Here is a 71478-nt window from a genome sequence, read left to right on the forward strand (position 1 = left end):
AGGGTTGTCAGCTGGACTTGGTGATCCTGAGGGTCTTTTCCAACCTGTATGTTTCTGTGATTCTGTGAACTAGACCCTGACAAGACACGTAAGTGTTTTGAACACAGCCTATCAATGTTAACCATCTCCTGACATCATCCTCCTTTCATTTTTATTAACTGCACATATTTTAAACCTATATGAAATGGTATTGATGTCAGAATTCAAGTGAAATATTGAACTATATGATATGAACAGTAGGGGCAATTAAAATGTATTTCCAAGAACTAATTTTAAGGAAAACCTAACAGCTAAGCAGCCAATATCCAAACAGGTGAGCAATGTGATCACACACAAAACGTCAGCATTTTCAAGTAACAGAAATAGTGAAAAGCACATCCTAGTTTCAGATAATTAAAACTTAACCAATTTCAATATGCAACTTAAAAACATCTTTAACTCATTCCTTTGCAGATTTATTTATAGCATATTCCCAAGTGAAAAATTTCCTTTGTATTGTCCTTGGATAGCATTCAGTAGTTTCACAAGGTTCTGTCAAAAAGGCTTAAACAGAGCTGCAAGCATTCCTGATTGCATTTAGCCCATAACTGGGGCAGTTACTCTATCACCCAATGAATGAACTCACCTCCCAGGAGAGAAGGGGGATGAGAGGAAGACCCATGGGTTGAGACAAAAGTGGATTCAAAGAAATAGTCAAACTGGTATCAACTCAAATATGAAGTATATAGTTACACATAGCAAAGGTACAGTAGGCACACTAAACATGAAGACAGTCCTCCAGAACAGAAGGAAAAGGAGCTGGGTTGAGAGGAGCTCCAGCAAAAGCAGCTCTTGCAGAAGGCTCTTAGCAAGTCTCCTTTATACTGAGTGTGACGCTCATTGTCTACGACACACCTGCAGCTCACACCCCAGTCAGCTGTCCTGGCTGACTCACTATCTGCTGATGGCCTGCAGCCCATGCCTGGCCTGGGATTTAGTCCCAGCAAGCCCTGTTCCAAATTTCTAGCAAGTTACCATATACTTACGTGACAGCTGTACACAAAGTTAATTTCCTAGGCCCCAAGTGAAAACTCACCATGGAAAATAATTAAAGTGGACAATTCAGAAAACTTTACAAAAATACTTCTTTTTATTAAAAGCAGCAATTTCAAGCAGAACAATACACAGAATGTAAACATCACTAAGTTCAGCTCCATCTTGCTGAACTTTCAAGGAAGTCTACACTAAATGCATCTACTGTGCTAGCAAGTTAACAGACTATATTATAATTTGAAAATATATCTTCTACTTTGAATTCACAAAAGGTGATTTATCGTAGCCTGTCCCAGCGCCAGATCCTGGCATCATCACACACAGCTATCAGGATACTGCTGTCCCTGCTGAAACTCGTTTGTCGAATGGCAGCAACGCATTTAGGATGAGTAAGAGTTGTACACCTACAAAGAAAAAGAAAATGTTTAGTTTTGAGTCTGCACTTGTTACTACACCAGAGCAACACCTCACCTTTATGTAGCCTTGGAGGAACTGAAACGCAAGGCCTGAGGGCACCAAGCCTTTGTCTTCCTTTCCCGCCCTTGCTTCCCCCAAAAGCAGACGAGAGGGGAAATAGGGAACCATGTCTGGACAAGCCCGGGCGTGTTAAGGCCTATTTTGGCCTTCCACGACAATCACCTTGGGTAGTACACACAGGTCACTGGAGATGTGGGGATGAGAGGGGTGCAAGGGGATAGAGGCTACAGAGTAACAGGGGTTTAACGCCAGGCCTTGAGGAGCTTTGGGATGTTGTCAGTGGGGTTGAGTTACTGGGAAGATGCTGGGATATTCAGATGATACTGAGGCTAGGAGGCCTAAAGCATAACGGTCACTGGGGTCAATGGCATTGGGAAGATGCTGAGGTGTAGAATGAGGACATGCAGAAGCTTAGTTTTAAGGGTATTGAAAACACTGGGCTAAGGAAGGTGTGGGGGTGTGGGCAGAGACTGGCTGTTGCCTTGACTGGTGAAAAAAGAGCTAGTTAGGGCACATGAGTAAAGATACATTTAATGACCATTGCTTCTTGCCTTTCTTGAAGTCTTTTTTTCTGTCACTGCTCTGTGTCATGCTTCAGGGCCTGCAACAACACGTGGTGTTAGGGTCTTTTAGCATCTTTGTGCAGCCCTGTCTGGCAACAGCTGCTCTTTCTTCCCCTCCAAGCAGCTAGTCTGGATGTGCACCATGTCTCACTTCTCATTTCCCTCACACTGCAGGACAGACGGCAGAGAAGTCTGCCTTGATCTCAAGCTGAGGTGCTAAAGCATCTCCTCGGTGGAGAACTGAAGCTTCAGCCCTAACCAAGGAACAGGATTTGCAGGTTTTCAGCCAGTGCAGAAAGCCTCCACAAGCATGAAGAACCACTGCTGTGAGCTTACTTCTAGACTTCTGCTAGCAGAAGAGGAAGGGGGTGACATCAGCTCTGGAAAGGATGTGGCCAGCTATCACCAAGATGTTTTGCTTCTCTCTTCCTTCCATTACCCTTTCTCCTCCTTCTCCTGACCACCCTGCTCTTCTTATTCCACCAGTCACTCTGCTTCAGGTCACAGGCTCTTTGCTAGGCCAGGGCACTGCTATTCCTCTTTCAAATTCCTTATGCCATCATAGCTGTATTCTCACTGGTTTGGAGTCAAGTGCCTCTTTACCTTGCTGCCTTAGCTTCACTTCTCTGCTTACATCCACACTCATCCTGGAGCCTCCCAGTGCAGCTGCATCTCTGCTGCCTGCCGGGGACAGTCCTGCCAGGGCCTAGAACCTGGCAGGGGACACAGCATGCCCTGTGCTAACACAGCCCTCTGCAAATTCATCTGCCAAGCTGACAAGTCTCTGCTAAAGTACACAAGCTAAGACTTTAAAAAAAAACACATTTATAACTTGGCTACGTCTTCTGGCATCAGGGTGACCTTCCCCCTCTTTTGCCAGATTTCAAGCTCTTGCTCAAATAAAAGGTTGCCTAATCTTGCTCTGAAAACCACTGAAACATTTTTACTGAAACTGCCCTCCCCTTTCCTCCTCTTAAAAAGGAAAACAAAACAAAACAACCCCTCCCCAAAAAAAACCCACAAAAAAAATGGAGGGGGAAAGATCAGTCCAAGAAGATGTTTCAGCCTGGATGAGTAACATCTAACAAACTTGGGAGCAACCGAAAGCAGGAGCTTATAATGAGAACTGTCAGGCAGAGTTAATTACAAGCAGTGCTATCAACATTGTGGGCAATGTGCATCACCCAGAAGAGAAGGAAGTGCATAAATGGTAAAGATAATTTTACATAACCTGAAGAATTGGAAGCATGCCTTGGAGTGTCTGTTTCTCATCCTAGTTCTCATCTATTGTAAGCTTCCCTTCTTTGCTTCTCGCAGTTGTGTTCTTCCTCCTCTGCAGTTCCTGCCGTCTGGAATAGCATCCTTATATTCTTCACAGTATCACCAAGGTTGGAAGAGACCTCATAGATCATCAAGTCCAACCCTTTACCACAGAGCTCAAGGCTAGACCATGGCACCAAGTGCCATGTCCAATCCTGCCTTGAACAGCCTCAGGGACGGCCACTCCACCACCTCCCCGGGCAGCCCATTCCAGTGTCCAATGACTCTCTCAGTGAAGAACTTTCTCCTCACCTCAAGCCTAAATTTCCCCTGGCACAGCCTGAGGCTGTGTCCTCTCGTTCTGGTGCTGGCCACCTGAGAGAAGAGAGCAACCTCCTCCCAGCTACAGCCTCCCCTCAGGTAGTTGTAGACAGCAATAAGGTCATCCCTGAGCCTCCTCTTCTCCAGGCTAAACAATCCCAGCTCCCTCAGCCTCTCCTCATAGGGCTGTGCTCAAGGCCTCTCACCAGCCTCATCGCCCTTCTCTGGACATGCTCAAGCATCTTAATGTCCCTTCTAAACTGGGGGGGGCAATTCTCTCAAGCCAGCTTTTGGTTAAATTCATACCTGAAATCTCATGTCGTTGGCCCTTTAATTTTCTCCTCATTCTGTCAGCATGAATCTCCAAAATGGTTTATTTAACGCAAGGGAGAATATCTGGGAATTGTTTAAAGGCAGTTCTAAAAAGCCAGCAAATGTACTAATGCCTGTGACCCTCAACACTTCAACGTTCATGACACTGACTTTCAATGGGCGATTGTGTAAAGCTGTTTCCCAATCTTGCACCATTATTCGAATAAAGGAAGGCAAAAAAAATCAGTGTGAGAAAACCATGGGCATCTGAAATGAGATCAGCCCCAGCTTAAAAAGACACCTCTAGTCACATCCAGTCTGTTCTCAGAAACAGGATTACTCATTGATGCTTAATTTCACTCACTACATATTTTTAAGCAATGTTTTAAACTGTCAACGCTGCAAATTTTATTTTTATGTAAGAAGCAAGGAAGAAATATTTAGTATTTAGCATCTGAATCAGCCAGATGAAACGAACCAAAAAGCCTGACAGTCCATAACCCCCATCTTTGCTCACAGTTTCAGCGTCCTTTATATAACCTTCGGATACAAACTTAAATATTTAAGTGAAGATATACAAGGTTCCTACTTAGAAGACTCTGTTGCTCACCAGCCCACACACTGGAGGAACTATCCACAGGTCAGCTTGCTCAGCCAGCTCTTGCTAGGACTTACAGAGGGTTAAAATTCTGCCCAGGCAGTTGTAGGAAGGACTCATCCGTTTCACAGCTGTAAATCCAGGAGACGGGTTTGTTATCTAATCTGTTATCTTGCACAACACAGGCTGTGGGGCTTCCCTGGATTGATGTTTACTCAATTAGACCATAATCTTCTCGAAAAAGCAATGCCTAGGCACAATTTTATGGTAGCTCCAGGTACTTCACACGCTGGTCCCCCAGTTATGAGCCCCTAGGTTTTGCATCTGCAATGCTTTCAGGTTAACTATGGGTGTAACTGGTGAGTTTTTTAAGTTGCCTAAATAGTTGGCGCCTGCTTAATGGTGATGAATCCCTGTGATGTGGAGCTAGGCAGCAATTTACTGACGGCCATACTAAAAGTCACCGCTGGTAACACCAGCAATTTACTCACGGTCATACTGAAGGACATCGCTGTTACTCAAGAGGAAAACTTCTTTTCTCACTGGCATGAGAACTGTTTCCCCAGCTGCAGATGTTAAAAGGCATGTTTGTTTAGAAAATAATAATTACATTTCAGTAGAAGGCTTATCCATATAATTTGCTCTTAAAGTAATTTACAATCTACTAATCAAAGCAACCACCTGGATTTTCTACTAGTGAAAATCTCTAACCTGCAACAAAGGGAACATACAGCACCTAGGAGGCATTTGCCTTTGCACAGCTCTTACACTCCTGTTCTGGAAACGTTTGCAGACATCATTGGAAAGGTGGCTGAGACAGAATGATCAGAACTGTAGGGAATTCATACCTTTATTTATGGGTTTTATGAATCAAAACTCTCTTTATATGCTTTGCCTTCCTGGTTTCTTCATTCATTGTGTTCTGGAAAACGTGCATGCAATCGAGTGGTTTGGTAGGTGGCACCATGGAAGTGGTGTAGTAGGATGATGTGACAGACAGGGAGTGTGGGGAGCTGTCAGTTGTGCCTTGTCCCGTTTTCTTTCCACGCGTTTTTTGTGACCCAATTATCAGGTGGTGGTTATGAGAAGCAAGATCAGGAGGAGGATGTTTAATTGCTCATTGGTACCTCCCCGGGAGGATCTGCGCCCAGAGAGGGTCAGGAAGGGATGGGGTGAGAAGCCAGTCCCCTAGAGGTAGGGAAGGGCCAGGGAGACTGTGGGTGCTGCTGAGGCAGCCAAATCTAGCTTTCTAGGCTGCATTTCCATCAAAGTTCATCTGATAAATAAAGCACTTTGCCACATCTCTGAGAAGCAGTGCAGGAGGTACATCAGCTCAAGGGCTTGAGTCAGCCATGTGGCAAGCAGAGGGAGAGAGACTTTAGCAGTACACTGTGTCTGCTTTTAAAAAAGCCTCCTGGTATGAAAATCACAGCACAAACTCTTTGGTTTCCTTAATACCATTGGCACAGCTGGGCAAGATGGAACAGTACCTTCATTGTATTCAAATGCATACACAATCCTAGGTTTCTCTATCCCTCTTCCTATTACTTGAGGTACTGGGTCAGCTGTGGGGTAGTGCAAGCTCTCCTTTAATCAGCTCTGTTCCAAAGGAGACCTGGGAATTGCAAGGTCGCAGATGTTGGCTTGTAAAACTGCTGAATTAATCAGGCAGGAACAGGTTTGTTTACGCAGAGAGCTGGTACACAAGCAGCTGGGCAACACAGAACGAGGAGAGACAAAACGCAGACACTCTGCTCCCACCAGCACTGAGATCAAATACACTTTCTAAACAAACTCAGTAATAGATCTCCCAGATGTTGAGAACCAGAGGTAGAAGATGATTTACGTGCTTACAAACTGAACGTTGCAAAGATGGACTTTAAGGAGCTTCCCACGTGGAAAGGAAGCTGGACTTAACTTAGGCACCCACCTTCCCTGCGTGCAAGATTTAGGAGAATTCAGATGATCTCAAAGGGATCTTGAATGCTAACATATAGAGCAGGAGCCATATGATACTAAGCTGTTTTGTGGGAAACTACTTGAAACAAAGCAGCATGAAATTCTAGAGACAAGAACAAATTAAAATTTTGCTGTTCAGCATTTTCATTAACTTGCTTTACTTAAGGTCCATAGCTCAGAGGCTTCTTCCCCTTGAGCTCATCTGTCTTTGTACTTAATTTCTTTCCTGGAAGAAAGGTTTAAGCTTGGTTTAGAAGAAAGAAGGTGGTTGAGGTTGTCATGATAGAGCATACTGCATGGGATTTAACATGCTTATTCCATAACCCTGCTGACCTTGAGTAATTTCTGTGTCTGCATGTGTTCAGGTCTTCAGTTCCATGAGTTGTGTTGTGCAGTGCCTATGAGAAAGCAAGAAGTTGTGTTCCTATGACAGCAAATTGGTGCCATCAGCTGAAGGAGATGATCCAGTCCTCATGTTAGCCTATCTGACTCAGTTATCTGTTGCACACTATACACGATGTGAAGGACCTCTTGTGAATTCCCTCCTTACTCTGAAGGGTTAAACAAATACAAACATGAATGGTTGGAATGATGCCACTGTTCACCACTTTTCCTATAGATGCTTTGATGGTTGATCAGCCAACGATGAGAGTGCTGAGGCTGAAGATGCAAGTGTCTCCTGATGCAGGAGAGCGGCAGGTAAGTAGAAGATTGGTCTTCCTCCACCACATCACCTTAGCAAGCAAATAATAGAGAGAGTCTTGCTTTGGCTTCCTCTCTTTAAACCCATGACTAATTATCTTTGGCTGTATTATTTTGGACTTAGGTGCTCTGATAAACATCTGATTAATGTAATGCCAGAGCTGGCTCTGAGCATCAGCTCAATCTTCAAAGATCTGTGGGTGGGATGAAGGAGGAATATGTAACAAAGGTTATCAGTTGCTAGAATTTGTAGCCTTTCATTCTCTGAAGGGGGATCTTCTTCATTCAAAGCTGAGACTTGAGACATCAGCTGCCTCGCAGGTGCTTCTATTTTAGGCAGGCTGTACGTGATAAGGAAGCAGCCAATATGCTGCTAAATGTGGAATTTTGAGAAAGTGTGTGCTGTAATCTGCCCTGTGCTGGCTCTAGGAGAGCTCTGTCGGTGAAGCACTGCTGTCAAGTATTCCAAAGAATGCTCAGTCATTCAAGTGTTAATCTTTTATGCAATGCATCTCAGAAGCATTGCCTCTCCTTGACTCCCACCAACAAGCGGATCCCTTCCTGGAAAGGAGCCATCTCCATCTATCATCTCAGTGAGGGCGGACACCCAGCCCCCTTGCACAGCACAGGCCATCATGGTGGTCCTGCTACAGAGCTGCTGCAAAAGCAAATTGGCCTTTGCTTTCATTTTCTCCAGGTCTTATCTCAGCCAACGGTAAATGCTTTGGTAAGGGCAGCGAGCGCATTTATAAAGCAGCACAAAGGGCTCTCTGCTCTGCAGTGTAATCCAAAGAATAGATCCATAACAGATAACTCACAGCAGACAGAGCTGGCCAAAGCTTTAGGCAGCTCTGTGTGTGCGTGCCAGTATAGAGGATATAGGTGGGGGAGTGAGCGTACTTTTACCTAATTCAACAAACTATCTTATCTGGTGCCAGGGGAAAAGCAGCTCTTACATAGCTACAGCTGCTATGTGTCTTCATATATCTTCTGTGAGCAACCAGCCACTCACAGGAGTTGGTTCCAAAAGCCCCGCAGAACAGTTAGGGTGTAAGAAACACTTTGAAACAATACATTAAAGTGTTTTGCTTCCCTGTGATTTAGGCAATGACCCACTCCTTTATCAAACGGGGCACTGACTGCAAGGGAAGCACAAAGCTGGCAGAAGATACTGGGACGTGTCTGAACTATTTCTGAGGCAACTGACATTCTGCATAGCAAATAACAGATTTTGTTTGTTTCCATGTTACAGTTATATTTATTACAGATACTATGTTTGTATTTACAGACGAATCTAATGTTTTCTGGAGTCACTCTCCAGACTCTGGGACCCCATGCAGTGTAACAAAAAAATCCCCAATAAAACCAAAACACATTGATTTGGTTATGAAAGCTTCTGAAGAGGAGCATGGTGAGGGTAAGGCACTGCTCAAGGCTTCAGCCCCTGGTGGCACCATCGCCTGCCCAGCACACCCATGTATTCAGTTTGAAAAATGATTTTTTTCCCCCTTATTTGTCCACTCGGTGGTGCTCAAGCCACGCTAGCTTTTTTTTCTCTTTTTTTTGGCATTTTCTCACCACTGTGTGTCAGGCAGAGCCTGTCTGCCCTCTCCGAAGATGTTCACGTCACTGATAAAAAAAAAAACAACCGAACAAAACAAAACCCAAAACAAAAAAACAACTTACATCTACAAATCAAATAGTTGGGAAACCTAACTAGCTGCCTGGATTGTTTCTTCATACCCTGGTGCTTCATTTCCAATGAACTATAGATAAATAACACTGAAGAGTTGTCATGCCTAATTACATAGGAAGAGGTTAGCAAACCCAGTCTTTTTTTTCTCCAATGTTGATTATGATTTAGTTAATTTGGGAGAAGAAGTGAATGGGGTAACAACACTAACAAAACTACTTTTGTTTTCAAAAAAGAGTTGCCAGCAAAGAATTGATGCTGCTAATCAGTTGTGGGAAAACCATTTTTTTTTCTACTAGGTAACTGATAGAAGAAAGATGAGTGAAAAAAAACCCAAAGTTTAATTTGTGACATGCAACCCTCCTCAGATTTCTGGGCCACTCAATTCAAGAGAGATGTTGAGGTGATGGAACATGTCCAGAGAAGGGCAATGAAGCTGGTGAAGGGCCTGGAACACAAACCCTACGAGGAGAGGCTGAGGGAGCTGGGGGTGTTTAGCCTGGAGAAGAGGAGGCTCAGGGCAGACCTCATTGCTGTCTACAACTACCTGAAGGGAGGCTGTAGCCAGGTGGGGTTGGTCTCTTCTCCCAGGCAACCACCAATAGAACAAGGGGACACAGTCTGAAGTTGTGCTGGGGGAAGTATAGGCTGGATGTTAGGAGAAGTTCTTCATAGAGAGAGTGATTTGCCATTGGAATGGGCTGCCCAGGGAGATGCTGGAGTCACCATCCCTGGAGGTGTTCAGGAGAAGACTGGATGAGGCACTTAGTGCCATGGTCTAGTTGACTGTCTAGGGCTGGGTGCTAGGTTGGACTGGATGATCTTGGAGGTCTCTTCCAACCTGGTTGGTTCTACGATTCAATTACTTTCAAATTGATGCATGAGATGAGCCTGAGAATTAGCACCCAGCACAGTGCCCATCCTATGTAGAGTGGCACACAGTGAGAAGGATCAGGATTTGAACAGCCAGAAATGTTTCCTAATTCTCAGAGTTAAAACTCACAAATTGGCAAGTGCCTCAGTATGTCCTGATCGTTTCTGAAGTTAAAGTCAGGGACAAAAGCCTACATAGTGTGTGATGTGATTATAGCTATTAATTCTTGTAATACAACTCTGTGAGGACAATTGCAACACCGTCTCTGAATCTCTGGTTTATGAAAAAACTCCATGAATCCCCAGCATTCAGGTGGTTAAATCCTTGCAGACAAAGATGTATTTTGTTCTCCCTCCTACCATCAGTTTTTGCCTTGTTAACTTCCTGTGCCCAGAAGCAGTACTCAGGGTTAATGGCCTAACTTACAGCTTTTGACCTGCTGATGCACACAGATCTCTTAAATTCTGTGATGAGCTCAAGAGCCACCTCATGCTCTAGGAGTGCAGCCACATGCCAGGGATATGACTGGGCTGTCCTCTGCACCATGTACCATGCTGGATGTGTGTGGGTGACACTGAGTCAGGCAGTGCCTGTGCTCTGACAGGGCTGAACCCCTTCCACTTCATAGGCTGTGCAGAAACCATGGATTTACCTGAATCTTGGCTTCTTTTGTGCTGCAAGTCAATAAGAGCCCATAACTTCTCCTGTTTCAGGGAGATAGTTGTTTCTGCCTTCCACTTGGGGCACATAATGGGGAAGCATGGCCTTGAGAGATCTGCGGTGGCAGGGTGCAGGAGGTGATGAGGATAGGGCTCTGTGGACTATGGGATCACCAAGGGGAAGGAAAAAGAACAAATGTCTGGCTGTGTCACTGCACTCTCTTCACAGCAGCTTTCCACAGAGGTGTGTGGTCTGTAGCTAAAGCACTTATGACTAGATACCCTGAGGAACCTCAGGGATGGACTTTCCCTGCTGAATACACTTCTGTGGGAAAATCAGGTATTTAGCACAGAAATACCCTTTCTCTGCTGCAGTGGTGTCTGTCTCTCCTCTGAGGCCTTGGCTTTATGGGCCAGGGAGGTCCAGCTTCAGTCCACGTATTCTCACATCCTTTTATGCCCGAAGATCATTCCCACACAATTTGAAGGTAATCTTGCCACACTTCCTGCCCTTCTGGAAAGCTCATTCCCCAGAAATCAATTTGAAACCTCACTGATGATTCCACTGAAGCCTCTTTGGCAATGAATTCCACTGTCATGCTGCATGAGAGATCATACTCTGGAAAATGCAGCCCTTGGTGGGAACAGCCAGATCATTTTGATTAGCTTGAGTACTCCTCTTGAGAAATCTGGCACTATGCCACACTTTGTGTGTTGAAAGTCAAAAGTTTCTATGTGTCTGGACCCGCTTGTAGACTGCTCAGCTTTCCAAAACCCTGGTATGTGAAACACACTGTTGTGCTCTTTGGCAGGGTCACCCTCCCCATGAGCGGTTGATTATTGTGCCCTCTCTTCCCATTTGGCCACCCAAACACCAATTACCTACTGCATTTTCCTTGGACAAGGTGGTAGAACTGCTGCTAACATGAGAGATGCAGAGATGCAGCTGCCATGACTGGATTTTCATGCTTAGAAGTGGCAGTAGGGACAGCAGTGCCCTGAGACACAGGGAGGAGCATCAGCAAGCCAAAGTGGTGCTTGCTGATGAGAAGACCCTCTCTGGGACACGGTTACCCAGCCTGGGCTTTCTGGGCTGTTTTATGAGCCTGCCGAATGGACATCTACAGATAGTTTTTTGTGCTCTACCCAGAGTATATTATTGTGGTATTTCACTCTGTGTAATTATTCCAGTGAAACAATGACCCTTTCCTAACTGTCTGCAAAAAAAAAAAAAAAAAAAAAACCATCCAGCCAACCCCCCCCTAAACTGTATTTTAAAAGGAAACTAACTGACCCAGAAGGGAATGTTTCTGTTTCATTTCTCTGCAGTCCTACCAAATCCTGCCTCTGGTGAAACAAAGTGAAAATGAACAGGAAAAAAAGACAATGGTGTTTGAAGATCTGCTGTGTTTACCCAGAATTTCCTGCTGTAGAATTTGTTGTACCTTCTGGCGCTCATTGAAATGGCTGCAGAATGCCCCAGACAGACCATGGGACTGCTTTGTGGGAAAAGGTGTTGGGTTCCTGCCTTGGATACACAAACCATAGACTGAAAAACCTGTAGATCTGGGGCAAATATTAACTCATCCATCTTTATGCCTCATCCACTGAATTTAGTCACATTGCCCTCCTATGATGTTACAGAAATATGAGATGAAAACCAGATTTGTTTCTTCTGTTATCTGCTTTAAAAGCCTTGGAGCAGGCTGCCAGGCAATTTTTAACATGCTCACCTCCTTAGTAGTTAATAGAGAGGAAAAGGCACTTCAGAGTGGTGCATGCAACCCATTCAAAGTGTCTACTTCCAGATTTAATAAAAAAACACATCCTAAAAGCACCTTTTGCTTTCCATTTGACTATACAGACTGACCAGCTAAGAAATGCATATATCTATCTATCCTACAGCTCTTTCATGTTTCACCAGATCATTCTCTCTTGCTAATTGCATCACTGTAACCTTTGTCTTTCTCTTGCCTGACATTCAAATTCTGCATCCTTTTTTCAGTGTTATCCTAAGAGTTTTGTTGGTCAGCAAATCTTTTCATTTTCAGAGCTGCTCTAGCATGCCTGCCTTCTATAGCTTTCCCTAGTGCCTGTCATAGTGTTATATTAAAGAAGACAATCAGGCACTGCTTTGCAGAGGCTTGTCTTTTACTATTTATTGAATGGAAGAAATCGGTTTACAATTAATTTTGTGGCTTATCTTTGTCTATGAAAAAAGCCATAGTTTTTCTTGCTGGGTCTGGGCACATACACTGTAATGTGGGAGGCCTGACAACCTGCAAACAATGTAGCTGACAACTTGTCAGCTGAAGAGTACTCGTGTGTAGTAACTAGAGGGACAAACCAATGTTTGAAAAACAGGATATTGTATAGATGTGCTCGTTTTCTGTGTGCATAAGATTAGCATTGGCTAGAAAGGAACTGACTGGAGCGGGAAAGTGGGATTTGAAAGGACAGAAACAAAAGAATAGCACTCACTATGCCCTGGCCTGCAGGTCTACATGCTTGGATGCAGGATTGAGCAGTTTCATATGTACATTCAGTGCTTCATTTCAATACAAATTAATTTCTTATTACTCCACAGGAGGCAGAACAAGGGAAATCACAGTGGCTGAATGTGCTAAGCTCTGAAGGAAGCTACATCTTCTATAGCGACTGAGAAAATGCAGCTTCAGAAGTAGTAACCTCACGAACTGCCTGGGCATGAATACCACTACTGTTTCCAAGTAAGAAAAACAGGCCTGCAGAAAACAGAGAAACTCCTACAGTTCTGGGCTGATGCCAAACTGTTGTATATTCTTACAGAGGAAGATAACCTGCTTAATTTTGGATATGTTCTCACAGTAGCTTATTTTATGCTTATAACTGAGTGTCGAGTGAAGGAGACAGTGTTCTGGAGACCTACAGCATCTGTTTAACAAAGCTCAGACTAAAAACAGATTCATAGTTAGATGACCATTAAAAACTGTATTAGGAAGAGCTTCAAGATAGGAGAAAAAGTTAACTTTCTCTAAAATAAAATGAAAGAAATAATAAGGAAGTGGCAAAATGCTAGTATCAAACACCAAGACCTTGGTCCTTTATCCAGGGTCTCACATTTGTACTTGTCACTGTGCAAGTGGTGCTAGAAATGATGCTGTGTGCTTAAAGCTTTGAAACACTTGATGCTGAGGCATGCGAATAACTTCTCTGCCAGCGTTTAAATGGTAATTAGGTGGTAACTGGCTTGATGGCTGGCCTGAAGAGTGGCTGCCAATGGCTCCATGTCTCACTGGAGGCTAGTGACAAGTGGAGTACCTTAGGGATCAGTCCTGGGACCAGTCTTGTTTAACATCTTTGTTGGTGACAGTGGCACTGAGTGCAACCTCAGCAAGTTTGCTGAGAACACCAAGCTGTGTGGTGCAGCAGACAGGCTGGAGGGAAGGGATCCATCCAGAGGGACCTGGACAAGCTGGAGAGGTGGGCACAAGCCAACTGCATGGAGTTCAACAAAATGGAGTGCAAGGTCCTACATCTGGGTGGAGGCAATCCCAAGCACCAATATAGGCTGGGCAGTGACTGGCCTGAGAGCAGCCCTGAGGAGAGGGACTTGGGGGTGCTGGTGGATGAGAAGTGCAGTATGAGCTGTCAGTGTGCTCTTGCAGCCCAGAAAGTCAACCAGATACTGAGAAGTGTGGCCAGCAGGGTGATGGAAGTGATCTTCCCCCTCTACTCTGCACTGGTGAGACCCCACCTGGAGTACTGCATCCAGTTCTGGAACCCCTATGACAAGAGGGATATGGACGTGCTAGAATGTGTCCAGAGAAGGGCCATGAGGATGATCAGAGGGCTGGAGCACCTCTCCTATGAGGAGAGACTGAGGGAGTGTCACGAAGGCAGGGAATTAATGTGGCTGAGAAATTATAAAAACAGAATTATTTTATTTTCCTGAAACCCTGCCCCCAGACTATGTACAAAACTAGGTTAGGGTTATTTACAGATTCTAGTTCAAACAGGAACTTCTTCAAAAGGATGTTATGGGCAAATTTAGAGCTTTAGGAAGTCAGGAAATGGAAAAGCCTAAGCTATAAACACAGCTTTACCCCACTATCAATCAGGCTGAGCAGAGAACTAAGGGAACAGCAGCCTTTACTCACAGGGGTGAGGCAGGTATTCTACAATGATCCCTTGCTGGATTTCCCTGTGGCTTGGCTACCTCCTGATGCTGTAAGCAATATTCAATAGTCTGGATCCATGCGGCAGAAGCCCAAGGAGAGTGGCAAAGCTGCCAAACTCAGAAATGTCTCAAGGCATAGCTGCCACAAGACAGGGATTTGTGGAGGTGACGCTGCCTCAGCAGTGGCAGAGGAGAGCCAGACTTGCTAGTTGGCTGCTGATATGGTCCAAGAGTAGCTAGGTCTGGGTGCTGCTGGCAGCTCTCTCAAAAGACCCCAGGGCCTGCCAAGCCTGCAAGCTTGCACAGAATGGTGCAAAAGTGGAGAGAACCGTCCAAAAGTGGGGATGGTCCAATTGGGAATCCTGTCACAGCAGGAACCTGTCCTGTTGGGCACTCTGTCAAGGCAGGAACTCTTTCAAGGTGGGAAATCTCTTTCAAGGCAGGAACTCTTTCACCTGGAGGTGTTTAAGGCCAGGCTGCATGAGGCTGCATGAGGCTCTAGACAGCCTGATCTAGTATGAGGTGTCCCTGCCCATGACAGGGGTTTTGAAACTAGATGATCCTTGTGGTCCCTTCTAACCCTGACTGATTCTATGATTCTCTGAATTTAATCTCCAGTATTATAAATCTGAAGAAAGCACAGAACCTTGGATCTCAGAACTGTTGGTCTTGTCTTGTTTAAACATGTGCCTTACTCTCAGAGCAGGATAAAATCCATCCCAAGTGTACTTGTGACATTAATATTTTCTAAAATAATGAATTCTTAAAACCTTTGAGGTCAGAGCTTCATTTTCCAGATGCAGTGCAAGCATGTTTTACCAGGTTTTCCTTTTTTAATTGAAACAGGCTCTCATGGCTTTTATGTGTTACCAGTGGAATGGTTTATTTGCATGTAATGGAAGGATAGGAAAATCTTATTTTGTCCCTTCTTGTCACATTCTGTGATTCCAGTGATCTTCAGGACACTAGTTTTCCATCTGAAAATGGTCTCTGCTGAAATTACTGAACACAGTAACACTTTGCTCCTCCCAGGCTGCTGTATCTTTTGTCTTGGAACACCACGGTTAATGAACTTGGTGTCTAGCCCCTGCTCCCCAAGTCAACTGCTCTTACCAGCACTCTGAATTTGTGGCCCAAGAATGTTTCTACTTGGATGAAAACTCTAATTTTCCCCAAAGCATCTGTTCATAAAATAAGGACTTGTGTGACCTTTTGGATTAGTAACATTGAATTTCAGACAATAGGCCTAGATTATTGTATTAGAGGTCCAGATGGCTTCCACTGCACAAGACTGTCTGCTACCTGGGATGTCTGGTACTGGCTGGTATGGCATATATGGATTTTAGGTCAATGCAGCCACTGGTTGTTGCTAATTAAGCCCTGTCATTATGTTCTTTGTTTTCTGTGTCTGAGGTGGTCCTCCTGAATGTGCACACAAAAGAATTTTCCTTCATGCCCCACTCAAAAAATCCCCCAAAAAACTCCAAAAAAGTGGTGAGTATTGAGCATAAGTGTATGGGGTTTAGCTTGATTTTGGCCTCTCCTTTATGCATTTTTTTTCTATAAGAATGTATCTGTCTGTCCACTCTACTCCAATAAGTTTTCAGTTGTTTCATAGAATCACAGAATGTCAGGGGCTGGAAAGGACCTTGGAAGATCATCCAGTCCAACCCGCCTGCCAGAGCAGGATCACCCATACCAGATCACATAGGAATGCATCAGGTGGGTCTTGAATATCTCCAGAGAGGGAACCTCCACAACCCCCCTGGCAGCCTGTTCTGTCACCTTCACAGTGAGAAAAAATTCCTCTTTGTGTTTACATGGAATGTTCTATGCCTCAGCTTCCTCCATCGCCCCTTGTCCTGTCATTAGGCACCACCGAGCAGAGCCTGGCTCCATCCTCTTGGCACCCACCCTTTAATATTGATGAGTTCACCCCTCAGTCTCCTCCAAGCTAGAGCCCCAGCTCCCTCAGTCTCTTCTCATAAGGAAGATGTTCCACTCCCTTTATCCTTTTTGTGGCTCTGCACTGGACTTTCTCTAGCAGTTCTAGGTCCTTCTTGAATTGAGAGGCCCATAACTGGACACAGTATTCCAGATGCAGCCTCACCAGGGCAGAGTAGAAGGGAAGAAGAACTTCTCTCAACCTACTAGCCACAGCCCTTCCAATACACCCCTCTTGGCCACAAAAGCACACTGCTGGCTCATGGTCAACCTTCCATCCACCAGGACTCCCAGGTCCTTTTCCCCTTCACTGCTCTCCAGCAGGTCAGTCCCCAATCTTTGCTGATACCTGGGGTTGTTCTTTCTCAGGTGCAAGACTACACTTGCTGTGTTGAACTTCATTCAACTTCTCCCTGCCCAACCCTCCAGCCTAAGTCTTACTGAATGGCAGCACAACCCTCTGGTGTGTCAGCCACTCCACCCAATTTTGTGTCATCAACAAACTTGCTGGCAGTGAACTCTATTCCATCATCCAGGTCATTGATGTATACATTGAATAGTATTGGTCCCAGTTCTGACCCCTGAGGGACCTCACTAGCTACAGGCCTCCAACTAGACTCCATCCTATTGATCACAACCCTCTTACTTCTTCCCTTCAACCATTTCCCAATCTACCTCACTACCTGATCATCCAGACCACACTGCCTCAGTTTAGCCAGAAGGATGCTGTGGGAGGCAGTGTCAAATGCTTTATTGAAATCAAGATAAACCACATCCACTGCTCCACCATCATCAATCCACCTGGTTATGTCCTCATAAAAGGCTATCAGGTTGGTCAAACATGGCTTCTCTTTGGTAAACACATATTGACTGCTCCTAATCACCCTTGGCCTTGATATGGCTAAGGATCAAATAATTGGATTGATTTAACAGCAGAGTTGTCAAAATCTGACAGCAAACTCCAGCCACTGGAAACTTAATCTTCTAAAGTTTTCACTGAACAGTTATTTATAGTTACTCAGCACTTGTCTCTTCCCTGCCCTCCCCTCACCCTTCACTATTATGTGCATCCATTGGGTATTCATATATGAGTTAAATGATATTCAATTTGTAGCTGCTAGCCAAAAAAATACTGGCTTATCCCCTTATCAAAGGCTCAGCACCCTTCTTACCGCCTTCACTGTTTTCCTCTCTAATACTTTAACACAGTATCCTCACACTTTAACACACAATCTAAGAGAAACTCTTTCACCTTAGAAGATTTTCATTTATTTACTCCTGCCCAAAAACCCAACAGTACAACTGTGATTGCTTTTATTTCTCAAAATATGCTTAAGAAACATAGTATTGTGCATCAGGATAAAAAGGAAAAGCCCAGCTTCTCTCAGGCTGCAGTTTTACTACCATTTGGCAGCAGCATTAACCTAAGCAGCCCGTGTCCTGTCACTCAATCCCATGCCTGCTACAAATGTTTGTGCCATCATGATTTAAGTAGGCTTGTTCAGCTTGCACAGAGGGTTGGCTTTTTTGGTTGGTGGTTTTTTTTTTTTTTTTCTGTAAAACATAGGTCAGTTCCCCTTGAAGTGCCTTGGGAACTCAGGGACATATCTCAGTTGCTGGTTCTGCTTCTGGAACTAGGGCCTCATTTTGCATGTGGCCATGTAAGACTTAACCCGCTTTTTGCACATGGGGTTTTGGAAGTCAGGGAATTCTTATGTGCTTATGTACCAATTGAAACTGTGACACAGGTGATTCTCTCCATCTGAAAAGATGTGTTTAGCTGTGGGGCCTCCAACATAAGACAGACTTGGACTTTTTCAAGCAGGTCCAGGGCAGGGCCATGAAGATGATCAAGAGGCAGGAGCATCATCCCTGTGAAGAAAGGCTGAGACACTCGAGATTGTTTAGCCTAGAAAAGAGAAGGCTCCACAGTGACTTGATAGCATCCTTCCAGTACTTAAATGAGACCTACAGGAAAGATGGGGAGGGACTCCTTATGAAGGAATATAGTGATAGGACTGGGGGTAAGGATTTCAAACTGAAAGAGGGCAGGTTTAGATTAGACATTAGGAAGAAGTTCTTCACTGTGAGGCAGTGAGACATTGGCACAGGTTGCCCAAAGAAGTTGTGAATGTCCCCTTTTGAAGTGCTCAAGGCTGGGTTGGACAAAGCTTTGAGCAATTTGATCTAGTGCAAGGTGCCCTCACCCATGGCAGGGAGGATGGAATGAGATGATCTTTAAGGCCCTTTCCAACTCAAATAATTCTGTGGTTTCATGCAGATACCCCAGGAAACCTCACCTTGAGATCTCTGAATAGATGGTGTCAGGCCTTTTAAATGGAACATTTCCTCAAGTCAGTGACCCACTTCCTAGGTGTGATGCAATCACATATATAGTGTAATTCACAAATCACTTTTATCTTCTTGAACCTCATCTTAGTATTGACATAAATGATTCCTCATGAATGTGACTAGCAACAGCTACTTAAACTAAAGCAAGTTAAATACCTTAGAAATTATCTAGTATCTGTGGAGAGACAACAAGGAATAAACAACAAAAATAAGATCCAGATAAATTTTCTTACTATGACAGCAGGAAGTAACCTGCTGATTAGAAAGACAGCTCCTTTGGAAGAAACATGAATGTGGAGCTCTCAAGTTACACAATTAGATATAGCTGAATGGCAGACTTGATTTCCTTGATACACAGGTGGTCCTCTTCCCAGGTGGTTCTCTTCCCAGGTAAATGTGGCTTATTTTTAGTCAAATCATCTCTTTGCTGTTCTTCAAGTTCCTATCTCCTGATGAATGCTATGCTTATTATATATCAGGAACAAAACTGCCTTCCTAAAAGCAGAGTGGGGGTTCGTCTCTTCTCCCAGACAAGCAGCAACAGAACAAGGGGACACAGTCTCAAGTTGTGCTGGAGGAGGTATAGGCTGGATGTTAGGAGGGAGTTCTTGACAAAGTGATTTGCCATTGGAATGGGCTGCCCAGGGAGGTGCTGGAGTCACCATCCCTGGAGGCATTCAAGAAAAGACTGGATGAGGCACTTAGTGCCATAGTCTAGATGACTGGATAGGGCTGGGTGCTAGGTTGGACTGGATGATCTTGGAGGTCTCTTCCAACCTGGTTGATTCTATGATTCCATGATTCTATGAGCAGATTCTCAAATCTAAAAAGGGAATTTACCAAGATCTTCCTGAAATTCATGCCAACTCCTTTTTTATGCTCCAACTAAATAACAATGAAAGAGAGCTTCTGATCGATTATAAAGTCTCAACTGATTTAGTGTGACTTTGATATGTTCTTGAGACTATTTATGGCTTACAGGAGAATTTATCTGAGCACTACATGTGAGAAAGTGAAACCCACGACTGATTCAGGTAAACTTTAACATTTGTACTTGCAATCCTTTGTGTAGGAGGATGTGAAAAACAAAATGGGGAGTGGATGACATACACAAAGGGAATGGAAATTTTCCAGATTGTGAATGTACTGACCTTTAGTAAGGGAGCAGCAAGATGTGCACTCTGGGGTTTGGGTTTTTTTTCTTGAACATGTCAGGTTATTATAAGTCATCAATGCCCTTAATGTCGAGGTATACTGGTCCCTTGTGAGCTTTCCCTCTTGCCCCTTTTCCCTATATGCCTAAATGCAATTTAAAACCTCTTCCCTTTTCTTTTAATAGCTATTGCTAGTTTAGATGTAGGTGCCCTGTTGCTATGTTTAGTCAAAACAAAAAAGGCAGTTTGCATCCACCTAGATTATCAACATGTAGTCTGCCTGATCTCATGTTTACAGGCTGTCAGAACTCTTGTGCTCTTGGGACTTGGCTTCACTTGTACATGAGATAGTGCAACCTTATCTACAGTTAATATTTTCTGGTTTGAGTTGGCTTTTCCTAAGTTTTCCTTTGTATTTTTTTTTTTTCCCCTTCATTATTTCCCTCATTATGATCACACAAAATCACAGAATGTTATGGGTTTGAAGTGACCTCAAAAGATCATCTAGTCCAAGGCCCCTGCCAGAGCTGGATCACCTAGAGTAGGTCACATAGATGGTCTTGAATGTCTTCATGCAAGCAAACTACGCAACCTCTCTAGGCAACCTGTTCCAGTGTCTTGCTATCCTCACAGTGAAAACGTTTTCCTCTTATGTCTCAGAGGAGTTGATGAGCCACATCTACCAAAGAAAATTCTGTCAGTAGTTTTTTATGGACTACTGTCATCTTAGATCTGGTTAGCAGACAAAATCTGCCTCTTTAGTGCTGGAAAGGGGCTTGATGTTTGCAATGAAGTTAATGCTCCAAAGTTCAAAATAAGCTGATTGTGTTCCATGAAGGCATTTGTTACCTTCAGGAAACTGAACAATGTGGGCACTAGCGAGTGACCATAAATTCATAGAATGGTTTAGGTTGGAAGGGACCTCAAAGATCATTTAGTTCCAACCCCCTGCCATAGGCAGGAACACTTCTCACTAGAACAGGTTGCTCAAGGCCTCATCCGACCTAACCTTGAACACCTTCAGGGAGAGTGCATCCACAACCTCCCTGGGCAACCTGTTCCTGTGTCTCACCACCCTCACTTCTTCCTAACCTCTAGCTTAAATCTCCCCTCTTCCAGTTTAAATCCATTACCCCCTGTCCTGTCATTACAAGACCTTGTAAATAGTTGTCGTCCCCCGCCAGCCTTCCTGTAGGTCCTCGTCAGATACTCAAAGACCACTACAAGGTCTCCTCAAAGCCTTCTCTTCTCCAGGCTGAAGAGCCCCAACTCTTGTAGCCTGTCCTCATGAGCTGTTCCAGCCCTTTGATCATCTTTGTGGCCTCCTCTGGACTCTCTCCAACAGTTCAATATCCTTCTTGTGTTTGGAGCTCGAGAACTGTACACAGTACTCCAGGAGGAGTCTGACAGGAGCAAAGGAGGACAATCACCTCCCTTGCCCTGCTGGCCACGCTTCTCTTGATGCAGCCCAGGACACGACTGCTGTCTGGGCTGCATGTGCACACTGCCGGCTCACGTTGAGCTTTTCATCAATCCAGAGCCCCAGGTCCTTTTCCTCAGGGCTGCTCTCCAACCATTCACCACCCGACCTGTATCTGTGCTTGAGATTGCACTGACTCAGGTGCAGGACCTTACACTTGGCTTTGTTTAACATCATGAGGTTGGCCTGGGCCCACCTCTCCAGCCTGTCCAGGTCCCTCTGGATGGTATCCCTGCCCTCTAGCAAGTCGACTGTGCCACACAGCTTGGTGTCACCTGCAAACCTGCTGAGGGTGCACTTGATTCCTCTGTCCATATCACTGACAAAGACAACCTTTTATTTTTTACTTCAACTTTTACAGGAGGATTTAGATTTGTGGAAGAGTGGCTACAGGGGTATCTTTCCATCTCTCTGTTCAGTAGCTGAGTTGCTTAGCTCCCCAGTAAAGCTTTGTGAGGTCTGGAGAAATGTCTTCTCACTTCTAAAAGCAGCTTAAAATTAAGATAGGTTCTATTATTTCAATAGGTAACAGCCTGGCAGACTACAGATACAGTTAAGTAATACATTTAATGTTCTAGGGAATATTTTTCCTTCACCTAACTGAATGCTTGTGCTTAAGACCAAAAAAAAAAAGGCAACTATGGTTTATGTTCTTGGCTAGGATTGGAGATGAGAGCAGTTCTACTGAAACTGCAGATCACATTGTATGTTACTCTTAGTAGCACTGATAGGAGGAATTTAATACTTTAAGCTGGTTGTATCTCTGGAAAACTTCTAAGATAAAAATCATGGTTAATATTTGTGCATGACATATTGCTAAGGTTCAGTGTGTGTAATTGGTGAAGTTGAAACCCTAACAATATATTCTGACAGTCATTTATAGTGGTGAGAGACTAGGCAACAGTATTTTTTCTGTAATTTATAGGAGAGAAGACCAGTAGCTAAGGGAAAGTTAACAGTGCCTTTTCTTCCTCTTTCTAGATGCTTAGGGATGTGTCACAGAGGCACCATTAAAACCAGATGTTTTAATACTGTGGACGACAGTAAACAGGAGAAGGCCCTAGAGAGAAGGATGACAGCATAGGAAAAGGGACATTTCATCAGACCTCTCAAAGAAGAATTGAGGACAAGTGGTTACTTCATGTACTCCAAAGACCATCTGTGCTACTTGATGTTGCACTCATGCTGCAGGGTCATTGCATTCTGCCTCCAGAAATCTGCTCTATCATCTCTGCTGTTTCAGTCAACACTGTCATTTGGTTTATTTTCATAAACACTGGTAATGTGGCAGTGACATTTTATTAGCATGCTGACTGCTGTGATTAGATTGGACTTAATAAGAAATCAGTTTCCTTCGGTGGACATAGTCTTCCTCCTTCTCTCTCCAGAGCCAAATCTGCAAGGTAGAGTTCCTTGTTTAAGTTTCTTAATCCTGTTTTTTTAGGTTAAAAAATCGATCTTGGAAGCTTGCTGCAGCAGCTGAAAGGGCTGGATTAAAGTTCAGTCCTATCATGATGTGTAACAGACTGAGAACCAAGGCTAAGGCCTGCATTTAACCTTTCTCTGCCTGTGGAGTTACCTTGGTCCTAAGTTCAAGCCTGACAGAGCATGTAGATGATTGTTTCTCAGGAATTTCAGTCCTAAGAAAAAAATTTTTAGCTATGGCTTTACTTCATGTCTGTTAAGGAAAGGACCACCCTTTGTTACAACTAAGTAAGTGAAGCAAACTGCCTCTTCATTTGAAAAGCAAAGGGTAAAGTTTTGAGAACTGCTGCTATGCTCAGACAAAGTAAGCAGAAAAAGCTCAGGTCAGCTACACCTCTTTTTCTGCTATTACAAGCATTTTAACTTGCCCTTTGTTGTTCCTTCCTCTTCATTTCGACAATAGGCTTCTCAAAGAGAAAGGAAGATCCTGAAACTGTTTGCCTTGAGGCCTGGAAGGGGAGGAAAGAACAGCTTATATTGCGAGATTAAGTACAGAGGGGCAAAGGGCAGATATGTGGTTAGGGGTGGAGCGGTACAAAGGAGGGAACAATGCAGGCTGCAGAGTTAAGGAGGAACACTGGATTAATTAGCCTTGGGAAAAATGTGCAGTAGAAAGCCAAGAATCTGTTACAATAGATTAAATATAACTTCTTTTGGTGAGACCTGCTTCAAGTCCCCAAACTGAGAGAATCTGAAAGAAAAATCTTTAAACTGTTGAAACTAAAGCCAAACATATTTATATAGAGAGCTTAGTTCCTTATGTGACATTAAACAGTGATCAATAAAACTCTAAATCCCACACCTCATCACTCCTCAGATTATTGAAAAGCTGCTTCAATTTTTGAACTCACAGCCTTGTCTACCTTCATGTCAGCAGCTTTTAGAACTATGACACATTAATGATCTGACAACCATTTAAAACTTGTAAAAGGTGTTTTTTTTTTCTGTGCAGTTGCTGAAACAGTGAAGGTTTCTATGCCTTTAATTATGCAAAGCTAAATGGTGTTAGAGTAGTAGCTATACTGTATTAGCTGCCATTGCAGCTGGACACTTGAAATTTGATGCAGTATTGTTACACAGAATAAATGTCATCACATATGACAGGAAATTTGACTGTTTTAAGAAAGACATGAATGAGTCTCTTGTAAATTCATCTTACTGGAACCCTGTTGCAGAAAATTACCCACTGCTGTCATAATGCTGTTAGGTTACGCTTCCTTGATTTCCACTCATTTCTCAGTTCTGCCGAGACCCTTCTACCATTCTGTCATGACGAAATGGGGCTTTTAAAAATCTTCTATCTGCTGTTTCTTTATAGGAAATGCCAGACCACGACCATGCTGGGAGATTTTGAGCAACACTCTTCTGGTACCTGCGGTGGTAGTTTTTCAGACTTCTGTATGCAGAAATACTGTCATAAACCCCCTTCAGTGGAAATTTATACTCGTTTTCTTCCTGTTCTTCCCCCGTGACTTTTAATGTCTTCCACCGGTCACGTTGTTTCCCTTTTTGCAGTCTGCAGTGCTGCCTATATTAGGAAATGTGGCTAAGCAATCGCGTTTTACCGCGGTGTGGAGAACAGCTAAAGCTGCAGGGCTTGCAACAAGTCCCATCCTCACCATTTCCTCGGGGCAGCACAGCTGTACGAGCCGGCTGTGCTTCTAGCCGATTGCAGTGCCAGCGAGAGCCGAACTGCGATCCGAGGCGCCAGAAAAGCCGGTCTCTGCAACAGCTGCATTTCGTCCCGCCTGCGCCAGTACGAAATCCCGCAGGCAAAGCCGCGGGCCTGAGCTGCTGTCCCCCGGGCCAGCCCCTTCCCAGCGGCAGGAAGTACGGGCCGCCCGCCAGCCCCGAACGGCGCCGCTCCCGCGGGGCTGGAAATCCCCACCCCGGGCAGCCGCCGCGGGTTTCCCCGGCCGATAGGAAAGCACCTAACGCCCCTGCTGACGGCGCCGCGGACTCCTTCCCCTCTCACAACAAGCGAGAGGGCGGCGAGGCCGAACGCAGAGGCAGGCCGGCTGACGGCTCCTGATAGTGAGAGACACGGCTAGCCCAAGGCACCGCTCCTCCCGCAGGGGGCCGCCACCCGAACCTCTACACCACTCTCCCAGGCCGGCCGCTCTCCGCAGCCCAGCGGCAGGAAGGGAAAGAGGGTAAGCTCCACCCGCCCCATCAGACTGCGCATGCGCTCGGCGGCCAGCGCAGGCTTCTCGCTGCGGTGCCTCGACTGGGGATGAGCCCGGGGAGGGGTGGTGCCGGCCGGAGGCACCTCTCCTCCCGCGCCCCCTTCACAGGCACCCTATATAGGCAAGGCCGCGCATCAAGGTCCGCCTGCTGCCGGGGGCTCGGCCGGAGACCGTGAGTCTATGGGGAGGGAGTGTGCGGGTGGGGTTGGGCCCGGCCCTGTCGGGAGGACGCTGCTGTCTGCGCCACGTCGAGTCTCCGCGCCCGGCTGAGGGGGAGGCGAGCTGGGGCGCCTGTCAGCCACCGTGCGACGCCGGCTAGCGGCCGCTGTGTTCCACTCGTGGCAGGGGAGAGCTGAGGCGGGTGAAGGGGCTTGGTTGTGTCCCAAGCTATGGTGTCGGGCGCTAGAGGCAGGGGAGAGTGGAGGCCCTGCAGGCTGGCCGCTTAGGGCCCTGCGGTAGACCTGGGGACGGCTCCCAACATCCGGCAGGTGCGGCGATAGCGTAAGGAGTGGCGAGGAATATCTGATTGAGTTTTGAGGTGGTGGTTCTTCAAGTGTCGCTAATGTGGCCTTGAAACATATGTCAGTGTCGCCTCGGGGTGAGGGAAGTAAAAAGCCATAACACAAAGCAGTAGGATTACTCTGTGAATCAAGGACACTCAGGGCTATAGTGGAGGATAGTACTAGAATAGAGTTCAGCAGGAAGTGACTGCAGGATCTCATGTTTAAATGATCTTAAATGTTTTAGGATTATGAAGGCTCTCAGTTTACTGTAAGGTATCTGACTTTGTCCAGTATGGAAACTGGCTTAACTTCTTGGACTAGAATCATTCATGTATGCTGATAGCTTAGTGTCACCGTATATGTTAAAGGAGTGGATTCATATAGTGCATTTGCAACTCGTGTCCTCAGTGATTAGCAGTTAATAGTAGTATTTGACTGTATCAAGAACAAACCTACGAAGAACTACTGAGATGAGTGGAAAATGCTCTGATGTTTTCCAGTAGTAGGTGATTTTTCTAGGGCTGTGTCATCATGACAAGTATTTCCTGGAACTTTTTAAGGAACTGATAAAATAGACTGCTATCTATGAACAAACATAAAAGGCATACATTAAAAAACTTCAGAATTTTATCTTTGTTCTCATGTGAAGTTTTTGGTGAAGCTCAGTTTTGCTGCTGTTACAGAATCATCATAGACTGGATTGGATTGGAAGGGATCTTAAAGATTGTCTAGTTCCAGCCGCCCTGCCATGGGCGCAGAAACCTTCCACTGGACCAGGTTAAAGCTCCTTCCAACCTGGCCTGTGCTTCAGCGTCAGTGTAATAAAACTGGATCTTTGAGAAACAGCAGGCTTAAACCAGTTTAAATGAAAGCAACTTCTTAGTACAAGATTTTGTCTCTAGTTATACAGCTTGTCACCAAGCAGTGTAATTTGACCAAAAGATCTGTCAAAAAAAGTTCTGCTTATGGATTAAGCAGTTTTGCATATGCGTAAGGAACAGGGAAACTTAAGCCTGTAAAATCCTGTCTATATGACAGTGTGTGAAGGTTGACTCCCTGAAAATTTCTAGCTAACATTACAAAAAAGCTTACATTGAGATTTTACTGTTTCAATTTTTGTAGGTTCTGTTTGTATAGACATTACATGCACCTCGTTATGTATATTTTGAAACGCTCCTCTTTTTCTTCCTTACAGGTTTTGTTCCACCTGAAAGAATTAAATGATTGAAACTATAAATACGTAGAGTTTCTTCTTGCGAGCAGTCAGTGTCAGTATGGAGGTGTAGGCACCTTAGAAGGGACAGTAGTCTGAACTCTGGGAGGTAGTTCTGTGCACAAGTAAAGAAAATATTTTTTTTTTAATTTAATCCAAGGATTCTGTTTCCTTCTCTATGCCATAAACATGGCATACAGAAAAAAATTAATGCAACAGTATAAAGCATTAGAATGTCCTGACATAAGGCAATTCATTTATGTTACATTTGATAACTCTATACTTGTAACTAAGGCACCAGGCTAAAACTGAAATGCTCTGTTCAGTTTGTGCTGACACTGCTGAAGGTAGAAAAGCCTGGGGCTGTTCCAGACTTGTTTAATTAAGACAGGTCACCCTCATCAGAGACAGTGTATAGGATTTGTTTATCTCATAGCTGAGTATTTGTTTTATGTGAAGTTGAGTATAAACTAACTTCTTTAGCCTTAACAACAACTACAATATGCAGAATTGAGATTTTTTTTTTTTTAAATCTACTAGTAGCAAATATACCAGATCAGTTCAGTAGTGGTAACCCAGGGACATTTTTTTCTTATTCCTTTGAAGCTTGATAAAACATTATTTTCAGCCTCCTAAAGAGGTTTACAAACTAGAATCTTTACATGTGTATAAGCTGCATATTTATAAGATGTGTAGGGTGAAATAGTTCTTAAATCACTTAACGTATGTTCTAGTTAAAAATTAGGTCATTTTAGTTTGCCCCCATTTTATTTTCTTTATTAACAAAGCCTATTTGAGGTTTTCCTCCTCTGGATCCCATCTCCACTAGCCTAACAAATTGATAGAGCTCTCCCATGTATACAGCACAAGGAAAGCATGTGATGCCTATACCTTTCAAGGGAAAGTCCTTTTTGACATGCTTACTTCAGTTGTCAAAGTGGACTGGTGCAGCCTTGGCACCAAAAGCAGTTGTGTAAACTAAGATATGAGAACGTCCCAAATGTTTAAAGGCTATTAATCCTGAGGCTAATTTTGTTCACATACACATTCAAAGTTGCACACTAAAGTATTTCATTTTCAGGTTCTTACTTTTGTACAGGCAGGGGTTATTGCAAATTGCACACAACTACCTCCCAGAGGAAGACTTGTCCCGTTGTTCATAATGGACTGTTTTGGGAAGATAATGGAAAATAGCCCTTTCTTGGCTAGCGTAATGAAGCAGAATTCTTTTAGCTGTGAACTGAAGTACGACTTGTCCTGTGAACTCTACAGAATGTCAACGTTTTCTACTTTCCCCCGTGACGTGCCAGTGTCAGAAAGGAGTCTTGCTCGTGCTGGATTTTACTATACTGGTGTGCAAGATAAAGTTAAGTGCTTCGACTGTGGCTTAACATTGGACAACTGGCAACCAGGAGATAATGCTATGGAAAAACATAAGCAGCTGTACCCTAGCTGCAGTTTTGTTCAAAGCACGCTTTCAGTTAATAACCTTGGACTGTCCTCTCGTTCTGCCTGTTCACCTCTGGTTACAAACAATCTCTCACCATCTCTACATTCCGGAACACTGTCTCCAAGTTTAGAACAAGTTGAATATTTCAGTGGCTCTTTTTCAAGTTTTCCTCAAGACCCGCTAACTACTAGAGCAGTTGAAGACCTTCCATTCTTGAGACCTAAACTTCACAATCCTTCTATGAGTAAAGAAGAGGATAGACTACGGACTTTTCGTTCATGGCCACTAACATTTCTCTCACCTGTTGACCTGGCAAAGGCTGGACTTTATTATTTGGGAACAGCAGATAAAGTTGCTTGTTTCACCTGTGGTGGTCAGCTGAGTAACTGGGAACAAAAAGATAATGCTATGTCAGAGCATCGTCGACACTTTCCTAACTGCCCTTTCATGGCCCGAGAGCGGCCAAGTTTCATGGTTGCAAATGTGAGCATGCAAACGCATGAAGCACGTGTTAAAACATTCATAAATTGGCCAACCAGAATTCCAGTTCAGCCTGAGCAGCTTGCAGATGCTGGCTTTTACTATGTAGGTAAGGCAAACCAAAGTCTTCAATTTAATTTGGATAGATGTGTCAGCATTTACTTTAAATTGTGTGACCATCTCCTGGGTGTATTGTCTTTTGATAATTTTTTAAAGGTCGCAACGATGATGTCAAGTGTTTTTGCTGTGATGGTGGGTTAAGGTGCTGGGAATCTGGAGATAATCCATGGATTGAGCATGCAAAGTGGTTTCCAAGGTAACCTGTAAAATCTTTATTGTAGTTTTGTTCACATCCTCAAATACTTTTAATTTTGGAAAGCGTGTACTGCACTTAGTTTTAACTTCACATATGCTGTAGAAATTCACTCTTTCATTTGGATGTATTTCATGCACCTCTTTTTAAAAGCACTATAGTGCTTAGGTGGCCTTAATCAAAACATTTCTTCATTAAGCATGATACTTAATGCTTTCCTATTGATTATTAAAAGCAATGTGCATCCCCAAATTGCTTCTAGCAAGTGAGGCTGCATTGTTAATGAGTATGCTTTTCTAAGAGCAGCAGTCAGAAAGTGGACTGAGGAGAGCAAAAACTACTGAGAAATGAAGGAACATTTAACTCCCTTGGTCTAGTTCTGTGCCTATGCTGAATGTTCTTAAACCAGTTTTTCAGCTTATGCAGTTTAATTTCTTAGGTGTGGAAAGACTTGTGAAGAAGATCTCAGCGGCTGTTTAATGTGCCTCTTCGGGAGAAATGACAGAATTAACTTTTAAATGCCCTCTGTAATTAAATGGCAACTGCATAGCTAATTGCTACTTGTGCCTGTCTAAATCACCATCTACATTAATAACAAAAATAGCTGCACTTAATTTCAGGGAAGCTCATAATGATTCTTCACATTGTAGATCTCCAACTAGTTAGTCTTGCATGGACAATTTACCAGCTACTGTTGGACTGTGTGATGTACACAGAGTTAGATGACACCTTTGTTTCCTTCTGTGTTACATCACAGAAGGAGTGTCAGTAAATGTACTCCTAAGTCCATTAATGGACTAAACATGAGCAGAGAGAACCAGCCTTGATAGTGGTGATAAATGGTGGATGATTTGAATAGGGGATAGGAATGGTTAGATGTGAGCTAGAGGCAGCATATCACTGTACTTTGTAGTGATGCTGACATGGTATAATTTCTCATGACATGCCATTTTGAGTAGAAGTGGCTGCAGAATGTGAAGCTGCTGCATTTATATATATAAGCCTACTGACTGCTGAATGTCATGGAAAAGCTCTGTAAAAGTGTCAGCGGATGCTGGGCTACATCAAGCTTCCTATTTAGAGCTCTTTCCTTTCTGAAGGAAATATGTATTTAAGTTACTGTAAATAGTTTCATTGTTTTGTTGTTTGCTTTGTTTGGCAAGTAGAAAGTACATTTTATCAATGTTTCAGGTGTGAGTATCTGCTTCGTGTGAAAGGAGGAGAATTTGTAAGTCAAATTCAGGCCAGGTTCCCCCATCTTCTTGAACAGGTAAATTTCGCTGCTTTTGTTTTCCTTTGTTGGAAGAGTGCTGTGTTTTTTGGGATTCTGATCTGTCCTACCTAGATATCTACTAGATTTCTGACATAATAAATGCTCTTCATGAGCACAAAAATGAAACAAATGATGAACCATGGATAATGTACTCAGATCAGTAGAGTTTAACTCATACAAATTACTTATGGAAAGTGTTACGAGGCAGTGAGCTTCTTCCTCTCAGGAAAGGGAAATTCTGAATATTATACATGTATTAGTCAGTAATGCAGATTAGTAATGGTTATTTCAGAAATCAGTCATGAGCAACTTGAATTATTTCTATTCATAACTCTTCTGACACAGTTAATGCAGACTTGTCTTCATGGAAGTGCTCAGCACTAACTCTGTATTTGTTATCTGTCGACACAAATGTGCAGACTTGTGTAACCCCATGTGAAATACTTAATGGGTACCATTCAGATAAAAAGTTTAGCATGACTGGTAGGAAGGAATGTATTGAAAAGGTATGCAGGGGGAAAAGCAGTACTTTGGTAATAATGTCATTCTGGTGTCTTCCACAGCTCTTGTCAACCTCTGATACGCCTGTAGATGAAAACATTGATCCCCCAAGTATGTATATTAAAGCAGATTTTTAAACTTACTCACCATTTTTCAAACTTTATGATTGGATGTCCAAAGCTAACTTGCTTAACAGGTCTTAATTTTTCTTGGAAACGACAATGTAAAACTTTTTTAATGATAAAAGTTGGGTGGTTTTGACATTATATGGATAAAATACAAGGAAGCACCTTTAACAGATCTTGTCTTTCATTTTCCTTATTTCCATACTAGCAGGTCATACTGAGATTTTTGTTTTGAATACTTGGTATCTGCTTCATTTGTGGTTTTAGTTTCATAGTTGGTTAAAGAAAACAAGTCAATGACCTATGATACTGAACAGAGTGGCAGAGTTGCTAGAGGATGTCATGACTACACAGTTATGCAACTCCATTTTTAGGCACATAGCTGAGTAAATGGTCTTCAAGCAGAAGTGGTTAAGGAAAGGGTAGGAAAAGCCAATGAAGTGAACTACACCTATGGTGGAAATAAACTCCTCCCAGAGGGTGAGTGGGTTCTGCTATCACAGTCCAAGCTCATTAAGAACAATGAGTCAGAATACCATGTGTCTGATGCTTACTAAGTTGAATGGAAAGTACTAATCAAGAGCTGGAATAGAACAATTGTTTGTACTATAAACTCTGAACTTTCATTTTTCCCTCAGACATTTTTCAGGCATGTAGTTAGAAATGACTAAATAAAAAAGCTGTTAAGACACAGTGGATTTTTTGTGGTTTCTTTGGACTATCTTAGATTTTAGTGAAGACCTTCATGAATTAAAGTTTATCATGGATTTGATCCAGTTGAATCTAACTGGCTTTGATGTTTTTGTTTGGTTTTTTTTTAAAGCTAACTACTTTCAAATAAGTATCTATTTAACCACTGAAATTTGTAATGCCAGGTATTCATGTATGTGTGCATGTGTAGGTAATGTTAATCTGTCTATCTTCTGGGCTGTATAGGTATTTTATTATATATGGTGATTTTCCTCTTTGATTAGTTATTCATTTTGAACCTGGAGAGAGTCGTTCAGAAGATGCGATCATGATGAACACACCTGTGGTTAAAGCTGCCTTGGAGATGGGATTCAGTAGAAGGCTAGTAAAACAAACAGTGCAGAGTAAAATCTTGACCACTGGAGAAAACTACAAGACTGTGAATGATCTTGTATCTGATCTCCTCACTGCTGAAGATGAGAAGAGGGAAGAAGAAAAAGAAAGACAATTTGAGGAAGCGGCATCAGGTACACATGAGGCGTGATTAGAAGTGAAAGCAGAAGTGGTTTATATTATGCATAGCTTTAATCATTATTCACTAAGTGATCCAGCTTAATCGCTGTTAGGATCAGCTTCTGTCAAAGCATTGTCAAGGGATGTGTATGGAAGTAGCAGTCTGGGAACTGTTTCATTTCCTTTCAGGAGGCTGGTTTGTACAGGTGCTAAGGATTCAGAATTGCATGATTCTCTCCACTGGAATAAACCCGGATTTTAATTTGTGTGCCTTTATATTTCTGTTAATAAAAATAATGAAACCCAAATACATCACTTGGCACACTCCATTTTTTTTCCAAATTTGACATCTCTTTGAACTGTTTCAGTGAGCCACCATATCTACCTCCCAACAAGAGGTCAGAAACGTTTACAGACTTAGATTTTATAAGATGGCCAGAGGTTTGCTTTTCTGTCTGACTTAGCCATTTAGGTCAGCTACTCAGCAGTGTTTATTTGAGGTCTTCCAACATTTCCTGGTTTATTACCATCTTAAGTTTTGAAGATGAAAATATACTATTTTCAAGATTGTGAAGCAGTAATGAAGCTTCTCAATTATAAATTGAATTGGCTGGGTTTTTTTTTCTGCTTGTGTGTAGTATCAAAAAAGCATCTCTATTCAATTTTTTTGTTGTTGTTGCTTGTCATAAGTTATTTAAAAAAAATGTAAGTTCCTAAGTCTGGTTGTACTGTACTTCTGGTTTTCTTTCACATAATTCTGTTGGACACCTCTTTGAAAAGCTTGGTTGACATCTCAGACCTGATTTTGACTGCCACTGACTGAAGTTAACATTAATGAGAGTGTAAATCTTGATAAAGTGAAATTGGACAAGACTCCCTCAGAGTAATGTAACATAGAGAAGGGAGCATAGGTTTCATTGATGAAATTGATGAAACTGCTTCGGTGTGGTTGTCTTATATCTGTTCATTATGTCCACTTCCAGAGGACTTTATTAATGATGTGTGGTAAGTGAAGATTTCAAGTAGATTTTAAGGAATGTATCAATTATTGTTAAGCAGAAATGCAACTTGGAGCAGTGTGTGCCTAACAAACCTCTTTGCATTCCAGATGATTTGTCCTTAATCCGGAAGAATCGAATGGCTTTATTCCAGCGTCTGACCTGTGTACTTCCAGTCCTTGGGAGCTTACTGTCAGCTAAAGTGATAACGAAACTTGAGCATGATGTTATTAAGCAAAAGACTCAGACACCACTGCAAGCAAGGGAACTGATAGATACCGTTTTAGTCAAGGGAAATGAAGCAGCCAGCATATTCAGAAATTGTCTACAAGATTGTGACCCTGTTCTATACAAAGATTTATTTGGTATGTCTGTCTTTTGTTTTAAAGGGTGAAGTTTATATAAGTCTAACCTGGGCTGTCATAATAACCTAAAGATAAAAGGATCAGATGTTTGAATATAGATTAGTCAAATGACTAGGATTTTTTTTTCTCTTATTTTAGTGGAGAAGAACATGAAGTATGTTCCCACAGAAGATGTTTCAGGTACCTTGTACTCTACCTTCTTACTTCAGGGATATTGTAGAACAAATACCTAACATTTAAAAAACCCTAAAAACACCATCAAAATTACTTTGGTTAGGAAGTAGGTTTTATGCTTTGCCCTCTCCTTAATTCCACTTGGGTTAAGATGGACTTAAGATGAAAAATTTCCGTGTGTATGTGCAGACTTGCCAGCAAATCTATCTACTATAAGCAATATCCTGTGCCTTACACCTGCTTTTGTGCCATGGGTAGAACTTTATGGACTATATGGATCTTGAGAAAATCAAGCTCATGCTGGACTTGATCCTGGTACCAAGCTCTCATTCAGACGTTTGGTAAAGACTGGACAGTGAATAGTAGGTTAGCATTTTAGAGCAGGTGTCATCACATGTGCTTTACCATAGTGGATTGTAAGTGTCTTAAGATCTAGCTTGACCAACAGCTGAATAGATTAAAACTTGCCAGACATGGGATTGAGTTTGCTCTGTTTTTCAGTCTTGTAGTTTAATATGCTAATAGACTGCAGAAAAATATACAGGCCTGCATTTACCTCACTATCACCAGTCAGGCTGTGCTCTGAGCTTCCAATACCCAGCCAAATAAAGTACAACATTTGCTAAAATGTAAACGTTGCTTTGTCTCAAGAGCTGGCTGCTAATCCCTGAGCTGTTGCCTCACAGAAGTAGCAAGTACTGACTAGTTCTTTGCATGCTGCTTTCTGAGCTCTGGAAAATGTACTTTTTTTCCCCTCATTGTCCCATCTTATATTTAGGAATGCAGACAAGGAAATAGAGGGAAAATGAAGATGGCTGTGTTCTAATTAGAGTGCATGTACATTCAGGCTTATTAAAAAATGGAATATTTCTCCCCAGGTTTACCTATGGAAGAACAATTAAGAAGACTGCAAGAGGAAAGAACATGTAAAGTTTGCATGGACAAAGAAGTTTCTATTGTTTTCATTCCATGTGGTCACCTGGTGGTATGCAAAGAATGTGCACCATCCCTAAGGAAATGCCCTATTTGCAGGGGGACAATAAAGGGTACAGTTCGTACATTTCTTTCCTGAAGAGTGAAACTTGCAAAATGTCTTGTTCCTGTCATCCTCTAACTGCTGAAGCTTAAGCCAGCAGTGCCTTAATAATGGAAAATTGTGGCGCACAAGATGATTAATCAACTTCCTAGCACCGTTGTGTAATAGTAAGCTGTATCATCATTATAGGTTTACTAAGTCTTCCTTGCCAAAGACTATTTATGTGCATAAAATTGAGACTGAGGTGAGGTTTTAGTAGCTTTACTTTCTGAGTAAGTTTCACTAATATGCCCTTGTGGCACTTTGAATAAGGGAAAAACCTTCCTGGTTGAGTTCCTAAAATGGAGCTTGGCATAACTCTTCTCATGACTTTCCTCAATGTGGATGTGAGGAAATAAAAAAGATTGCTGTTTGTTAATGATTAATATTGATTAATTTCATCTACTGTTTTGGTTTTGTTTTGGCTTTCCTGTGGGCTTGAAGAAAAAAGAGGCTAACTGTTGCAGGAACAGCAGGACTTATTTAAAGTTTTGTTCATGTCTAGATACTTGTGTAATGTGTATTAATAACAGTTTATTGCAGACTGAATTAAAATATTTCTACTTCTAAAATGAGTGCTTATTTACTCTGTTCCTATTGTTGGCTTTTGCCTGTATACTGACTGAAATCACAGAATTGTCAGGGTTGGAAGGGACCTTGAAGATCCTTTCATAATTTCTACAGCACTGTATAATGCTGCGCATTAGTTGGCATCATAATTGTTTTAGTGGATTTATTGCAATACATTGAATTCTGCAACTGGATTGGCTTGCTTTAGAATCATAGAATCAACCAGGTTGGAAGACACCTCCAAGATCATCCAGTCCAACCTATTCCTCAGCCCTATCCAGTCAACTAGACCATGGCACTAAGTGCCTCATCCAGTCTTTTCTTGAAGACCTCCAGGGACGCTGCCTCCACCACCTCCCTGGGCAGTCCATTCCAATGCCAATCACTCTCTCTGTCAAGAACTTCCTCCTAACATCCAGCCTATACTTCCCCCTGTGCAACTTGAGACTGTGTCCCCTTGTTCTATTGCTGGTTGCCTGGGAGAAGAGGCCAACCTCCACCTGGATACAACGTCCCTTCATGTAGTTGTAGACAGCAATGAGGTCACATTTGAGCCTCCTCTTCTCCAGGCTAAACAACTCCAGCTCCCTCAGCCTCTCCTCATAGGGTTTGTGTTCCAGGCCCTTTTGTCCAATTGTTATGTGGGTGGTTTTTTTTTTCTTTGGTGTTAAAAATGTAAACATTCCAAATCTAGCAAGTAGGTTTAAACAGCCCTGATTGTCATTCTTCTGCTTTTGTGGTTTTGAGATGTTTCTTAAGGCTATTTTGTCTTCTGTAGCAACTTAACTTATAAAAGATTCTGAAAACTTGTTGAGGAATAAAGTACATGACTTGAAATTTTATGTTCAACTTAGAAATCAGTAATTTTAGAACAAAGTTCTACAGATTGACTCTGCAGAAGTAGCTGGAAAGGTTAGGCTCACCTGACTAGCGTGGAAATTTTAGCATGTAAGTGTGATTTCTGAACAGACAAGAGGATGGGGAAAACCATAGTAGCAGGCAAACTTTTTAAGCAGTGCATTTGCTTTGCATAACTCCATGGGGTTAGAGTTTCTCAAACTTTGCAGTTGCTATGTATAGATCAGATGACAGGATTTGCTTGAGCTTTAAAAACCAAGTGATTCAGGTGTTCAGTGTAATTTGTGATGCCTAAGGTTATTTTGGGACCTGCAACATACCTGTCAGCACTGGTTGGTGTCATGTGAGTGTTTTCAATATCCTGGGCTGCCTCTATGTAGGCATCTGAACTACTTTGTGAGAAGTGGAAGAACTTGATCTAGAAACCACTGGGTAGAAGTCTTTAACCTAGTTTTGACTATTGTGCAATCTAAATCTACCCTATTCTAGTTTAAAACCTTTGCACCTTGTCCTGTCAGCTACACACCCTTCTAAACAGTCCCTCTCCAGCTCTCCTATAGACCAGCATTTCAACATATGAAGGGGACCTAAGATCTCTCTGGAGCCTTCTCTTCAGCCTGAACCCCAACTCTCCCAGCCTGTGTGTGTAGGAGAGGGACTCTAGCCCTCTGATCATCTTTGTGGCCCTGCTCAGGACCAGTGCCAGCAGGTTCATGTCCTTGTTATGTTGAGAACTCCGGAGCTGGGCACAGTACTCCAGGTGAGGTCTCATCAGAACAGAGAGGCAGAGTCACCTCTTGACCTGCTGGCCATACTTCTTTTGATGCAGCCCAGGATGCAACTGGCCCGGGCTGCAAGTGCATACTTCTGATTCATGTTCAGTTTCTCATCCACCAATATCTCCGAGTCCTTTTCTGTAGGGTTGGTCTTGATCTCATCATCCTCCAGCTGGTATTGCTACTGAGGACTGTCCTGACCTAGATGCAATACCTTAACTCTTCACCTTGTTGAGCCTCATGAGTGTTATGGTTGGAGAGGATCAAGTGACTGCTGTTACTTGTGAACCAGCTGACCAAGTGCTGGCCACTTCCTCTGAAAGCATTTTGCAGGGCTCTGATAAGGTTAGACACCAATGAACAGCCTCCCTCCCCCAGTTTCCTGTGCAGCTCTGCTGATCAAGCAGCTTTGGTTGTTAGACATGAGTGTTTCAGGTCCCTAGCATGTCTTGATCATCAGTGTGTGTTTGCATGACCGACTTAAGGGATGTGTAGAGTGGGAACATTGGTATCCAAGGAGTTCAGTAAAGCTCAGATGTTGCAGAATCAATACCAGATTCCTAAATTCCTTTAATTGTACTGTTTTGGTTTGTTTGTTTTCAAGACTGCTGCCGTGGTCATAAACCAATCAGGACTTCTTCAGTGTTGTCTAGAGTATGTGTTGATGATCTGCACAGGACCATTCTCATTCTGTCTCCTTCTGTAGCACAGCTCAATCCTTAACCTCTTGAGTTACCCAGGCAGTTTTCAGTCTCTGATGCTGTTCCACTTTGCTTTTGGCAATATTGTCATATGGTTGGTTATATCTTTGTCAATAAAGCATGTTAAGAACACTGTGCATATCTTCAGGGCAAAAATAGAGTGGCATGGATATATAAGAGCTTTAACAGTCTCTGCACAAAAAGGGAAGCTATTGAAAGTAGATTTAAAAAGGGACAATGCTCTTTATCATGCTTTAGTAGTTATTGTTTTTTTTAAAAATACCCCCCAAACACAGCCCTACAGCACTTTTAGATTGCTTTGAAACCTTTAGTGCAGGACTCCACCAAACAGTTAAGCTGGAAGGGCTATAATTTTAGTGCTAGAATACAGGCTAAAGGAGAGTTGCATAAAAAAGGAGACTTGTGGGAGGAAGGCAGAATGCTGCAGTTCTGAGATTAGTTTATGTATGATCTTTTCTCTCAGGTGGCCAGCACCAGAACAAGAGGACACAGCCTCAAGCTACAGAGGGAAATTTAGGCTTGAAGTGAGGAGAAAGTTCTTCACTGAGAGAGTCATTGGCTACTGGAATGGCCTGCCCGGGGAGGTGGTGGAGTCACCGTCCCTGGAGCTGTTCAAGGTAGGATTGGATGTGGCACTTGGTGCCATGGTCTAGCCTTGAGCTCTGTGGTAACAGATTGGATTGATGATCTATGAAGTCTCTTCCAACACTGGTGATACTGATACTGATCTTGATGTGGTGGAAGGGCAGAAGTAATATTCATACCTGATCTGAGGAGGCGATGTTCTATAGTCACTGCAGGACTTCCAAAGCCTGTAGTATTGCGTGATGTACATTTTAATGCAAAGCACAAAGCCACGAATTTTAAGGGTTAAGTATAGGTGCTGTCTTAAAGCTCTAATCAGTTGAATGCTGGCGATGGCTTTGTTAACACCACACTGCAAATGCAGTTCTGTAATGCGTCACCAGAGGGGCTCCTAGTGCAGACAGATCTAGGAACTCTGTCTCTGCCTTCACTACTAGAACAGACATGCAGTCTTCTTGACAGCATGAACTATAAACAGTTGAATCAGCTTTACTGTATTGATAAACTCAGCTAAGGAACGGGTGAGATGCTGACTTCAGCATGAGTATACTTAGAGAAAGGGAAGATAAGATAAAAATGTGTAGCATAAAAATAAATCGATTATAAACTTAGTCACAACTAATCAGAGAAGTGAGTGGGAAGAAACTTCCATAGGAAAGGGATTGTATTTATGAATTTCTTCACCAAGAGGGTGGTCAAACAGTTGAGGAGGCTTACTAAAGAGGTATTTGAAGCCCCAGGCCTACCAGTGCTTAAGGGCATTTGGACAATGCCCTTAACATCACACTTTAACTTGGTCACACCTGAAGTGGTCAGACAGTTGGACTAGATGATTGCTGTAAATCCAACTATTCTGTACTACTTCCCAGTTGCCTGGGATAGTGCTAGACAAAAGGCCTTTTACTGTCTTTTAATCCCATTTCAGCTTTATGCTTCATATTGGTTTAAAACATTGCACACACCAGTGTCAGACTCTTTCTTTAGCGAAATTAAATGCCAATCTTTAGTTAACATAATCAGGATTTTTGAATGCTAAATTACTATGTCAGTTATTTATCATACCCAGGCCTTCTACAGGTGTAGAACATAGCTAAATTCAGGTCCACTGTGCTGTAGAGAAACCTCCAGGACTGAAGTCTAAGTATGTACTACTGAAGGGTGGTATGATAAGCTGAAATGCTGTCTTATTCATCCCACTTCATATATGTGTAATTTAAAGATGGGTTTTCACTTGTTGAAAAGCAAATGTAAAGCTAGGGGTAAGATTTCCCAGTTGGACCTCACTTAAGTATCCAAGCACCTGAAAGTAGGCCAGGTTTTATATTTCTAATGTTATCTCTGAAACCTTAGGCATGTAGCTTTGCTTTATTGCAGTAATGAGATTACGAAATACAAGTGATTAAGCTGAGCAAAAGTGCACTAGGTCTGATGTTCTAGCATTTAAAATAATATATAGTCAACACTTCCTATTCAGTGGTTATGACCATGGAAAGGGTTGAGGGAATTATGAAACAAATAAAATTAAAATCCAACTGAAACTGATGTAGTAACTCTAAAGATTTATTCATTCATCTGTACAACAGAGGTGAGAAAATCCCAGAAATTGAGTCACACTTCATTGCCTACATTTCTGAAAATAAGGAATTGCAGTTCTATGGGAGAATTGTTTACAAACACTTCAAGTTAAATCAGAAGTTTTCCACCAAACAATGCTATTAAGACAAATCACAGAGGTTACTTCAAATTACTCTTTACCCCTGTACCTCAATCCAAGTGAAAAACAAAACAGCCCTTCTATGCCCATTTCAGGTGTGTGGCTGGTGCTTAAGCCTACTCATTAGCCATGGTTTCTTGAAGTCTCCTGTGCAACACAGCAGTTTTACTACTCCATATGAAAAAGGGAAAAAAAAAACCCTCTACTGCCACTTAACATTGCCTGTCACTGCTCAACAACAACCCTTAACCTGCACCAGGGCTGTAGTCTGCTTTCCCCTGATGTTTTGTACCCCTGCCACCCACAGACAGATGTGCAGTTCCTTCTTGTGACCTTCCTCAGCTGTAATCACCTCTTGTTTGTGCCCTGCGTGATAGACTACAAGCAGTAACCAAGTCAGTCAAGTGCCACCACACCTACCTTCTTCACCAGGGAGAGATCTGAAGTGGAGCCTGCAGAGGCCTCAGGCTATTGATTACGACTATTTAGTGCCAATGTTCTTAATCCTTGCTCTAGTTTTCCTTACACCACTGTAAGCCTGGAATCCATGTGCTGAAGTCAGCAGGCTTACCTTAGCGTAAAGTCAGAAGTGATAAGGAAGTAGCATCAACTGTCTCATATGGGACTGTCCAGTGTATATGGGTCTTAATCTAAAGCCTTCATTGGGCTTCTGACTGGAGCTCTGTACATACATACAACAGTGCCAAGTTCTGAAAACAGTTGTACAACAGAAATGCAGATCATATTCTTCTAAAACCCCACCTTACAAATGTTCTGCTTCTCTTGCAAAACTTCCAAAGCTTATCAAACACTGTGAAAACATTACATACAGCTCCATGATAATAGAAACCAAGAGTTAAGCCAATTTTTAGAAGCAGTTTTAGTATTTTATCATATTTATGATGGTGCAATTACTTTTGTCGGTTTACATGCTAGAAAAAAAGAAGCTATGGATCACATAGTCTGCTTTCTTATAAGGACCCATTTAGAGGAAAGAGCACTGGATGGGTATCTCTAGTCTGCTTTCTTATAAGGACCCATTTAGAGGAAAGGGCAGTGGATGGGTATCTCTAGTCTGCTTTCTTATAAGGACCCATTTAGAAGAAAGGGCAGTGGCTGAGTATCTCTAGTCTGCTTTCTTATAAGGACCCATTTAGAAGAAAGGGTAGTGGATGGGTATCTTCAGTCTGTCCGTGATTCCTGCAGCTAGAAAGTTTCTGCAGGTCACTGGTGAGCTAATGACTGGAGTTTACAGTACCCATTATCACTTTCTATACAGTTAGCAAACCACATCCCTTTATAGCCTAATAAAAATCAACTGAATTGTTTAAAATCCAAAATGTGTGAACTTCAGTTTAGACCAAACTTCAAAATTAATACTATTTAGTACAAAACACTACCCCCAAAAAAAATTTACTTGCAAAAACCTATGCTTGGTCTCAAATGGTATCCTATTTAACCTACTATATGCATTATGGAACACATGGGATTTATGCAGTATGTGAGAAATAATGAGACTTTCTTAGAACTGCAGTGGTGTGAACCACTGTGCTAGTAGTTACCCATTTCAGAGACTTGAGTGTGTACCTTACAAATACTGACTCATCTTTTTTTCTTTACATTTGGTTACAAATCCTGGAAAAACAAAATACTGTCTCTACAAGGTGCTGAGTTCCTCCTCTTCTTATGAAAGCCAATACAAAAAACACCCACAAAAACCCCAGGATTTTTAAGAGCTTCTCAATATTCTGCAGGATCACACCCAAGAAAGGTTCAGAGACTGGGATCATTTCTATGAAAGGCACTCTTCAAGAAGTACTTTACAACAGCTGTGATAGGTAGGATGAGTTTCCAGTACTGTCTTCCCTGAAGTCTCTAAATGATGGCATCATGTTCATCACTGTAATAGAAACACAGTAATTAATCTTCTCCAGTATGAGCAACTGTCAACATGAGAAGCAGCTACACAGCTGCTGCTAAGAGCTATTTTGTTAACGGAAGCCATCTTACTGAAAAGAGCTAAGGGCATGCTGATCTGGAAGTTACAGTCCCCCGCGAGCCAAGCCTGAAGTTAACAGAACAACTTTGTTTTGTCAACACTCTGCCAGCTTATTAACATCCTGGCTTTTGTATTTCATTCAAAAATTATTTTTAGACTGGCTACTGGCTCAGGCATTTTTATTCCTTCTATCTTATCTATATCCAGTAACAGCAAATCCAATCCAGTTTACAAGCTCAGCAGCAGGTTTCCTTTATTTTAAAAGATATTCTTGATCTAAATTACCCATTCAGACACTATGTGCAGCAGGGACCGGTTGAATTCCATCACTAGCAAGGAGTTGTCAGGATAGAGGGGGGAAAAAACAGGCCTAAACATCAGTGTTCCAACAAATCTATTAACTTCACCTCACTTGAAACAAACCTTTCAGCTGAGATGGATGAGGTGTGGGACAAGGCGGCAAGTCTGGAAAACTAGAAGAAATCTGAGTAGAGCTGAGTATAAATGGAACATGAGATGGTACAACCTGTGCTGAACTACTCACTACAAAAGAGGGTGAAATACAAAATGAAGCTGAAGTCACAGATGTCTGACTGGTTCTGTGCATATATTAGCCTATTCTCCTTGTTTGTCCTTGTTTCCCTCAAGAGAGTAATAAAATGACAACTTACATGGTTCTGTACTGAATGCCTCTTCTAGAGTGATAGGTTTTGCACCCGATGTAGAGAATAACTAGGACTCCAAGCGTCAGCACGATGCCACCTACAAAACTCCCCACATCAAATCTAGAGGTTTTGCCTACAACAGCCTCAGATTTTGATGTAGCTGAAAAGAAGAAAACAAAATTAACTTTTTTTACAGAGCTTGCAAAATTGTCTTTTGAGTGACTCCTCTGTATCTTTCCCTCTCATTGACATATCACCTAAATACCCAATTAGACAAATCCAACATGGATCGACTGACAAGATATCAGCCAAGAACTCACAAACTTAGACCTCTGATTTTATGTATCAAAATTCTGGTGATGCAAGATCCAACTGCTTGCTGTCACTGAAAGACTGTCCCTTCTCATTTCCACCTCCCTGTTCTCCCTGCCCTTTTCCCTCCCTGCTCTCCCCTCCTTTCACACCAACAATTTCTGCCCTTCTTAGGCCAGTGCTAGTGTTTTTCACACCTTCCATGAACCATCTTAACTCCCTAAGATGGCCTGAAATTAACCCAAGCAGCAAAGGAAGTTGTTTTTAAGTCAGATGAGCATACTGTGGGTGTAAAATACATTTGGTGGCAATTCACTGTTGTCTCATGGGAATTGTACCCTTGTTCTCCAAGTCAGATCAGGCCTGCAGCCCAAAACAAATATTAACATCGATAACATGACCTCAGATAAGATATAGCAGTTTCTGTGTGAAAACTGGTTCCATCTGCTACAGACTTCCATGAAAAGAACCAGTTTGTGCCCATCTCTATCTGTATTTGCCACGAGTGTTATGTGACCAACTAAAAGTTCTGCTGATGACAACTTCACCTATCTAATAATGCTTCACTGACAGGTAAGCAACCCTGATCCATTCAGCAGTGTAAGCATGAAGTGGCACTAACAAGCAGGTAACTGCAAGGAAATAGTGATTCTGCACTTGTTGGTTTTGTTGTAAAGGGTATTGTGTGTGGTAACTTTTACATGAAGTATGATTCATTCATAGTCGTACTCTACCCTCCATTAAGGATAAAATTAATTACATCACTACAAATGTAGCAAACAGAACTCAGTCTTTCTACCAAGCCAGCAGACTTTCTTTTGAACTACAGGTCAGCTGAAAAAAAAAGAAGTATTAAGAGGTAAGTTCAAGTAAGCTGCAGGAGAGCTGAACCAACACAGAAGCTGTGCCAGGCTTTTTCCTAACATTGCTAATTGCCTTGCTGGTGGCTGCTGGTTCAGACTGCTCACATTTATTTTTTTTCCAAACCATGTTTGGTCTCTCAGGTTAAGTGAAGCCTTATTAAGTGCTCAGGGCAACATTATTGTAGCCAACTCAACAATAAGCCCTCCCCCCTTATTCTAGTTTTCCAGCAAATATCTCCTTCCTCTGCTACACAACTCTAATACTGCCATTGTAGTACTATTCTAAAATGACAATTGTATACATGTTAATGTGTGTTGTGCAAGACTTTATGAGGCTCTTTGAATGTGAACTCACCTGTTATAGAAGTGAAAGAAATCTTGGATGTGGTCAGCACTGTAATATTGGGTTGCGACGTGACAGATGAAGCTGTGGTGGGTCCTGCAGTCTGGTTGATTTGGGTGGGCTGAGCTGTCAAAGTGACAGGCACAGCAGTGCTGGCGGACTGACTGGCATTGGTCAGATGAGTAGCACTGGTGGTCACACCTGGGAAAATTTTATTTGTGATAGCACACAGAAAAAAACCAAACAAACTGTATAAGCTCTGAACAAGACAGCATTCATGAAGCTCAAACAGAATGATAGCAACAATGAAAATGCCACTGCATGGATACCTAGGCCTGCATACAGACTCTACCTCTATGCATTGCCTTTGGAAAGCCCTAAATTTGGATTTCTGGGGATCAGGGTCAGAAACTGTTTGAAGTGAAAGCTGCAAAGAAAGGCTGGATAATATCCAATAACTTTTAGAAAGGTAGGTTTGGCTTTTTTAGTAACATTATCCAAAATCAATAGAATCACAACAAATTTAGAGGTCTTTTTTTTCAATGTGATAAAACCTGGATTAGGAGTAACTTTCAAGTTGAAGCGCTCACTAGAAAAACTTTGTTACCTGAAGGGTTAAGAATGGATATTGCACAAAATCTCTCCCACCCAGCTTCAGTTATGATTGAATCTTTAATTTGCTTTTGAGTGAAACACTGGCTTTACTATGTTGTTGTGTATATTAAACTTCGCAGAGAATTCTGGAGCAAGCTGTCTTGCCAAAGGTAAAACTTTCATGTGCTTAATTGCCACCTAACATCTTTAACTTATACTCTGTTTTTAACCTAACACTTCCCCTTCCAACCTCAGAAAGCAATTATAAAGATACCATGAAGCAAATATCAAGAGTAATAGAGAGTGATGTTTACAGCAAAATCTCTAGAACTTTGGTGGAAGGCAGTTAGAATGATCTTAAGAATAATTACTTGTTTTTCTAAGAAGGAATTAACAACAATCACAAGCCTGTTATTCAACTAACATTTCCCTAAGCAGACAATGCAAGAAGGAATGTAGGGAGAAAAGGCTTTCTTTGCAGCTCTCCACTTCTGTATTATGTCTATAACATCATGCAAGCCGGGGGCTTCTTTTTAAACACCACAAAGCTTTTAACTGTGAGCATTAAAGTGTCTAACTATACCCAGGCTTTCTTGAAATTCTCTAAATCTAGAACTGAACATCTCAATTCCAAACTAAATACTCAGTGTGCTAGTTTGAGCCTAGCTAGAATGTTTTGATGAGAAGAACTAGATTATAGGATGTGGAAGGAAAACAAGGCTGATGTCTACTTCCCTCATAGGCTTACTGAGAGATACAAGAAGAGAATCAAAACATAGATAAGGGAGTCCTTCTGCTGCTGGTGAGCTCTGAGTTGCATCTCTCCCTCTAACCTCACCCTCCATTTTTCTTTCCTAATCCACTTTGCTTCCTAACCCCCTGGCTGAACCTCCATTCTTCCTTGGGACTGGGGTCAGGTTGAGAGGGGTAGGGGGAAGGTGAAGGGGCAGTTGGGAGCCCCTCCTGGGGACTCAGGTTTCTGGGAGGGCTGTGGTGTTTCTGTTTTACCTTGTATATTTCTGTCTATAACTGTATATACTGTAAATACCTGCTTGTCTATTGTGCTAGCTGTAAATAATAAGCTTCATTCAATTTCCAGAGCCAGCTGAGTCTAGTCTGGGTGATTTCCAAAGTGTAGGGGGGCAGGGAACACCCAAACCATCACATTCAGTTTCTGATTTTTCCAGCATTGTGGTAGTTTGAGGCTTAGTGGAAGATTCTAATAAGAGTAATTGGTACTCTCCTGAATGTTCAGTGCAGAATGTAAGTATATTAGATCATTGGTTGTGAAAGAATAATAATGATAAAGTCTATATCATTCATTGGTTTGCTAAAAGGTATAAAAAGCCAATGTATAAACAATTCTTTCTTCTTGGCTCTTGGGCATTGGATCTGTTTGCTTCTCCTTTGCTCCTCTCTATCATCTTCAAGATAACAGCTGAGCTTTGCTGGTTGTTTTCTATCTGGGGAGAGAAAGGGTGGCATTGGCCCCTTTTGAGCTTTTCTTTGTTGGGGGGGAAGATTTGATTTCTGTATTATTCCTAAATTGTATACAATTATAAATATATTCTGTCTATATGCTTGCAAATTTAGCTTGCCTGTAAAATACAGCTTCATCTGACTTCCAAGCCATTTAAACTGGTCTGGTAGATTTTAACTGGGGGATGGGGGGGGTGGGAGGGGAAGTTCCCAATGCACCACAAGTATCTAAAATGCTTCTATAGAATAATCTTCCTAGAAGAGTGGTTAAAAGCCAGAGTAGCTACACACAGAATGATGTCTTTGCTAAGGCTGAAGTATCACTGCTTCCAGTACAGATATGAACATCAAAAACTTGCCACCACCACCCCTGACAATACAACAATGCAACCATTCAGAAAGGAACTGGTTTACACAACACTTCTATGGGTCACTTAACATTAAAACTACTGATACAGCCCAAAACAGTCACCACAGACAATGTTATTTATTTTCCTGTTCTTTGATGTTAGAATTATATTGTGCCATAACTCTAGGAAACACTTTGAAATGAGCATTCATTGAGATGGAACAATTGGAGTACTGTATTTATGTACTTACCTTTTTTTACAATTAGGAAATTCAGTTCCTCTCTGAAGCATGTGTAAAATACATCAGATAAAATTCAGGGCACATTTTAATGCTGCCAACTCCCCAAAGGTACAATGATCTATAAATATGCAATGGTTCCTCATTGTAGGAAATAAACAAGAAAATGTCTATATGGAAACTATCTCCAGCTACATGACATGAAAGCACACCTGGGAACTACACTCCTAACACAAAATACACCAAAAGACAGACAAATCTGAATAAGAGTGGCAACCAGACAGTTTTCTGTGGCTTTTATTGTTTTGTTTAGCCATCATTTCTGAGTATCAGACTGGCTGAGCAATACAATGGCTAATTGTTGCGTGTGTAACATTATGAAACAGTGTTACACAAAGGTGGTACTTATCCTATGGGCATTAAACTACAGAAAACATGAGTGGGCACAAGAAATATCCAAGAAGCTATCAGGAGGAATTTCAGATAATTCCCACATTACTTCCCTCCCCACTTGCTATTCTTTTGTCTTACTTTATGAAGATTACAGCACTTGTTGATGTAATATTAGGAGTAAATTCTGGCTAACCTCCTACAGACTTAATCTTCTGTGATGTATTTAGTGTCCACCATTTCAAAACATCAGTGAAAGGCTGAGACAGTGAATTTGGGAAGCTAATGTGAACTGGGCACTAATCTGCTCTCCTGTGTTCTGAAAAAATCTCATCCATAGTATTTTACTGACCAAGTTAAAATGAAAGAATACTTGCTAGTGACATCTGTCTTTTACCTTTTATTTCCCTTATTACTTAAACTCCCAAAGACCAGCTGGGCTTCACTGAACATCACACTAAACAAACCCAGACTGCTTCAGTTGTTACATGCCAGTAACACAGTTCAGGTTTATGATGCTTCATTTTTAAGAGAGACATGTGTTTTACTTTGTATGCTACCTGTGTTTAAACATTGCATAGCTATGCTACATCCATCAATCAAACTATATATATATACACAGAGAGAGAGAACAAAAGGATAAGAATTCTTAGTGGCATGCACTACTTGCTTTTTGGTCTAACGCAACAAGAACAGAAACAACTCAAATTGCATAAGCACCATAATAATAATTATTGACTGCTCTTCCTAAAATAAACCAATGCTCTCATGGGCATGGAAAATGACTGAATGAAACAGACTTTTGCTCCTGCCATGAAAAGCTTCCAAAAAAACCCAAACAGCCACACATACAAAAATCCCCCAAAACCTCCAACCCCTCCCAACCCCGAGAAAAAAAAAAAGAAAGAAAAAAAATCAATCCAAAGCTGAAAAAGAAAAGAAAAAAGGCAAAGGCTTTAAGCAAAATTAAGTACATGTATCTGGTATCTCTATTCTGGTCAAGTTAGATAATAAAGATGGATGAAGATTGTCTCAAAACTGATGAAGTTTGTAACAACAAAAAAAAGAGAGGGAAATAAACTGTGTGAAGCAAGGCATAGCTGTCTCTTAAGTTTGTACTGTATCTAACAGTAAAGAGTTCAGGCCTCTTTTTACTATTTTTGTTATTATCCAGACACAGTAAAACTCAGATCTCTGCAAGAAACCCACAGTCAGGGTTAGAGCAGAGGGCAGAAGGGTTGGAGCCCAGGGAGAATGAAACACCTGGGGCTAACAACAGCTTTACACATGGGGAAGACCCAAAGGCAACAAGGAGATTACAAAAATCTCTCCATCTAAGTTAGACATGCTCCAACTGGAATGCTGCAGACAATAGAATGAGATGCTGTAACACTTCCTTGCCATCAAAAGCAAGGCCTTTGCAGGGATTTTTTTTCCTCTCCTAGTATTTTATTCTTCAATGAATAACAAGCAACTCCTGAGTGCTCTATCTCAGAGATTATCTGGAGACTACAGGGACACAAGATGAGTTGTACTGGAAAAAATGACATAGCTAGGACCATCTGATCAACATAAGAATCCACAAGTCTCTGAAGTATCTTAGGGCATGCACAGCATTTCTGCCCTGCTTTCCCTTAGCACAAAGGGAACCCAATTTCTCTTCTCACAGATAGAATCTTATATCTGTGCATGAGACTGCACAACTGCATGACACTAATTCTTATCCAGTCTTTCCTTAAGTGAAACAAGCCTATGCAAGTTCTTCCAAGAGATAATTTTCTTAATTTCCTTTTCCAATAATCTCACATTGACAGAGCCAACAGTTGGAACACTGTCAATCCAACTGGATGAACTGTTTGTGTCTCAAGTTAAAAATCTACTTCCAAACTCTACTAGTTGATCTAATACTACTATTTCTTCTTTCTACAAAGATGTGTTTTGTAAACACACTACTTGTGTTGGAGCATCATGACTACAACACTGCTGCCTTGGGAAATCATATAGGCTGGATGTTAGGAGGAGGTTCTTCACAGAGAGAGCAATTTGCTATTGGAATGGGCTGCCCAGGGAGGTGGTGGAGGCACCTTCCCTGGAGGTGTTCAAGAAAAGATTGGATGAGGCACTTGGTGCCATGGTCTAATTGACTGGATAGAGCTGGGTGCTAGGTTGGACTTGATGATCTTGGAGGTCTCTTCCAATCTGGTTGATTCTATGATTCTACTGATGAAGGATAACAGCTAAAATTCATTTCAGAGTTTCTACTTATTGCCTCCCAGCACTAAAATGACAATGCCTCTCCCAAATATCCACTTTTGAGGAGTATTTCTTTATGTTTTGATATGATGGAAGAAATTGTTCTCTGATGGGAGCGGTGAGACACTGGAGCAGATTGCCCACACTGCAGATGTCACATCATTGCAAGTGTTCAAGGGCAAGTTGGGTGGGGATTTTGGCAACCTGATCTAGCAGAAGATGTTCCTGCCCACAGCAGTGGCGTTGTGCTAAATGACCAACTAGGTCCTTTCCAATCCAGATAATTCTGTGATTTGGGGTAGGTTTGAACCTAGCATCTACGTTCATAGTAATGGATAGCTGAACTGGTACATACCTACTGTAGATGTTGTAGGTTGTGAGGATGATAGAACAGTGGAGCTGATATTGCCTTCAAGGAAAAAAGAAAAGTCTTAATTTTTGTTTTAACATACTATAATTATAGTATTATATACACCTCAGGGTATCTACATTCACAGGCTTCAAGTGGAACAGAGAAGAGCATATTTCATTCCAAAGCAGATGGTTTTATCCCTCTGCAAAACAGTTCCAGGTATCAGTGCAGCAAGAACACAGTTACGCTGTATGCACAGCAGTGCCCAAGTAGGCTACACCTGAATTCTTTAAATCTCCTCTTTTTGCTCTATTCCAGTTGCTATTATCAGCCACATCATCACTGACTCGCTTGAGTTGCTTTGACTTTTTTCCTAGTTTCTATTCCCCTGTTTCAATTCCATTTCCTGTCTCTCAACCTTTACTTTTCATTTTGTTGCACCTCTGTTAAAACCTGGGCTCATGCTATGAATACACTGTATTTGTGACAAGCACAGACAGAAGGATACTCTGTGAAATACCATTCTGTGGGCTTATTCTCTCTCTACACACACACACAAAAAAGGTCCTAATAATCTGTCTGTTTCCAAATAATTAAGAGTATAAACCATTTTTCAGTCTTAATGTTTTTTCCTTCCTTTCTTTCAATTCTGCTTTTCCCGTTCTCTACCCCCAATCCCCTTCCTACTTATTACTTCTAGGTTCTCAGGCATCCTCCCACTACTGCTTTCCTCCTCAATGCTGCATCCTTCTTCACTCTTACAGATTAACGGTCTCTTTCTCCTGGCAAAGATCTATTGGACTGTTTGGTAATTCTCATTCCTGGGAGCATCACTGCCCATATTTGCTTCCCTTCATTCTGCCTTACCAATGCTCATTCTGTGACTGTTCTTTTCTCTGAAGTAACTGATCTTTTACAGCTTCCTCCTACACTGCTACTGCTGTGTGCCTTGCAGCAGCTCTATCACTTCTCAGCATGGTTGGAAAACAAACAGCATAACCTCATATAACCCAAGAACACCACCACAGTTACCGGAATCAAGAAGCAGACCTATCTCATTTGAACAGATTTGCTGCTTTTACTACTGGAAAAGTCTAGTCTAAAACAGTTTTGTCAATGCTCTTTGCAGTTCTGTACATGTCATAAGTAAGATCAGGTTTAAGAACAATTGCAACAAATTTACACCTTCAAACCATCTACCAAAACCAGGAGGAGGAAATAAAAATAGAGGGAATTACTTTGTCTTTTCTTTGGTATAATCATAGCCAACTACTCCCATCACTGTACATCCTACATGCAATCCTTATACTGACATACCTGGGACATTAAGTGGCAGATATAATTGCCTTTGAGAAACAGTCTATGATGTAAAATTACTAACACATTCTTCTTGTTTATGTTGACTTTTACATCAGTGTAAGACACAGATATGCCTGGGGCTAAACCTTTCCCACACTGGCCCAATATTGTAAGCAGAACACAGCTTTGGGTTTCTGCCAAGTTCCAAGTGCTTACTTCTGCAACCCTGAGAACATGCCTGGATGTGGACTGCATGCCCACACAGGTGAAAAGAAGCCATGAGCGCTGCCTGGAATTTGGGTGCGAGGCAGTAATGCAATCAGCACAAGACAATAACTTAGTGAGCAGAGTATTGGCCATACATCCCATTTGTTGGCCAACAGCAAATGAGATGAGAGCAGTACAGGGAAAAAAATACTTAAGGAATATGCCTTTTGCATGGCACATACTTAAAGGTATACAGCTTAAGGCAGTCAAAATGAGATTACATTATGAAATAAACATGTACTCTAGCACTGAGCTCAAGTGCAGTGAACTGCCATAGACATGACAGTTACGGTACCTCTCTCCTGCCCTACAGCTGCTTACAATTTGATAAAATAAAGGACAAACTACTGCAGAACAGCTTAAGACAATAAATATTGTATTTCTCACTGCTACTGAAGAACAGCAACAGAAATACCAAGAGTATTACCTTGCAATTTCTGGTCTGAAGTTGTGTTAAATGGTGTAGTACTGCTGGAGTTGTTCATCTCTTCATTTCCTATATAAACCCCAAGAAAAGATAGTTTTAGGTGCTTTATTACTAAGAAGTGGGGAAAAAAAGAGTCAGTACAACATCTCTCACATACTTTGGGTATATAAATGACTGAACTACCATGGACAGAAGTTAGGTATAATGATATATAAGCACAGCATCACAACAGGCTGCTCTTAGCACAATAAAAATGGCAACATCCAAACACCAAATGACCTGGAACTCTTTCCCAACTTCAGTTTTAGATTCCACATCATCATCATCCCAAGTTCTCTTGTGTTCAGTTCTGGGCCCCCCAGTTTAAAAGGGACGTTGAGATGCTTGAGCGTGTCCAGAGAAGGGCGACGAGGCTGGGGAGAGGCCTCGAGCACAAGCCCTACGAGGTGAGGCTGAGGGAGCTGGGATTGTTTAGCCTGGAGAAGAGGAGGCTCAGGGGTGACCTCATTGCTGTCTACAACTACCTGAGGGGTGGTTGTGGCCAGAAAGAGGTTGCTCTCTTCTCACAGGTGGCCAGCGCCAGAACGAGAGGACACAGCCTCAGGCTGCACCAGGGGAGATTTAGGCTCGAGATGAGGAGAAAGTTCTTCACTGAGAGAGTCATTGGACACTGGAATGGGCTGCCCGGGGAGGTGGTGGAGTCGTCGTCCCTGGGGCACTTCAAGGCAAGGTTGGACGTGGCACTTGGTGCCATGGTCTAGCCTTGAGCTCTGTGGTAAAGGGTTGGACTTGATGATCTGTGAGGTCTCTTCCAACCCTGATGATACTGTGATACTGTGAAGTAAGAGGCAGAAAACACAGAACCTTCCTTGGGTAATAGCATATGACCTGCACTACCTACAGCAGAAGGAAAAAACTTCTCATGCAATGAAGTCTGCAAGGTCTTTGTAGGCAGATGAGTGCTTGCTTTGCCCCTCTACAGACAGCATAGTAAGACAATAAGCTCCACTAAGAAGCTCCACTGCTTATACACTAGCAGCATATTAATACACCCACTGAGCATTTGGGAGGTGGGGACTGGGACAGAGAATTATCACACCTCTGCTGAGCTATCATCCCATCCTGAAGAGATTATTACTCTGCCTTCAGGCCTGGTCTACACACGAGTGTAAAAATCAAGGAGAAACCACACGGAATGAAAAGTCTGTCATCCATATGCATGGAGAAGGGTCAGTTGTGGATTCTGTCCTTGACAGAGTTTAGTTTTAATAACTTATAACAATATTCTACTGAAGCCAAGTAAATAATCTAAGCTAAGTATCACAGAAATGAGGAAATTTCTTAGCAGTTGCAAAATCTTAATGAAGATCTCAGAACAGCAGTTTGCAAATACAAATGGCAAACTATTCATCATTGTACCTTACCCCTGCAATACTCAGACTGAGGGCAGCACTGCAAGATATCTCAGACTGTTTAATTAATGAACTTAGGGAAAACAAATTTAAAAACAAGCAAACAGAAAGGACAGGGCACAGCTAAACTAAGCTTTCCCAAGAAGGACTGAATTCTGAAGAAAATTATCTTCATCAGAGCTAGTCTCCCTGCATTTAACAGGAGGAAGGTCAGCCAACAAACATTACTCCTCTCTTCAGTAGCACTGTTCTGGTTTTAAGCAGGCTAGAATGTTTTGGTGAGAAGAACTAGATTACAGGCTGTGAAAGGAAAATAATGGTGATGTCTACTTCCCTCATAGGCTTGCTGAGATGTATGGGAACAAGAAATAAAAACATAGATAACCACTCTCACTTGGGCTGCTGGCTGAGCTGCGTCTCTCTAACCTCACTCTCCATTTTGAACTAATCTACTTTGCTTCCTAACCCCCCTGGCTGAAACTCTATTATTCCTTGGGACTGGGGTAAGCTTGAGAGGGGTAGGGGGAAGGTGAAGGGATGGTTGAGAGTCCCCTCCTGGGGACTCAGGTTTCTGGGAGGACTGTTGTGTTTCTGTATTACCTTTTTTACCTTGTATATTTCTGTCTATAACTGTATATACTGTAAATATCTGCTTGTATATTGTGCCAGCTGTAAATATAAGCTTCATTCATATTTCCAGAGCCAGCTGAGTCTAGTCTGGGTGATTTCTAAAGCATGGGGGAGCAGGGAACACCCAAACCATCACAAGCACACAATGAATTTTGCTGCCTTAACCAGCAGAATGGGTTCCCAGTAGGATTAAATGAAAGAGAAGTCCAGGAAACAGAGGTGGAAGGGAAGACAGGACTCCGCTAGCCCTAGTTCACATCAGCTTGGACTGCACATCTTGAAAGACTCCTCCCCCATCCCTCCCTTAAAAATAACCCCAAACGCAGACTAGTTTCTCAGCTTGGATGACAAGCAGTTGAAACAACACAAATAATTTTAACATGGGGTGCTGTGCAAGCATACGTCACATTGGAACACAGGGCAGTGAATGGGACAGGTGGGAGAAAGAAAATCTCAAAATTATATTATTCCCAAACTATTCCCTATCCTCAGACTTCAGTTTGGGGTTTGAAGCAGTCACTGCAATGACAGCAGAAGACTTCAACCAAGGAAGCAGAAAGAACTCCTACATCTTAATCCAGGAGCTCACATTTTTATGCAGATGGCTCTGACAATCGCAGGCTCTCATTTGCGATCACAGACTGTACAGTGCAACCAGCCCAAAGTAAAACAGTGACTCCAGGAAGCAGAAGTGCAAGAGTTTAAAGTCTGCTCTGACCCAGGTGCACATGTGCAGGCATGGCTACAGGAAGGAAGAGGGGAGAAAGTCAGCAGACAGCTACACCATGAAAGGCGCTGTGCATGAGCTGAGGTAAAACTCTTTGGGTCACAGGATCAATTGTAATATTGGACAAACAAATCCCCAGATCTTCAGCAGAAAAAAATGTGCCGATGCTTGTTTCCACTGTGATCCAGAGGAGAGAAGGGGGAAAAAAAAGAGGGTGTGATGGTTTGGGTGTTACCTGCCCCCCCCAGTTTTGGAAATCACCCAGACTAGGCTCAGCCAGTTGAATGAAGCTTATATTTACAGCTTAGCACAATATACAAGCAGATATTTACAGTATATACAGTTATAGACAGAAATATACAAGGTAAAAGGTAATACAGAAACACAACTCCCCTCCCAGAAACCTGAGTCCCCAGGAGGGGCTCCCAACTGCCCCTTCCCCTTCCCCCTACTCCTCTCAACCTTACCCCAGTCCCAAGGAAGAATGGAGGTTCGGCCAGGGGGTTAGGAAGCAAAGTGGATTAGCCAAAGAAATGGAGGGTGTGGTTAGGAGAGAGAGATGCAGCTCGGAGCTCACCAACAGCAGGACGACTCCCTTTTCTATATTTGGATTTTTGTTCTTATACATCTCAGCAAGCCAATGAGTGAAGTAGACATCAGCCTTGTTTTCCTTCCACATCCTATAATCTAGTTCTTCTCACCAAAACATTCTAGCTAGGCTCAAACCAGCACAAAGGGGGATCTCTGTGGTCATTTTTCGTAATGACATAGAAGCAAACCAAAAGGAAGTATCTACCTTAAGGTAATACACCAAAGCACCATATACTGGAAAAGGTCACAGAAAGGGGATGAATAACATTTTTGTCAGACAGCTCTGTTCTGTTTAAGGTCAGATGTGGATGCAGCTAAAACCACAACTGCTTGTGGCTGGCCAAGCTGTATTTCAAGGCAAGTATGCTTCCTGTGAAACACTACAGCCCGGTTTGGTACTCTTGAGTGCTTTCAGGGCCTCGCACTGTTTCATTGCTCTAGTGCATAACAAGCCACAGCTGAAGCAATAATAAGCAAACTTTCAAAAGGGCAAAATCAGGACAGATTTTCCAGCTTTATAGCTGGAACTGACTTTCTAAAGTGGCATTCAGGCACAGAAGCTGAACATCGGTGCTTGTGCTAAACATACAGACAGATACAGGGTGAGTGGCAGGGATAGCTCAGATACTTGTTGAAAATGAACAGGATAAGATTTTAAATGGACAGGTCCTGAAAAAAAACACACCACAGTGCATCACACCCACGAATATTTAATGTTATGAATCTGTAGTCTCCAGCTCAGCTATGTACCTAATTACTATTCTGTGTAGATGAAGCCTGGTAGGACAACCATGCACTGAGGAGTGGCACTACTCATTCAAATTCTGACACATGACAAAGGCCAATTTGCCCACCTCTGCAAGCAAATTTACAGCAAAGACATTTTAGAGGCTTCACACTAACTAAATCTCACACTGCACAAAGACCTTGGTAAGTAAATTCTCATTTTTCCTAGGCATAATTTTACACATTCAGACATAAAATTCTGCCTGCACATCTTCTCTCTTGAAGTTTGATGCATGGTGGAAAAAGCAGGAAAGTTTTTGCTCAAGCTATCCCACTGCTGTTGGTCTAAAAACCAAAAAGTACAGAGGCACTGACAGTCCATCAGAAAAATCTCTGACTTGCACAGTATAACCTCTAAGTAATCCAAATGGGTAATGCTAGAGGTGCTGGAATGGTTAAAGCAGAGATGTTACAGCAGTAGTATGAATATAACCACTCCCTGCATAGACTCTACCACAAGAAAACTCACTGTCCTCAGTTGAAATGGATTGAACTCAGATTCTGGAGAGTACAACAAAAGCAATCCTCTGATCCTGAATCTACTGTAACATCTGCCAGGCAATTTTGACAGACTACAAGTTCAAATCTCTGCTATCTGGAAACTTCTATTTTTCTTTCTTTGACTCAATAAGGTCTTTTGATACCTATTTTTGAAGTGGTGTTCTTGACTTACCAGGAGGGTAGGTCATCCTGCAACAGAGGTCAGGCAGGATTTTCTCAGCAAGTCTTTGCACAAGATCCTCATACCTTACTTAACATTGTGAAATTACCTCACAGTCTCACAAAGGAAAGCACAAACAGCACTGCACAGACGCTTAAGGAAGCAACACAGACACAAGTAACCAATTCTCAACCCTGGTAGACTTGAGACTGAAAAACTACACTACCTTTTGTAAGAAGATACACTGAAATCAAAATGCCATGTCTGTTTTCAGGCCTGGAGGCTGCTGCTCAAGTGCAGCAGGTAGTTTTGTATATGGGATACCTCCTGCAAGGTGTTGTTAGCTCTTTTTCTTCTGAACAGAGCAGGAAGGGTGGGGGGTGGGGCAACTTCCTGCCAGAAAGCATGGGTTCTCCTCACTCTCTCAGATATCAGGAAGACAGCTGGACTGTAAATAATAGTGGGAAGGACTTTTCCATAACCTTAATACTTTGGTGATGTTTCTTCCATCGACTTGACCAACTTTCCAGCAGACTACAACATTCTATAGAAGAACAGCATCGTACTGAAATAACCAGCCTGCACAAAAACCTTTGCTGGAAAGATGACAAATCTACTCCCACTTTCACTTTTTAATCATAGCATTTGATGGGCTTTATGCTTTGTTCTGTAGTGTTCATTAGTGAATCACAAACTTCTGCTGAAACCAACAAAAATACCAGCAGTAGCTGCTGGAAGTTTCTGAGTAAGTGAGCAGAGGAAAAAAAACCAGACAATTCAACAGATATTTTAGACTAAGCTTTGAAAGGGCATAGTTTTGTCTCAGTGTATTGTAAATAGACTCTAGACAACAAATTCACTTATAGAGGGAGGACAAAATTTGACTGTCAAGAATTAGGTGGGATCATCTCAGTCTCAGGAGACTGTGCACTGAGTTAAACCAGCATATGCACTCAGGAAGTAACATGATAAAAGGCAGATCAGGCCAACGTTATACCAAAGGAAATGACAGTCTGATACTGTAAAACGGAGACCATAAGACCTCAGCAAAGCAGTAAGCTGGTTATTCATGCCAGGTTACTTTTGGTACCTATCTGGCTTCTTTGGGAAATGGTGGGGCACGGCACAGAGCATTTGTCTTCTGAAGAGGTAACTCTAGCAGCTCAGACTTCTGTCTCTCATTTTATTCGAGTGCATGTTGATGATTATCCCCTGAATTTGGCCTCCTACCAGCTGAGTTAAAGCACTAGAAAACGAGAGTGTGAGTATTTACTAGAATCAGCCACTGAAAAGCAGCACTGCTGTAAGCGCCCCACAGAAATGCAACGAAACACACCATTTGTCCTAACAGCAAAGACGGGATGACCCCAAAGCTATGAAAAGCCTTTTGCCACTGTTACAGCATGCCTCAGAGAACAGCATCAAGAAAAGAAAGCACCTCCTTCCCTGTCTGGCGTACCGTGCCTCCCCCGACTCCTGTGTGAACCACTCACGCGTGCACCTATTACGGGAAGGTCCTTGTGACACTCGCAGGGTTTGGGGAACATCTACGACGGCTCACACCACCTCCGCGTCCCCTACTCACACCTGCAGGCGCGCAGGCATATGGACCGAGGAGCCGTGGGTCAGCAGGGCGCGTTTGTGCATCCCGCGACTGCATTCACACACCCTCTCTCCAAAAGCGCCCTTCGGTGCTGTGGCTTTTGTTTTTTATGATTACTGTTTCTACTTCAAAAATGCCCGGGCTGATAAGCCTCCTGCTGCCCGTTCCCGTAACAGGCCTGCCCTAGAGAACCTACCCACGTGCACGGCGCAATCTCGGCTCGTTTGGGGAGCTGGAAAGAGAAAACTCAGAAGAAAGCCGAACTCCCCCGCACCTGGAAACTCGCTCGGAGGGGCAGCGAGGGCGCAGACCGCCACCCAGCCCCGCTCCCGGTCCCAGGGACGCGGCGAGGCCTGCGTCTGCTCAGCGGAGATGCTGCAGCAGGCACCGGACGGACGAGCTGCCGCCTCCCTGCCGGCGTAGAGCAACAGTCCCGCCACCCGCTGTTCCCGGCCCGCCCGTCCCTCCGCGGACGCTACTTACGGGAACCGGGGACGAGGAGCAGGAGCAGCAGCAGCGCTGCTGCCTGCAACGTGCCCGATGTGCCGGTGAGGAGCTGCATGGCCACAGAGAGAGACGCGGGACGGCAGACTCAGAGCTGCCTGAGCACGCTAGGCGCTGCCCGGCCGGGCTGGCGGAGCGGGGCGGGACGGGACAGGGCGGAGCCGCCCCGCTGACAGTGGGTAAAGGGCCGGACCAGGCTAGCGCTTGGTCCTGCGCCTGGGGTAGCAGCCCACCCACGGGCAACTGGTGACTGAAGCTGTAACCCTCTACCCCGCGCTGCCCGCGGTCGCTGGCTGGCTGGCCTCCCGCCACCCTTTCCCGGACTCCACTCAGTAGGTTTTATACCTACCAAGCTGAGTGGCAAAATGTGGTGGGTTTGTAGAAGAGACTAGCAGTCAGAAAGAGGTTGGCCCGTCCTTCCCAACACCCAGGCAGAGAAGAAGCCCAGGTAGCACTCTGGGGCATCTGGAGGCACCTGTGGAAGAGCAGGTCGAGCAGTAGGAACAGCGAACAGCGCTCAGGATTGTTAACATAAACCAATTTTTTAAATTCCATTTTAATGGCTCTCACCAGTGCCCACAGAGGGAGGATTTATCCGCCTTTGTAATAACATTGATTTGAACAACATCTGCTTATCCGTGTTCTCCGTTTGCAGCCTACTGTGCGCATCTTTGAACGATGATGCTGGAGGCTGTCACAGCTGTGCCATGCCCAGTCCGTTTACACGATGCAGGTCATGGTAGAATCCCTGGTTGTGGTCGATGTTGTTGTCACGGTCCAACAGTGGGTAATTTGGCAGAAATTAAATCCCCTTGCATTCCAGCTTGTCCTCGGGTACCAGAGGAGCTGGGGAGTGGCTGAGCTTAATTCCCGAGTGATGTCAAATTGGACTTTCAAAGTGACTAACTTTACACCTCGGTAACAGAATTAAGACTCAGAGTCAAGTGCCAAACCGGTTTATTTAACAGGCTGTGGATGTAAATACCGTGGCGGTCAAGCAAGAAGACGTGAACAGGACTGGCGAGCCTGCGCCCCAGGCAGGGCGGCAGCTTGCTCTGTGGCAGGCGGGGAAGCAGGGCAACACTGTGGCTTTCCAAGGCCCTGATCTGTAGCCCCTGACTTCTCGGCAAACGATTCTTCACACGCGGCTCCCTCGAGAAACAGCTTTCCCCTAGCAGCAGCTCCTCATGGCATGCAGCGACACTCGCCTCCAGTAGACCCCCAAGCAGACGACAACCAACAAGTTCTCAAGCAGTTCTTTCAGCCCACTACACTGTGACGCCTTTTATAGTTTCACACTGTTGCTAAAAATTGCCACCCGCCCCGATTCTGCAATGGAGCTCACCCCTCATGCAATCTCCAGAGCTCCAAACTGCTTCTCTGTCTCCAGGGAGTCCCCAGGCTCCTACAGTCTAGCCAGGAAGCAGACCGGGTCCCAATCCCTTGGTCGACTCCAGGGGGCTAAGGCCAAGCTCCCTGTACCCTAAACGATTCTCCTGACAATATTGAGCCATATATATAATGATTTCTGATCCCTTACAGCTATTGAGTCACCAGACCTAATGCCCTAGAGCTACTCTGAAGTTCCCCTATGTACTTACAAAATTGTGAGGCCACTTACAAAGTCAAAGTGAAAGATAAACAACTTCTAGAATAAATTTGAGATTAGAAATTTGTTTTTCAAAATGAACTTATTAATGTCTTCTTCAGAGCTAAAATAACTTGAAAATCACTTATCAAAGCAAGGACAGCTATGCACTGCTACACATTCCTTCCCAACCAGTTACAGAAAAGTACCTTTAACAGAGATAATTGCAGGATCATCAGCAAAGCAGCAGTACAGTATTTGTCACATATTAGTACATTTATGTGCACTGCAGCACAAGGGTGTTTCCATGTTAAGTGAGGGAAAGTGACTGGTGTGGGAGCCACAGACAGGCTGAGAAGCTATTTAGGTAATGCATTGTGATGGTTTGGATGTTACCTGCCCCCCCCCCCCCCCCCCGCTTTGTGAAATCACCCAGACTAGACTCAGTGGCTTTATTGTACAGCTAGCACAATATACAAGCAGATATTTACAGTATATGCAGCTATAGACAGAAATACACAAATTAAAAGGTAATACAGAAACACAACTCCCCTCCCAGATACCTGAGTCTCCAGGAGGGGCTCTCAACCACCCTTCCATCTTCCTCCCACCTCTCAACCTTACCACAGATCTTGCCATATGTTTAAGGTAGTTTTGAGGGTCAGCCAGGGGGATTAGGAAGCAGATGAATTAGTCACACAGATGGCAGGTTAGGTTAGAGAGAAAGATGCAGCTCAAAAAGCCCAGAGAGCGACTCTGTTATCTATATTATGTTTTTGTTCTTATACATCTCAGCAAGCCAATGAGTGAAGTTGACATCACCATTGTTTCCTTTTCACAGCCTATAATCTAGTTCTTCTCACCAAAATGTTCTAGCTAGGCTCAAACTAGCACATACATGAAATCTAGAGATAGAACTATCCTTTTACATGCATTTGCTCTGTAAGTCTCAGCGAGCAAGTGGTAAACTAAACTGCTGAACAGCATATATTTTTGTTTGATTGGTTTTTAATTTTATTCTAGCTTTATTACACCCCACAGATTCATTCACTGAAAAAAGGTGCATGCCTTATACTTAGAATCATAGAATCAACCAGATTGGAAGAGACCTCCAAGATCACCCAGTCCAACCTAGCACCCAGCCCTAGCCAGTCAACTAGACCATGGCACTAAGGGCCTCATCCAGGCTTCTCTTGAACACCTCCAGGGATGGTGACTCCACCACCTCCCTGGGCAGCCCATTCCAATGCCAATCACTCTCTCTGTGAAGAACTTCCTCCTAACATCCAGCCTATACTTACCCCGACACAACTTGAGACTGTGTCCCCTTGTTCTGTTGCTGGTTGCCTGGCAGAAGAGGCCACCCTCCACCTGGCTACAATGCCCCTTCAGGTAGTTGTAGACAGCAATGAGGCCCCCCTGAGCCTCCTCTTCTCCAGGCTAAGCAACCGCAGCTCCCTCAGCCTCTCCTCATAGGGTTTGTGTTCCAGGCCCCTCACCAGCTTCGTTGCTCTTCTCTGGACATGTTCCAGCACCTCAACATCTCTCTTGAATTGAGGGGCCCAGACTTGTTCTGCATTGCCTCCTGTGCAGTTTTCAAGACAAATGCACCTGAAGACCAACATATGTCTTTTTCTGGTGAATTTTCTGAGATGATACTCCAAAGCTTTTCTTTGTGATGGCAGTAGGAGTAATATCCACAGCTAACCTAATTTCTATGAACCTTAGAAACTCTAGTAATCCATATGTTACTAAGCATAACCTCCATTTGATTATAGAGGCAAAGCTTATGATCAGAAAGAATGTTTTTTTAATTAAACTGACACAGCTCCAGTGAACATCAGGCATGAAACAGACTGGAACCAATTTATTTTCAAACAGCCTAATTAACACTGCTCAACTTGTGTATCTGCAGGCAAAGGGGAGTTGAGACACATGGAACAAAGAGGAGCCGTCAGCTTGTGGGAGGTAGTTGTGTAACTCCCATAAAACTGATGAGTTAGCAGGAACTGAGGCATGTTGCAAAACAGCACAGATTCTTTACTGGGTAAAGGTGTTGGAATGAAGGTATTGTTCGAAGTTCAACAAGGCCAACTGTCAGGTCCTGCACTTGGGTCTCAACAACCCTGTTGTAAGTTAGAGACTTGGAGATGTGTGGTTGGTACATGACAACCTGGAGTGGGATCTGAAGGTATTGGTTGACAGTCAGCTGGATATGGATCAGCAGTGTGCCCATGGTGGCCAGCAGGAACAGGGAGGGGATCATCCTCCTGTATTAAGCACTGATGAGGCCACCTTGACTACTATGTTCAATTACGGGCCCCTCACTACAAAAAGAACACTGAGATGCCTGAGCCCTGTCCAGAGAAGCACAACAAGGCTTGTGACGGGCCTGGAGCACATGACCTACAAGGAGGAACATCTGAGTGAGCTCTGGCTGTTCAGTTGAGAGAAGAGGCTGAGGAGAGACTCTCTACAACTGCCTGAAAGGAGGTTGATAACAAGCGACAGGACCAGAGGAAATGGTTACAAGTTTCACCAGGGGAGGTTTAGGCTGGACATTAGGAGCTCTAAAAGAGTTATCAAACATTGGAATGATCGTCCCAAGGCAGTGGTGGAGTCACCATCTCTAAGGATGTTCAAGCAATGCGTGGACCTGGTGTTTAGGGATGTGGTTCAGTGTTGACCCTTCAGTGCGGGGTCAAAGGTTGGACTTGGTTGATCTTTGAGGTCTCTTTCAACCAGATCTATTGTGTGATTCTGTGAAAGTCTGGTGTCAGTTGTTTTGCCATGATCTTGTTTCTTTCGACGTTTGTGGGAGCCAAATTTCCTGGCTCCTATCTGGAGGCAGCTGGGAGTGGTTCATATGCTGAGAAGGAAACATTCTGGGAACATGTAGTGGAAGTTATGATCTCCTTTTGCTACATGCTGTAATTATTGATTTCCCATATAGATTCCCATATAAGAAATAGAATCAGTGGAGGTTATTTTTCCTGATTTGGTCTGTGTTATTCAGGGCCGGGGAGGAGCAGGAATGGGGCTACTCTGCTGTACAGATGAGTTGAGTGCCAGGGGTAACCGCAAGAGCTCACTAACAGTGGTACAGCCACACAAGACCAGAGAAGAGTGGCCTTGTGGTAATGGCAGGGACCACTGGCAGTTTCCAACAAATCGAGGTGGTGAGCCTGATCCAAGAAGTCTGTCTGGGAGGGAACAGCAGTAGATGGCTCATAAACAAGACTATGGCAGAGATCCAGCATCAATCCAGGGTACTGGATATAAGGCTATCAGCTTTGTCAGTCTGGAGTCTCTCAAGGAAAACAAGCCAATAATCAGGGCAGCTGGGGAAGGGTATAACTGATACGGCCTCAGGCAGGGACTGAAAGCTTAGGCTGGAGCAGAAACAGAGCTCCTTGATGAAGGAGCAGAGGACAAGTGTGTGAAGGACCCAGGTTAGGTAGATCATGACTTACGATTTAAGGCTTACTAGCACATTCATGGCCTTGACATTCAGGCAGTCCATTCAGAGGTACCATCTGAACTAGGAATGTCCTTAATTGGTGGAATTTGTTCTTGTGTTGCTGAGGAAGGTGTGTAACTGCTAGAATATTCACATAATCTTACAAATGAAAGTCCCAGAGCAGAATGGTCAAAATCTAAGCTTCTCAGATCTGTTATATCCATGAGATGTTAAAATGGCTTGGTAGAGATGGTGCAGGTGAAACCATGCAACAGTTCCAGAGCAGGGTTCACTTGCAAAGATAATAAACCCCAGAAACACCCACTTGGAACAAGGAAAACTTTCCATTCACACCTGAAACCTGATCCTCATGAAAGACCTATAAAGGCAAATCCAGGAACAAGAAGTACTTATTCCACTCAGTATGGAAAACTATAGACTCAGTATTTGCTCAGTAAAAGTTTTATGACCACTGTAGTTTTCTATACACCTCATAGACTATTAACCCATTGTTGTTCCACCAAACAGGCTGTCATTTCTTCTAGCTGACATATTTGATCAACTGTCTTCCTCTTTTAGGGTGTTTGAGGAGCATTAATTTAGGTTACACCCAGAACAATCATGCCCAGCCTGCACTTAGCTTGATGTCTGCTGTGTATGAATGCAATTTGTAAGCAGGTTTTTATTCAGTACCCCAAAATGTCTTATTCCAAACGTAATAGATGACACCTCACTTTACAAATAATACTGTTTTCAGTCTCATTTTACTCTCAAGATATCAGAGGTAGGGCAGCACTGCTAGACAACAGCAAAGTATTTCTAATCAAGAAAAGACAGGAATGTGTAGCATGTTTTGCTGAAATGCTGGCAAAGGTAGCTTTAATTCATGCTTCTTGGAAATGCAAAGTTGATACTTGAGCTCTGTAGAAGGAAAAATAAGAACCAAAGGTGGCCAAAGTGGCAGTCTGCTTAACTGGGAGCATTAGCATGTGGTAGGGTTAAAATTACCCTCCCAAAATAAAATCACCAGACTAACTCATAAGGTTTGAAAGCAAAGTAAAGCTTTATTTATCATAGAATCACAGAATCAACCAGGTTGGAAGAGACCTCTAAGATCATCCAGTCCAACCTATCACCCAGCCCTATCCAGTCATCTAGACCATGGCACTAAATGCCTCATCCAGTCTTTTCTTGAACACCTCCAGGGATGGTGACTCCAAACTAAAATCGAAAAGAATAAAATACAATGCATATGTACAATATATATTTAGAAATATATATTGTACACAAAGATCTTCCCCTGGACAAGCCCAGAAGGGTCTTCTTTTCCTCTTCAAGAGATAAAACCAGGCCCCACTATTATGTACTCAGCCAAGGTTAGTGTAGCCATGCAAGATCAGCCAGTGGAGGGTAAAGAAGAGGAGGAGGCAGGAAGCAGCGGGACAAAGAACAGTTTGTGTGGCAAATTATATACTAGTTCATCAAACAAATGATACTATATAGACTTATCTATTTTTTTTCTTCTATAGCCAATCCTCTATTTAATTTACTTTCTATTTAAAAAATGTCCAGAAAGTTTCTGTTTCTTGTTTATAATTTAGGATTTGGCTAGTGTGTTAGCTCTAAAATAGCATATCTGCATTTGTTTGATTTTTTTTTGTACATACTTCTTGAGAACTAAAGAATGAAGCTCTAAATTGTGTTGCATCTATCAGGAATAGCTATATGTGCTAGGCAGCAATGCCCATATGAAGTACCAGCACTCTGTGAATGAATACTGACATTACTTTGGGCTCAGTATTGGCCCAGAAGTGAACAACTGTAATGGGAATCAACTGTGATTCAGTAATTTTAGTTAGAGAGATCTATATACATGGTTATTTGAAAAGCCTGTCCTCTTCCTGGACAGCTTTAAATTTACACCACATTTTTCACTGTATTATACTTGGTGTGAGTATGAACCTCCTGATAACTTTTCTGTTCTGCAGATTCTACAATGCTGGCTCCTATAAGTGAATTCTGTACTGAAACTGCTTGGCATGGTATTTATCTGGATGCTGTGGCTGGCACATAGATTTGTATGCAGGTCTTGAGGCACGCAGTCTTTCAAACAGGCATCTGGTAAAGCATGGAGCCTACTATGGAGCGTACCCAGGAGTCAGGAATGCAGTAACTATACCTGCTGAGTCCTTAGCTGCATTTTTCTGTTGTCTTGTACTCTGATGAGTAAGAAACTAACTGCAACAACTATCTGCTTCTCATATAGTATAGTAATTATCGGAAGAAAAAACCCCAAACCAAACCCCAAACCCACCTTCAAGTCACAATTTATGTGATCTGAATAGGTAATTTAAATGGTAGAAATAGAGTGCTTTCCTCTTATACAGCAGTTTTTCCACATGGATCAAAATGTAGTGGACTTGACTATTCAGTTTGTAGTGGAAGTGCACATGCACTATAGTGATGAATGGGAGTTTAAGGTGCTCAGGAGGATAGCTAAATTCTCTCCATTGTGCTGTGACAGAAAGAGATTTTTTGGCTGAGTGTAATGTAGCCACCTTACAGAGATGACACCACAAATGTTTGTGATATTGTAAACAGTAAAAAAACCATCCAGCCAAACAACAGATCATTCTATGATGCTTTGATTCTAGATTGGAAATTAGATCATCTGTGTGTAATATCTTACTGTCCATTTGCTCATTTTAGCACTATATAGTATCTTTGAGGTTCTGAAATAGTGTAAAACCCTGCCATTGTAGCAAGCTAATAGTATTTGATTGTGTGCAATCAGAATTAGCTTCCTCTACGAGTATCTGAGCACACAACTGTCTTATTTGGGGATACTGATAGATAGGAGGCTGAAGATGAGCCAGCAGTGTGCCCAAGTGGTCAAGAGAGCCAATGGCATCCTGGCCTGCATCAGGAACAGTGTGGCCAGTAGGACAAGGGAGGTTATTCTTCCCCTGTACTCAGCACTGGTTAGGCCACACCTTGAGTACTGTGTCCAGTTCTGGGCCCCTCAATTCAAGAGAGATGTTGAGATACTGGAACGTGTCCAGAGAAGGGCAACGAAGCTGGTGAAGGGCCTGGAACACAAACCCTATGAGGAGAGACTGAGGGAGCTGGGCCTGTTTAGCCTGGAGAAGAGGAGGCTCAGGGGGGCCTCATTGCTGTCTACAACTACCTGAAGGGAGGTTGTAGCCAGGTGGAGGGTGGCCTCTTCTGCCAGGCAACCAGCAACAGAACAAGAGGACACAGTCTCAAGTTGTGCCAGGGAAAGTACAGGCTGGATGTTAGGAGGAAGTTCTTCCCAGAGAGAGTGATTTGCCATTGGAATGTGCTGCCCAGGGAGGTGGTGGAGGCACTGTCTCTGGAGGTGTTCAAGAGAAGCCTGGATGAGGCACTTGGTGCCATGGTCTAGTTGATTGGGTAGGGCTGGGAGCTAGGTTGGACTGGATGATCTTGGAGGTCTCTTCCAACCTGGTTGATGCTATGATTCTATGATTCTATGATTCTATAACAAGAAACCCTAACTGGAACTTCAGCCAAATTTCAGTGATCTGGAAGTGAGTAGTTTATTCTGCAGCATGGCAGCTCGACAGGATGAAGAAACAACTGTTCTGACAAAACCAGTTACAGGAAAATAATGGCATGGCTCTTGATGTCTTGTCTATTGTTTTTGCACTGTTCTGGATGGGGAGATTAACGTGTTTGACATGAACAATGTTGCTTCCTTCAGCATTTAGTGAGTACCACTTGGGCATGTGGTTCTATGCCTGTCCTAATGCTTATGAAGGCTAATCCCACCTGGTTTCTGTGATCTGATTTGGACTTGGGTGTAGATGTAGGTCAAAGTAGACAGAGTAGAAGCTCAAGAAACAGATGTGAACACAGCTGCAGTCTGCTATATTAAATCAGATCTTGATTTCCAGATGTTTTTCTCTGTACTGGAAAGAAACTCTCTATGACAGAACATTCTCTGAGATTAACCTGGAAAAATACTTTTATGAAAGATAAAAATGCATATTTTTGTGCAAATATAATTGCATCAGAGGAGTAAGTTTCTGACCTACACGAACTTATCAGTCAGGGTACTTGGCTTTAGTGGCAGCTTAAGATAATATTCTGCACTTCATGTCATTTAATATTAAAATCTAGAAGTCTTGTCATTATGAAATCTTGTGTTCATTAACTCTTCAGTTAATCTAAACAGAGACTCTTAAAAGTGACTTAATTGTCTTAGAAGAAAAAAAAAATACAAAATAGACCATTTTAGAAAGTCACATGTGTCTTTATGCCTAATTATCCAGAAATAGCCCCTGTGTTATCACAAGAGCAAGATTTTAACACTGTATGTCTAAATCTCAGTCTGAGTCTTGGAACCTTAGGTTAGTGCACTTTCTGTGCAAAAAAGTAAGGAAAAATAACTCACACATCCTTAACTAACTCTCCCTAAGTTGAAGCAGAAAGCTAAAACACTGACCACAGCTGAGAATGAATTATTTGATGCTCAAACTACAAACCAGTCAAAGTTGCTCTTTGTGAATGAACTCAGAAAATCCACAAAGTCCTTGTGTCTTACCTACATAGGAGAGGAAAAGCTACACATAAGTTCCTTTATTTGCTCTCTGGGGTAGTCCTTTACAATACATTAATCTTTGACAAATTGAAGAGCATATGGAATCTAGCTGAAGGTGTCTCTGCTCATTGCAGGGTGCTTGGAATAGATGACCTTCAGAAGTTCCCTCCAAAACGTTCTATGATTCTATGAATATGACATGTTTGGTTAGTCACATCTGAATCTATAGGGAATTACATGGATTGTGGACATCTTCCAGAAGAAAAGAGGTAAGGCAGTGCAGTGTTTTCTTTCAATGGCCGCAGGTGAATATTCCCAGAGATGGTGTGTGGAATGTTCCATCTGTGTATGTGACAACAAATGACCTCGTGGTGAGGTCTGCATGGAGCTTGTGTACTACAGGATGACCTCTGCCTCATCCCAGTGACACAAGGATATGGCTTTTAGAATCATAGAATCATAGAATTAACCAGGTTGGAAGAGACCTCCAAGATCATCCAGTCCAACCAATCCCCCAGCCCTATCCAATCAACTAGACCATGGCACTAAGTGCCTCAGCCAGGCTTTTCTTCAACACCTCCAGGGACGGTGACTCCACCACCTCCCTGGGCAGCCCATTCCAATGCCAATCACTCTCTCTGTCAAGAACTTCCTCCTAACATCCAGCCTATACTTCCCCTGGCACAACTTAAGACTGTGTCTCCTTGTTCTGTTGCTGGTTGCCTGGGAGAAGAGGCCACCCCCCACCTGGCTACAACCTCCCTTCAGGTAGTTGTAGACAGCAGTGAGGTCACCCCTGAGCCTCCTCTTCTCCAGGCTAAACAGGCCCAGCTCCCTCAGCCTCTCCTCTACATATTTTCATAGTCCTTCATGACTGGCTGGTTGCTGAGTTCTGAAAACACCATACCTACATGATCTGAGCAGCCTCTGATTACATGATCTGAGCAGCCTCTGATTGGCTCCCCACTTCCTTCCCCTAAGGAACATGCAGGTACAGTTTTCCACATATCTACATATTTATCTACAAGCATATACAATGATCTAAAACTTCCTTCTAAACTGCACAAAGATAAAGTTTTAAATACTATAAAAGAAAAATGAGGACAAGCTGAAGTGGGACAAGGAATCAGAATTATCTACAAGCATATACAATCATCTAAAACTTCCTTCTAAACTGCACAAAGATAAAGTTTTAAATACTATAAAAGAAAAATGAGGACAAGCTGAAGTGGGACAAGGAATCAGAATGCAACCAGTCATACTTTTCTAAAAATGCCCCTGATCACCCTGTGAAACAGCCCAAGCTGAGAGTTGCTTTGCTCTGAAAGTGTCACAGCTGTTATTATGTTGGTCAAGAATAGCAACAGCCACAATAGTGTTTTGCACTGTAAACACAGTGTTTATCTGTCACGTTGAACATGATTTGCAGTGTGTGTGAACTCTGAGCCTGATAATGACATGATATCAGTGTTCTCTTTTGTAGCCATAGCAAACATGGCTAAGAGAAGTGACTTCTTAATTGCTCGTTCTGACCTCATAAAATCTGATGCCTTCCATATGATTGTAAGATATTCTACTTTCTGCTAAATAAAAACTGGAGCTTTTAACATCCAGAATGAATAATCATCTAATTATCTCAAGCAGACCTCTTAAGTGGCTGAGTTTTGTTTATAAAGCCAAGGGATATTTCACAGAATCCCAGAATTGCCTAGATCAAAAAAAGTCCTTTAGGATCATTAAGTCCAGTCATTAACCTAATACTGACAAGTCCTTAACTAAACCACATCCCTAAGCACAATGTCTGCACAACTCATAAATACCTCCAAGGATGGGGGCTTCATCACTGCACTGGGCAAAGCCATTCCAACTACTGATCACCCTTTCAGCAAAGAAATACTTCATCTAAGCTTCCCTTGGTACAACCTGAGGGTCTTTTCCAACCTGGATGTTTCTGTGATTCTGTGATTTCTTCTTGCCCTATCACCTGTTATTTGGTTGATCAGACTGACCCACACCTCTCTACAACCTCCTTTCAGGTAGCTGTAGAGAGCAAGGTCTCCCCTCAGCCTCCATTTCTCTAGGCTAAGCAATTCCAGTTCTCTCGGATGCTTCACATAAGAGATGTGCTTTAGGATCCTCAGCAGCTTTGTTACCCTTTTCTGGACATGCTGCAGCAACCAAGTGCCTTTCTTGTAGTCAGGGGCCCAAAACTGAACGCAGTGCTCGAGGTGCAGCCTCAGTAGTGTTGAGAGCAGGGACATAATCACCTCCCTACTCCTTCTGGCCATGCTATTCCTGAAGCAGGCCAGGATACTAGTGACCGCATTGGCCACCTGAAAACACTGCTGGCTTGTGTTAAGATGGCTTTCAGTCAACACCCCCAGGTCCTTCTCTGCTGAGCAGCTTTCCAGACACTCTTTCCTAAGCCTGTATAGAACCATAGAATCAAGCAAGTTGGAAGAGATCTCCAAGATCATCCAGTCCAACCTAGCATTCAGGCCTAGCCAGTCAACTAGACCATGGCACTGCCTCATCCAGTCTTCTCTTGAGCACCTGTAGTGCTGCTGAGGGCTGTTGTGACCCAAGTGCAGGATCTGCCATTTGGTCTTATTGAAATTCATACAGTTGGTCTCAGCCTATTGACCTGTGGTACCTGTTTATCACTTTGGGAGGGGACAAAATGGCCCAGGCCTTTGTTTCCCTCCAGCCCTTGCTTCCCCCTTCAGCAGACAGGTGGGGCAAGTCAGGACATCTAATAGGCCTAGTAGCCTTCCACTGCAGATGGTTATTCTTTCCATACTGACAATGAAGATGCCTGATCCTCCTCTCTAGTCTGTCACTTCTCATCTTGACTAGATTCCAACAATTTCTGTCTCCATTTTTTTGACCATTAGTGGTGCATGAAAAGGGTTCTGGGGAGACTACAAAGTTGCTGCTGTCATTTAAAGAGGGAGAGATGAGAAATGTTGCTATTTTGCCATGCCTTTATCATAGA

The 71478-nt window shown here is 42.9% G+C and overlaps 2 protein-coding genes across 5 annotated transcripts; one reads left to right on the forward strand and one right to left on the reverse strand.

Moving 5' to 3' along the window:
- The first annotated feature begins 25004 nt into the window (after positions 1 to 25004).
- On the forward strand, positions 25005 to 35455 carry BIRC2 (baculoviral IAP repeat containing 2). 3 transcript variants are annotated; one of them, XM_064170636.1, is made up of 9 exons: positions 25005 to 25177; positions 26909 to 28965; positions 29073 to 29172; positions 30361 to 30439; positions 31006 to 31054; positions 32043 to 32285; positions 33380 to 33634; positions 33773 to 33814; positions 34687 to 35455. In XM_064170636.1, exons 2-9 carry the CDS (start codon positions 28089 to 28091, stop codon positions 34878 to 34880), a joined length of 1839 nt encoding a protein of 612 aa, XP_064026706.1. In that variant the 5' UTR covers positions 25005 to 25177; positions 26909 to 28088; the 3' UTR covers positions 34881 to 35455. The 3 variants fall into 3 exon arrangements, with proteins under 3 accessions (XP_064026706.1, XP_064026702.1, XP_064026714.1); XM_064170632.1 differs by lacking the exon at positions 25005 to 25177 and adding an exon at positions 25204 to 25382; XM_064170644.1 differs by lacking the exon at positions 25005 to 25177 and adding an exon at positions 25204 to 25382 and having other exon boundaries at positions 28008 to 28965.
- A 4483-nt stretch (positions 35456 to 39938) lies between these two features.
- Positions 39939 to 58997, reverse strand: TMEM123 (transmembrane protein 123). 2 transcript variants are annotated; one of them, XM_064170674.1, is made up of 6 exons: positions 58833 to 58997; positions 51940 to 52008; positions 49950 to 50003; positions 44303 to 44491; positions 42779 to 42932; positions 39939 to 42008 (listed from the first exon to the last, which is right to left on the reverse strand). In XM_064170674.1, exons 1-6 carry the CDS (start codon positions 58909 to 58911, stop codon positions 41984 to 41986), a joined length of 570 nt encoding a protein of 189 aa, XP_064026744.1. In that variant the 5' UTR covers positions 58912 to 58997; the 3' UTR covers positions 39939 to 41983. The 2 variants fall into 2 exon arrangements, with proteins under 2 accessions (XP_064026744.1, XP_064026749.1); XM_064170679.1 differs by lacking the exon at positions 49950 to 50003.
- Between the last annotated feature and the right edge of the window lie 12481 nt (positions 58998 to 71478).

The sequence above is a fragment of the Pogoniulus pusillus genome, chromosome 3 (assembly GCF_015220805.1).
Source record: "Pogoniulus pusillus isolate bPogPus1 chromosome 3, bPogPus1.pri, whole genome shotgun sequence".
Taxonomy (NCBI): domain Eukaryota; kingdom Metazoa; phylum Chordata; class Aves; order Piciformes; family Lybiidae; genus Pogoniulus; species Pogoniulus pusillus.

Excerpts from the sequence above, each read along its gene's own strand:
- BIRC2 (XM_064170636.1), top strand. The coding sequence starts at position 28,089 with ATGGACTGTTTTGGGAAGATAATGGAAAATAGCCCTTTCTTGGCTAGC. Across the intron at positions 30,440-31,005 it reads TCCCCCATCTTCTTGAACAG|CTCTTGTCAACCTCTGATAC; the intron begins GTAAATTTCGCT and ends TGTCTTCCACAG. Across the intron at positions 33,635-33,772 it reads TCTATACAAAGATTTATTTG|TGGAGAAGAACATGAAGTAT; the intron begins GTATGTCTGTCT and ends CTCTTATTTTAG.
- TMEM123 (XM_064170674.1), bottom strand. The coding sequence starts at position 58,911 with ATGCAGCTCCTCACCGGCACATCGGGCACGTTGCAGGCAGCAGCGCTG. Across the intron at positions 50,004-51,939 it reads TTCAGACCAGAAATTGCAAG|GCAATATCAGCTCCACTGTT; the intron begins GTAATACTCTTG and ends TTTTCCTTGAAG. Across the intron at positions 44,492-49,949 it reads ACCTACAACATCTACAGTAG|GTGTGACCACCAGTGCTACT; the intron begins GTATGTACCAGT and ends AAATTTTCCCAG.